The sequence below is a fragment of the Dasypus novemcinctus genome, chromosome 4, assembly GCF_030445035.2.
Source record: "Dasypus novemcinctus isolate mDasNov1 chromosome 4, mDasNov1.1.hap2, whole genome shotgun sequence".
Classification (NCBI taxonomy): Eukaryota; Metazoa; Chordata; class Mammalia; order Cingulata; family Dasypodidae; genus Dasypus; species Dasypus novemcinctus.
In genome coordinates this window covers 94949120-95021208 of record NC_080676.1, presented here as the reverse complement: position 1 = coordinate 95021208, position 72089 = coordinate 94949120, and the positions used below count along the sequence as shown (strand labels likewise).

The window sequence follows — 72089 nt, the reverse complement described above, 5'->3', positions numbered from 1 at the left end:
ATTGAAAGGTGAAGAATTTTCTTGTCTGTTTTTTTGTTTATTATTATTATTTTTGAAATAATGAAAATGCTTGAATAATGACTGATGTCATTGCAATGCTCAATGCAATTTGTGTGTTTAACTGCAAGCTGCCAATATTACCAATGCACAAAAGCTGGGTCAAGGGCACACAATACATTTAAAGTTGGATGATGCTAGAGTCTCCATCATCCACCCAAGAGCAGATACCTTAATGAGGGGTCTCACGAGTCAGCAGAGGTTCCAAATCTCACCGCAGGAGGCGCTGCAGTGAGAGCGACAGCAAGCTTCTTCACAGCACAGCATAAGCATTGCAGGCCGGAGTCAGAGTGCCTGGATGTCAGTCTGCCTCAAACTGACACTCACTGAAGCTGAGTCTGCACTGAATTTTTATAAGATGTGTTCATCTGGCTGTCATCAAGCCATCCACACCATTTCTTCACACAAATGCTTGTTATTGTTGTAGAATTTGAGAGCGGTTCAATTATTTGTGTATAGAAAGGCCAGGACTCAGGAATGATTTTGAGAAGGAAAAATGGTTTATTAACAGCCAGCCGGACTTGGGAGCTTTCTGTTTCAAACCCGAGTCCCGAACAAGATTTTTGAGTTCCTTTTATACAGAGAGGAAGGGTCAAATTGTTCTTTGTTTTAGTGCTCAATAGGCTTGAATTAGCATATATTGTCTACATCCTAGGTAAGCTTTTAGCATGGACCTTATACGTTCTAGATAAGCTTTTAGCACATTTGGTTTGCATTTTCCTTGAATATTTAAAATTTATAGAGTTTGCATTTCTAAACTGTTTCCTGGGACTGGAGTTGTTGCCATAGTCACCAAGGGCAGGACTGTAGCCTCTTTCCGTCCTACACCCACAAGTCACACACAGCTTAGGTTATCTAGAAAGAGATGAAGAGCCTCCCACCCATAGCCCACATCATTATCACTTATTACAAAACAAGGTTCTTGCAGTTTGTTCACATTCTACTTGTGGTCAACGCATTTACAATATTGGCAGTGAGGGGAGGGGTTCGATGTGTTTTACAATGCACTTTTGAATCCATAATCATTAATATCATTTCAATACACAACAAACACGCTTTGACCTTGGATCACATTTTTGCACACACTTTTTATAAGCATTTTAACACTGTAATTCCTAATACTATCAATATAATAGCTGCTGTAATTCCTTTGACATGTTCAAACATCCATTCTCCAAATGTCCAAATATTTAAGTTTTCATACCATCCAAATATGTTACCTTCTTTTTTTCTTCCAAGTAAGTATGATTTTAATAACACTACCTGGCATGCAAAGGCTCACAGCATGTTGCAATGTCTTTTCTGTTGCCATATAGGCAGCATTTAGTGCAGCCATTATTTTTTTAAAATGTATCTTATGATCCTTTTCTGCATTCTGTAACAAGAAGTGGTTCTGTTTTATCTCTTCCTCCAAGTGTTGCATCATCTGATCATATTTTGCCAATGTTTCATTTACATTAATTTCTCCTTAGAAATATGATATACCCCTTGTTCAATCAGAGTTCCTTTATTTTTTATGGACTGGGTATAATGAATTTTCCCATTAATCATAATGTTTGTAACTTGTTGAAATTTGATTCAACCTTGGAGGAAAAAAAATCCACATTCCTTCCTTTATTACAATGTTATATTTCTTTCATTTTTAGAACATATTATCATAGTAAAAAAATCTAGATTATATACTAGTAGTTTCTCTGGCATTTCAATTAAATTTATAGGCATGTTTATTTTTTATATTTCTGTATAGCTAAAGATGTGGGTAAGTACTTAACATCAATCTGCTCTCCAAAATCCGCACTGGTGTCTGTATACTATCTATTTCTGTGGGTAACTGACCTGCTCTAAGCATCGACACTCCTCTTTGAAATTACAGAATTGCCATAGTGTGAAATCCTAATTTCTATATTCCTCCTTTTAAGACTAATACTCACATTTCATGTGCACCTAAGTAAGTACATCCATTTCATAAGTCACATCTATTTAGGATGTAGTTAGATTAGTAGCAATACACTGTCTCCAATATTTACCTATTACAAGTGCTAGTCTTAAAAGATCCCACACGTATTTCAGCTTCTGTTGTAGCCTGTTCCATTGGTTTTCTAGCTGTATTTTTTCAACAGTTTCCCTTATCTTTTGAGTGTTAGAAAGCATCTGACCTATTGCTGTTTTTAAAATGTCCAATGATTCTTCTGCCTTTCTCCTATTTTCCTGAACGTGACCTATGATTTTATATATATTTTCAATTTCAAGTCCTAATGTGAGAGAGTTGCCATGGCATGGGCATGGAAATTCTGCTGTGTGTTGTTGCTTTTTTTTTAAATCTTCCTATTTTACATCCATTTCCTCTATCTGGCACTGTGATATGAAAGTTGCTATCAATCCTCCTACTAATCCCCATAGGAACTGCAAAGGTTTTCTGCTTCTGTAGCCTTCTTAATAGGTAAATCCATAAATGAAAATAGTTACTACCTATTGGTGCTCTCACACTAGCTATAAATTATCTTTATTAGGACTTTGTGAGAAGATGGTGGAATAGGTAGCGCCAAGATTCAGTCCTCCCACCAGAACAACTATTAAACAGGGAGGAACTGTCTGAAACAACTATTGTGAAACTCCAGAGGCCAGTAGACTACTGTACAACATTCATGGATGAATGGGAGGAAAAGGCTAGTAAATTATGGTAAAGAATGATACATTGCTTTCTCTGTGTGGCAGTTACTAGCACCCATACCCGACTCCTCTGGTAGGCCACTGTGGGGTCCAGCCCTGGCTAGCTCACTGCTGACCAAAAAGGATGTAAAACTCCTCTTCCCCCAAACCAGGGTGGGCATTGCCAATTGTTGATAGTGGCTCTTGATTAGCTACTTCTGATTTCTGGGTGCCTGGCTTTGAGGGTGGCCATTGCTTCAAACCTCCACACACACAGCTGAACAAAGGCATCAGGAAGCCATTGCTCCAACCCACCCTGGAAAAAGGAGGTGGCAGAAGAGATTTAAACATGGTACGCATCCTCAGCACTGTGGGGGATGAGTTCAAGTGCTACATTTAGTAGGCAGTCAGAAAAGCTCAGCTGTAAGGAGCTATGGAAGAAGTTTGTGGTGCCCTTCATGACCTCCTCCCCCAAAGTCACTTTGGAGCCAGTCTGTGCTTCCATTATGCTTCCTGGCCCTGTTTCAGCTGAGAAAGACTGACTTGGAAAACTCCTCTCTGGTATGGCACTCCCTCCCAGAATTTTCCTTTTAGGCAAAAGTGCCCTGGAACAATGAAAGAAATTCTAGAGGCTGACCTCCTGGGACAAAGAAGAGGGAGATTTCTTTCCTAGGAAATAGAGGTGGTATTCAAACTCCTACAACTAAGGGAAGTAAAAACAAAAACAAAAACAAAAACAAACAGCAAGTACAAGCACAACACAAGACACAGTCCCAGACACAGTCCCAGAAAAGAGAGAGAGAACCCAGCACATTTCATGTTCCTTGGGCAGACCTTCTTGATAGGAGGGCTGAAGATCAGGAAACTCTCTATGTTATCATCAGTAAGTTACAAAAAACAAGAGAGAGATTTCAGGGTATAAATCTGAGAGTTTAACATTCTAAAATATTACAGTGCTGTACAAAGTGCAGCAAAAGAGTATAAGACAAGCAAAGAAACAGGAAATGTAGGCCTATCCAAAGTAAGAGTACAAAAAACAGAAAACACCAACAAAGAAGACAAGAATGTGGGCAAATGTAACAAAGATTTTTTTAAAATGATCTAGGAGATGAAGGAAACACAGAGAAAGAAATAAAGGATGTCAGGAGAACAATGAGTCAGCAATATAAGAATCCTAGGAAACAGAAGTTTTTAAAGGCACCAAACAGAACTAATGGAGTTGAACACAACACTAACTAAAATGAAAAATTCTCAGGAGGATTTATACAGAATTTGGAACTGGCAGAAGAAAGAATCAGTGACCTTGAAGGCAAGACAATTGAAATGAGTCAGAAAGAAAAAAGAATTATAAAAAGTAAAAATAGCCTAAGATACCTCTGGGACACCATCAAGCATAACAATAGAAGCATTATGGGAGTTCCAGATAGAGAGGAAAGAAAGAAAAGGGCAGAAGGAATAGTCAAAGAACTAATGTCAGAGAACTTCCCAAACTTAGCAAAAGATATGAATATGTACATCCAAGTAGCACAGAGAACACCAGACAGGATAAACATGAAGAAAAGTATACCCCATCATATATCAATCACACTATTAAATGCAAAGGACAAGGAGAGAGTTCTGAAAGCTGCAAGAGAAAAATAATGTGTTACATACAAGGGAGTCCCAATTAGATTAAGAGCCAGTTTCTCATCAGAAACCATGGTGGCAAGAAGGCAGTGTGCTGAAATACTTAACGTGCTGAAAGAAAACTGCCAACCACGAATTTTATACCCAGCAAAACTTTCTTTCAAAAATGAGGGAGAGATAAGATATTCCCAGGTAAATAAAAGCTGAGGGAGTTCGTCACTGCTAGACCTTCCTATAAGCAATACTAAAGGGAGTTCTTCAAATTGAAAGGAAGGTACACTAAACAGTGGTTCAAAGCAGCATAAAGAAATAAAGACCTCTGTTAAAGGTAGCCATTGTGTAATTATAAATGCCAATATTATCTTACTTCATTCTTTTGTATGTAGGTCTACTTCTTACTTTCTATAGGTACTAAAATGCTAAGGCATAAAAAGTAATGATAAGTCTATAGTTTTGGACATTAATGTATGAAGATGTAGGTGTTAAAAAGTACAAAAAAAAAGAAAAAAAAAGATGAGGGGATAGAGGGATATACCAAAAGTAATTGTGTATGCTATTGAAGTTAAATTGGTATCAAACAAAATAAGATTGTTATGTATTTAGGGTGCTAAATTTAAACCCCACGGTAACCAAAAGAAAAAGAGATGAAAAAGAAAAATATATCCAGATCAAAAACAGAGGCACTAACTATGGTACAATACACAAAAAAATTGAATAAATATAAAAAGTAGGTATTAAAGGAAGAATTAAGGATCAAAATATATAAGATCTATGTAAGTAAAATTGCAAAATGGCAGAAGAAAGACCTCCATTATCATTAGTAACTTCAAATACAAGTGGATTAAACTCTCCAGTCAAAAGGCAGAGAATGGCAGAATGGATTCAAAAAAATTTTTTTAATGAGCCAACTATGCGCTTTCTGCAAGAGATTCACCTTAATTTCAAAGATATGAGTAGGTTGAAAGTGAAAGGATAGGTAAAATATATACCATACTAGAAAATGAAAGATAGCTGGTATAGCTAAACTAATATCAGATAAAAGAGACTTTGAGTCAAAAACTAGAAATCAATAAGAGAGGGATAAATGGAAAAGTTACAAATATATGGAAATTTAAAAAGCATACTCTTAAATATTCATTGAGTTAAAGAGGAAATCATAAGCAAATTAGGAAATATCTTTAGGCAAATGAAAATGAAAATGCGACATACCAAAATTATGGGATGCAGCAAAGGCAGTACTGAGAGGGAAATTTATAACTCTAAATGTTTACATTAAAAAAGAAGACTTGAAATTAGAGACCTAACCTCAAAATTGGAAGAACTATGGAAATAAAAGAGCAAATTAAACCCAAAGCAGCAGAAAGAAGGAAATAACAACGTTTAAATTAGAGATAAATGAAATAGAGAATAACAAAAATAATAGAGAATCAATAAAACTAAAAGTTGATTCTTTGAAAAGATCAATAAAATTGACAACCCTTTAGCAAGACTGACAAAGTAAAAAAAGAGAGAAGACACAAATAATGAAAATCAGGAATGAAAAAGGGACATTACCACTGACCGCACTAAAAATTTTTAAAAAGACTTTAAGAGGATACTATGAACAACTATTTACCAAAAAAATTAGATAACCTAGATAGAGTGGACAAATTCTAAGGCACACACAAACTACCAACACAGATTAAAGAAGAGATAGAAAATTTCAACAAACCAATTACTAGTTAAGAAATTTAACTGGTCATCAAAAACTTCCCCCCAAAAAAAGCCCAGGATCAGATGGCTTCACAGGGGAATTTAACCAAACATTCCAAGAAAACTTAACTCCAATTCTGCTCAAACTCTTCTAAAACATTGAAAAGGAGGGTACACTTCCTAATTCATTCTATGAGACCAACATCATCCTCATACCAATGCCAGACAAAAGATACCAAAATAAAAGAAAATTTCAGACCAATAGATGCAAAAATCTTCAACAAAATTCTGGCAAACCAAGTCCAACAGCACATTAAAAGGATTATATGCCATGATCAAGTCAGACTTATCCCTGGTATTCAAGAATGATTAGACATAAGAAAATCAATTAATGCAATATATCACATTAACAGAATGAAGTGAAAAAAAACACATGACCATCTCAATTGATGGAGAAAAGGCATTTGACAAAATCCAGAACCTCTTCTTGATTTAAAAAAAAAAAAAAAACAACACTTAGAAAACTAAGAATAAAGAAAAATAACTCAACATGATAAAGGGCATATATGAAACCCACAACTAACATCCTGTTAATACTTGGTGAAAGACTGAAAACTTTCCCTCTAAGATCAGAAACACAACAAGGATGCCCACTCTCACCACTGTTATTCAATATTGTACATGAAGTTCTTTCTACAGCAATTAGGCAAGAAAAAGAATTTAAAAGGTATACAAATTGGAAATGAAGAAGGAAAGCATCACCTATTTGCAAATGACATGATCCTATCCTGAAAAATCCATGACAAAGCCCCTAGAGCTAATAAATGAATGCAGCAAAGTAGCAGGGTACAAATCAACAACCCAAAACTCAGTAATGTTCCCTTAAACAAGCAATGAACAATAGGAAGAAGGAACCAAGAAAAAAAAAATTCCATTCACAATAGCTACTAAAAAAAAATGAAACACCTAGGAATAAATCTAACCAAGGATGTAAAGGACTTGTACACAGAAAACAACAAAACACTGCTAAAAGAAGACCTAAATAAATGGAAGGACATTCCATGTTCATGGGAAGACTAAATATTGTTAAGATGATAAGATGACAATCCCATCCAAAGTGATTTATAGATTCAATCAAAATTTCAAAAACCTGCTTTGTGGAAATGGAAAAGCCAATCATCAAATATATATGGAAATGTAAGAGGTCCCAAATAGCCAAAGCCATTTTGAAAAACAAGTATGTAGTTGGAAGACCTACCCTTCCCAATCTGAAAACTTATTACAAAGTCACAGTGTAAAATAGCATGATACTGGCACAAGGACAGGCAAATAGACTGATGGAATCAAATTTAAATCTCAGAAATCAATACTCATGTTTATGGTCAACTAATTTTTGGCAAGAGGCAAAGACCACTCAATTGTGAAAGTACAGTCTCCTCAACAAACAGTACTGGAAAAAATGCATCTCCATTTGCAAAGGAAAGGAAGCCCATTACCTCACGCCTTACACAAAAATCAATATCAGTCCTAAATATAAGAGCCAGAATGATTTAACTCCTAGAAGAAAACATAGGGAAACATTTTTAGGACCTTGTGTTAGGCTATGTTTCTCAGACTTTAGACCCAAAGCATAAGCAACAAAAGAAAAAAATTTTTTGATAAATGGGACCTCAACAAAATTAAAATCTTTTGTGCCTCAAAGGATTTTACTGTGGAAATAAAATGACAACTCACACAATGGGAGAAAAAATTTAGAAACCACATATCCCATAAGATTTAATATTCAGAATACTTGAAGAAATCCTTCAACTTAACAAAAAGACAAACAACCCAATTTAAAAATGGGCCTTGACTAGACATCTCTCCAAAAAAAGATATACACATGGGCATAATGATGTTCAACATCATTAGCCACCAGGAAAATGCAAATCAAAGCCACAATGAGATACCATTTCACACACATTAGAATGGCTGCTATTAAAGCAAACAAAAAATAAGTGTTGGAGAAAATGCGGAGATAGTAACAATCATTCATTTCTGGTGACAATGAAAAATGGTGGAGCCTCTGTGGAAGACAGTTTGGTAGTTCCCCAGAAAGTCAAATATAGAATTACAAAAAGACCTGGCACAGATGGAGTTCAGTGCCATGTCAGTTGGCCCTACTTTGGAGTTTGTGTTTCTGTGTGATGGAGCTGGACTCAGATGTGATCTTTGTTCACAAGCCTCTCCTGTTATTTTTACCCGATCTGTAGTTGGCACTGGGGTTTGGTGTATACCCAGGGGACCTGAATCTCTGGACTGACCATGTGAAAGCCAGGCCCTGAGCCTCAACAGACTTCAGCTCCTACACTCTGGCTTATTGGACTTATCTCACTCAGCTAACATGGAGGTGAAGAAGGTCAACCACCACACCAGGGAGCCAAGAGTGCCTACAACTGAAAGCAGGAGAATTGCATCCAGCATCCATGTGGAATCTAAGCTCCCTCTTGATATAGATGTGGAGTGGACACAACCATTCTAAGGTCCACAGGACAGAGGAATAGAGTATGGATTAGAGAGGACTTACTGACATTCTACTCATGAACTATTGTGATTAGTAATCGAAGAAAATGTGGCATTGGTGTGGAGAAAGTGGCCATGGTGGCTGCTGGGGGTAGGGAGTGGGAGGAAGAGATGTGATGTGGAGGCATTTTCAGGACCTGGAGTTGTCCTGGGTGGTGCTGCAGGGACAGTTCCCGGACATTGTATGTCCTCCCAGGGCCCACTGGGTGGACTGTGGGAGAGTGTGGGCTATGGTGTGGACCATTGACCATGAGGTGCAGCGGTGCTCAGAGATGTATTCACCAAGTGCAATGAATGTCTCATGATAATGGAGAAGGTTGTTGTTATGGGGGGAGGAGTGGGGTGAGGGGATGGGGAATATATGAGGACCTCATATTTTTGAATGTGACATTTAAAAAAAAAAGACAAAAATAAATAAATAAATAAAAAGACCTGCAATCCCACTACTAGGTATATACTCAAAAGAATTGAAAGCAGGGACTCAAATACCAGTGTTCATAGAAGGCTTATTCACAATTGCCAAAAGGTGGAAAGAACCCAAGCAGCCATCAATCAAGGAATGGATAAATGTGGTGATTTACATTATTCATCACTAGAAAGGAATAAAATCCTGATACATGCAACAGCATGGATGAACCTTGAAGACATCATGTTGAGAGAAATAAGTCAGATGCGAAAGGGCAAATATTGTATGATCTCACTGATGAAATAATTAGAATAAGCAAACTCATAGAATCAGAATATAGAACATATTTTACCAGTGAATGGGATGGGGATTGGGAATGGAAAGTTAGGCATAAAATGTAGAGGGTTCTTACTTGGAATGATGGAAAAGTTTATGAATGTAATTAACAGCACTGAAGTATTTTGTGAATGTAATTAACAGCACTGAATATATCTGAACATGGTTAAAAGGAAAGTGTAGAAACAAAAAAAAAAGGAACTAAGCAACAACAAAAAATAAATAACTTTTAATATGTTTTGCAAAAAAGCAAAATGTTAGGTTGCATATATGCAAATAAAATAAAATCTTTTTAAAAAATCCATGTAACTGCACTACACAAATAATGAACTCTAAACCATGGACTAAAGTTAATAGTACAATTATAAAAATGTGTTTTCATAAACTGTAACAAATGTTGCACACCAATGCAAGGTATTAATAATATTGTGGTACTGGGGAATCCTTTATTTTCTGCATTGCGGTCACCCCTCGGGCTGAAGTGTGGTTTGCTGACCTGGCGGGGGGGCGGCGGCCGCGGTAGGCCTATTCCAAACCGCTGCCCCCATAATAGGGTGGTTGGTCAGGCCCACCGCCACCCCTGAAGGAAGCTCGGCATGGGCGCAGAGTGCCCTTGGGTCTCCCCTTCTCGGCAGCCATGCTTCCACGGCCGCCCCTCCTCCCAGATAGCGCCACACGATGCCTTCCTTCTCCCTGCGCAGGCGCAGGGCGGAAAAATCCAGTCTGCCCTTTCCCCTCCCCCGACAGCAGCAACAGCCAGGCGTGGGCGGGAAACTCAAGTCTGCCCTCCACCCCAGCAACAGCAGCCACCAATCCCGAAACCCTGCCCCTTCCCCCAGCAACAGCGACAGCCAATCCCTAACCACCACCCCTCCCCCGTCCAGTACTGCCCACTGACCTTTCGCCGGCAACCAATCAGAACAGGGAGTGGCTTCGACCAATCAGCCTTCCCCAGCCCCTATAAAACTGTTGCCTCTCCCTCAATAAAGTGGACTTGCGTGTTTACCTTGTCTCCGCGGTAGTTTTTCTGCCGTGCGCCCTCCAGTCCTGAGAGCCCCCAACAAGGGCCTGGCCTCCCTTGTCCCCAGTTCGTCGCCTGCTTCTCCGGGCGACCCCTTCGTCGCCGGCTTTGCCAGGCGACCCCGTCAGCCGAACTGCGCAACCCCTGTGAGACCGACCCCTCGTCCCAAGCGGGACCGACCCCTCGTCCAAAGCTGGACCGACCCCTCGTCCGCAGCCAGACCCCACCTCTACCGACCGAGCAAGCCGTCGCACTGCATGATTATTTTATAAACCTACAACTTTTTTAATTAAAAAAATTAAGTAAAAATTAGGTAGGGAGAATGGAGTTATCACAAAAAAATTTTCTTTTATTAAATTACAAGGTATATATTACTATAGTAGGGCCAAGTATGACAGATGTCTTTTGTTAAGTAGTTAGATTTCCCAAATTCTAGAAATTGAAATAGTATCATCTAATAGCCTGCAATACATCAGCAGGGGTAATGTTCTATATAATAATCTTATATTCTGTGTTGTTTCTCTGTATTTTACAGGGTTCACATATTGCAACAAAGTTAGGACATAAAGTTCATGGATCATTTTGCAGAATATTTACAGGACTATAAGGTTTTTATTATACCATCACATCATGCTTCCAGTGAGCTAATTTTGGTCAATGTAACCTCATCGTGAACTGTGAGGTTTGTGTATTTTTATGATAAAGGTTTAAGGTTATCCAGTTAAATGAGGTTATGGAATTTTCAGCATTTTTCAAAATCTTTTCCTTAACATTCCAGTCTGTAAAGTCAACCCTAAATGATATAGGATGTTCTGCAGCAGTCACCAATACTGAGATTGCTGTTTCAGCTATATTAGGCATTTTGTATTTATTTCCAAAGTTCTAAGTAATCACTATGAGATGTTCAGTAAAGGTAAAGGTAATATTTTTTCCAATTTTCTAGTTAAACTAATAAATTAGTTTCCAGTAATATAAGGTCATATTTTTTCCAATTTTCGAGTTAAACTAATAAATTAGTTTATTGCATGGTATATTAGCAGTACCACCATACCATGCATTATTGATTGGTATTGGTTCCATTGTATTATTTTTCAAAACTGAACAGTGTTCTGAATGTGTAATTATTATTTTGACAATTATTCAGCAATTATAATAGCATCGGTTAATTTGCCAATTGTATCAGCACCTATGAAAATATGAATAGACCTACTCTCTCATGACATGATGCTAATCTTAATATAGTTTACTTAATTTTGTCCGTTGCTTCTGCTTCTAACAGACTATTAGCACTACCATCATAAATCACAATAAATAGTCCCACCTTCATCAAAATAGTGGCATCCTGAGCAGAGGACCTAGTCCCTGTTTTTACTGCTGTAAATTTGGAAAGAGCCACCTTAATTCCCAGGCCCTAGAGATCCAATAAAACAGTGATTTCTGAATGGATTTCTCAAAACCCTCTTAGTATTTGATTTAGCCTAGCATCATTTTCCTAATTGTATTAATTGATTGCCTGTTAGTGGCAAAGTATGTGCTTCTTTGGACCACAGATCTAATAGCCATGGCGTTTCAGTTGTTTCTCCATTTTGCCTTAATTTTAAGATTTCCTGTCCGATAAATGCCATCTTCTCTTTTACTGTAATAGGGTCATCGTCATTGCTGCTCTTAGTATTTTAACTATAGTCATGGATCTTGTCACCCATCAATTTAGATTATATAGCTCATCCATGTAGTCACCATTGCCTGGCACAGGATCTGGGTCATCATCTGGAGCAATTGGGTTGGGATTTGAGATTGGTCTTTTAGATACATTCTTTCTGACTAGAACATCTGCTGTATTTTTAGCTTAGTCTGTGTTGTTTACCACTCCCAGTAATAAATGTATTTTGTCCTTTGCTCTTTTATTAATAATTATAATATATAACTTGCCTGGTTGGGTGATCAGGCTGCATCTGGACTGTCTCTAATCCTAAATTTCTGTCTTATGAGGTCCTCTGTTAGCCTCCAAGGATTGTCATTTTTTTTATCCAGAGTTTTTTTCTTTTTAAGTTGTTTGATATGATTTTTCCACATCTTTTGTATTGTGCAAAGGTTTTTCAGGTTTTTTCCCCTAAACATCAATGCCAATTAAAATATGGACACACAAAATTCCAAATAGGCATTGAAAGCATGTCTACCTGCCTACTACTCCCTGCTCCTCTCTTTAGCAGTTTATATCTAAGTTACCTCAATTGCCTTGTGCTCTGCTCCCTTTAGAAAGAAGAAATCAACTTAATTAGACAAATTACTCAGTGATAGATTTTTCTTTTTCTACATACCGGGGAGTAGAAAAAACTGTTTTGTCATTCTTTTGCTATTCAGTGTTTTAGAAAGCAATTCCTTACGCAGTTCTAAAATCTTTGAATTACATCGTCTAACTTTCTCTAATAGTACCTAATATTGCACGAAGACGTACAAAATCTGTAGTCAGTGTTTCCTCATGAACAGCAGGGGGCAATATTGTACCAAAAATTGCAGAAAATGTCCCTCGCTCAGAGAAACACTAGTGAAGGGCTGCACCGGGTGTGTGCGCGCCGCGATGACCTCAGCTCGCAGATGAAGTCTTTTGTTTAGTGTCCTATTTTACAATGCATCGTTCAATTGTCTATTTCAGTTGTGACTTATTCAGAAAACATTTTACTGTGCCAGTTTAAAAGGAAGGTGAAGGAGAAAAAATGGAGGAAAAGGAAGAAGAAAATTAAAACACTATCAAATGAAGTACATAAAGACAAGGAAGAAATAACGCTGCATAAATTTAAAGTTTGTCCCTTCTCAGTCCCCATCCATGTGAAACCTGGGCAATGCTTTACTCTGAATTACCATCCTAATTCACTCCCACTCCTCGCCCAGACACACACCCATTTCATTCTACATTCTCTGCCATAGTTTTCTGTTAAAACAACAGATTTCTTTATAAAAAGAAAAATACTATTTTAAGCCAAATAGTTGACTTTTCAAAAGAATTCAAAACTTCTATTTCATTTTCTGCCCTTTAGTCAAGATTCTGAGTACAGAATTTGAATATTTTTATGCTTTGGGAACATCTAATTGGTCAAAATACAGTTCATTGATATGTATGTTTCAATAAAATTATTCCCATGAAAACTCACACATACATATAGCCAAAAGTTGTAGTTGTGAATATACATCTGAAGTGTTTGGAGTAGAATATAGAGTTGAACCTGAAACATCAGAAATGTGAAAACTATATTCAGATTATTACAGTAGTATAGGTTTGGAAAGATGTTTAGTAATCCAGTCCTCAAAGTCAGCAGAGATGAAACTACTTACATACAAGTTATATGCTACACCCTGTCTTCCTCTCCTAAATCGGCTGAAATTCCCAAAGTTATTAATGTATTTCTGTAGTTATCAATGTGGCAAGGTAGAAGTAATGTTATTTCAACATTAGCACCAAAATATCCCTTGAGGGCAAATGGTCTTTGTTTCTCCCTTCAATTTACAATGCCCCATCAGATCCTCATGGGATCCTTGACTGTAGTCAAACCAGCTTCCTTGAAACACACCAAGTATTCTTGTGCCTCAGGGCCTTTGCCCTTACTCTTCTTTCTGCAGGAACAGTCTTACTTCACTTACCCAAATGATTCATTCCTTTAACTCCTTCAAGTGTTTGGGCAATAGTTACTTTCTCAGTGAGGTCTTCCCTGACCACCTGTTTAAAACAGAATATTCCCCCCAGCATTATCTATTTCCCTTTTCTCCTTTATTTCCCTCAATAATCCTTACCACCACCAAATAAGCCATATATTACATATATATATATATAATACGATGTAAGACAACAGGGATGAAATATATCAGCTACGGCACGAAATGTAAATAGATTTAATCCTGCTATTTAAAAAAAACAACAACTATCACATCGATCCCAAAGCAAAACCCAACACTATGTTGTATTAAAAGACACACCTAAAGGAAACAATTCAGAAATTCCAACAATGAAAGGATGGGCAAAGGTGTTCCAAGAAAATGCAAATAAAAAGAAAGCAAGATTTGAAATTTTGAAATCTACTAAAGTAGAATTTAGGCCAAAATCACAGCTGAGACAAAAAAGAACACCTTATAATGCTAAAGGCTACAATTCACAGTGAAAATAAAATAAATATTTATGAAAATATATGCAGCAAATAGCACAGTAGCTACTCTCATAAAGTAGAAAGTGATTCAAAGGAAAACAGAAATAAACAAATTATAGCAGACATTAGTGCACTTCTCTTAGTCCAAGGGGGAAAAAAAACCTGGTACAAAATGCATTTATGAAGACTGAATTTATGTTAGGTATTAAGATAAACCTGAAAAATTATCCAAAAAATAATAAAAATAGTATTCTCTATTAACAATATCATAAAACTAGAAATTAATAAAAATCAAAATATAAGAAAGCCTCCCCATTTGAAATTTTAATATTTCCTATTAAACATAGTTTGTTTGAAAGGGAAATACCAACTGACATTGAGAATTCCTAGGGGGGAAAAAAACAAAAATGAAAACATGATATCAGAATCTACAAAATACAGCTAAGGGATGTTCAAAACAAAATTCATAACCTTAAACCTTTATATCAACAAAAATGAAAGAATTAAATAAATGAATTAGCCATTCCACTCAAAAAATTAGAAATATTTAGGAATTGCTTGTTTAATCTAATCTGGATCTAATTTTCTTTTAAATTAAGCAAGGTAGATTTTAAAACAACCTGAAACAAATGAACTTAGCTGTATTAAACTGCACTTAACAATCTTACTATCAGTTATAATATTGGTATTTTAGAACTATTAGATATATATTATAGAAAAGTAAATAGGCAATGTTTTTAATATCATTAAAAACCAAGATTTTCAGCAAGAGAAGATAGACACAGTATAAAATCAAATACCTTAAGTAAAAACACTTTTAACTTTTTTTTAGAATTGGAATATCGGTACAAATTTATTATTTATCTTTTTTTAAAAAAACTACATATTCCATATTTCTTTGAAAAAGTACATAAGCCATTGAAAAGTCTGAGAAACAATGACAAGCCATTTAGCCCTGAAAATCCCTATGTGTACCCAGATGGTGGTCTCCACAATCTTTCACTGAAGGTAATGAGGACTCATTTAAGAAATAACTAATTCTGGGGCAGTAAGTGTACAATATATTATATTTCTGACCTTGAAGAGTCAGAAAACAAGGAAACTATCAAGATATTTGAGGCTGTGTCAGTGAATGGAGCCAATGAACTATCTTCTACTAGCTAAAGAGGGGCAATTTGAGCTTCAAAAAGAATAATCAAAAGTATAATAAATGTATAAATAAAAGTGTAAATGCAGCTATAGGGAGAAATAAAACAGAATACCCCCATTTACATTGCCAACAACAACAAAAATACCCTAGAAATAAATACAAAATGTGCAAAACCTGTAAGCAAAAAAACTGAAAAATTTTCCTCAAAGATATAAAATTGGGACTTGAATAAAAGGAAAAATAAACCTTATTCTTCAATAGGAAAATGCAATATCATATATTGATCTCCATCTTTTTTGTATTTTTTTCTTGAGCTAGATTCTATAATTTATATGGAAAAATAAATAAGCAAGAATATCCAGAAAAACACCAAAAATAAAAAAGACAGCAATGAGTCAGGCCTACCCCTAGCAGATATTGAAATACCTTACATGGTCTCTGTAAATTAAAACAGTGTAGTGTAAGCATATGAATAGATGATCAGATAGTGGAAAAAACAGAAAATAATATTTAGACCCAAGCATAATATGTGAATTTATATCTGTGATAATGGTGGTATCTCAAGTCACAGGGGAAAACATGAATTTTTTAACTGATTTTATTAAGATAGCTAAACAGTAGATAATCTTATCTACTAAATTGGTGATATTAGCTATAACATCGCCTAGGCAGAATACCAGCCCAAAACAAACGAAAACAAATATATTCAATGCGCATCTAATAATAAGGAAAACTATCCAATCTATCCAAACTGAGGAACATTCTGGAAAAAAAACACTGCCCTCGACTTTTCAAAAACGTCAATACCAGAAAAACAACAAATGAAAAGGCTGGGGAAATGTTCTAAATTGAAGAAAATTAAAAAGACATAACAACTAAATGCAGTATATGATCCTTCTGGATCCTGGATATGTATTTCACAAACCAACAACAGAGCAACATTTTGGAGACAGTTAAGAAAATTTAAAAATGGATTGCTTATTATAGTAAGTAACTAGGTTAAATTCCTAAGGGTGGTCATTGTATTGTGATCACGTAAGACAACAGTCCTCATTAAGGTTGATGTTACTACTCCCACCTCTACCCAGAGACATTTGACAGTGTCTGGAAACGTTTTTTTTTATTGTCACTACTGTGAAGGAGGGGGTGCTACTGGCATCTAATGGGCAGAGGCCAGAGATGCTGCTAAACACTGTACAATGCACAGGACAAACCCTCCTCCCCCCTCCCCACACACAGTAAAGAATTATCCTGCCCAAAACGTCAACAGAGGCTCTGTTGAGACACCCTGATGTAGGAGAATTCCTGGTTCTCGCGGCATAGTGCTTAAGTATTAGGTTGAATCACATGAAATTCTCTTTTGTGGAGGTAAAATGCGGGCAACATTTAAGAGTAAAGAGGTTATGATAGCCACAAACTCAAATTATTCAGCAAAAAGTATTGTGCATGTCCTTCCGCCCTGTCTTCCCCCGTCTCTCCTCCCCCGGGGGCCCTTCGGTGTGGCACATTGCCTGCCCAGCTTGGCGGTGGAAAACCACCGAGGCCTGGCGGTGGGAGGACCGCTGCCTCCTCATTGGCCTCTGCGCATGCGCAGGACCGTCGGCCGCACCCACGCGACGCGGCTTTCAGAGTTAGCGTACAGCTGGCTGACTTCGCAGTCAGGAGCTGTGTTGTACCACAGAGAAAAGAAAACTTCCTCAGTGAGTCCATTGGTTTCTCCAGGAGTGATAACGATGCTTTCCCAGTTGGAAGGCCTGCATCCTACTACTTTGCCATCCGCTAAGGACTGCAGTTATCATCACTCATCCTTTTGCAGCCCTCCGCCAAAAAGCCGTTGTGGGCAGATCCAGTCAGACCATCCCCTTTTCAGGCTGGATCCGTCACAGGTGAATTTTTACACTTTAGTGGATTTCGACGTCCTGTGTCTGGCTAGCGGCATTACCAGCTTGGTACCACTGCCGGAAAGGGCACTCTCTTTCCACCGTGGGCTCTTTGCCAGCAAGCGCGTGCGCAGGTAAATTTTTTTAATCCGTTTAAGATATTTCGACCTAGAACCTCTCACCAGGGGATCGGCAGGCTTTTACCGTAAAGAGCCAGTTGGTAAATATTTTAGACCTCGCAAGCCACTTACGGTCTCTGTCGCACGTTAGGCGTTGTTTCTGTTTTAACAACCTTTTTAAAAGGCAAGAACTGTTCTTTCTGCTGGCCAGACAAAAAACGTACGGATTGCCATTCGCTTTACCCAGCAAGGGGCGCTAGAACTTCGGTTAGTCCTTCACCCCTTCCCAGGTCCGACCACAGTTTGGTGGTCAGGACCAAGGATCTTTCAGGTGCGCGAGCCGTCAGGTTTACTCAGCCCTCACCTGGCCAGGTCTGGTTCACCATCTTTTGGGTCCCCACACCTGCACCTTTGCTGCTCCTCTCTGGCAAGGTCTGCTGGGTGGCCGCTGGTGCTCTCCTGGCGTCGTCAAGGCGTCATTTCCCACTTCTCAGAGTAAAAGCCATAGTCCTTACATTTTGAATAAATTAAGTTGGTATAAAGGAATACATGAGTATCTCAAGGCAACTGCATGTAAACAGCAATTTTTTTCTAGCGGTAAAAGTAATATGTACCATTGGTGATGGTTTGAACAGTACTGAAAGGTATATAAAAGAACATTTTAAAACTCTATAATCCCAAGCCACAAAAAATGACTGAAAATGTTTACATTCTCTTAGTCCTTTTTTTCCAGTGCAAACTAGTCGGGCAACTTTTTGGGCCATTTTTAAAATATTTCTTAGTATGTTTTTGTTGAAGTACAACATGCGTAGAGAAAAGTGCGTAAATCAAAAATGTACACGTTCAATGAACTTTCAGAGTGATGCAGATATACACATCCAGATCAAGAAGTAGAATATTACCAGCATCCTTCGTCCTATGCCAGCTAGGGACAACTTCTCTCAAATATAACCACTATTTTACCCTCAAATGCATAGATTGGTTTTGTCTGTTTTTGAAAGTCACTTTTTCAAGTTAATTCAGTAAATAGCTTATAGTATCTGATTTCTTTAAATCCATATTATATTTGAGAGATTCATCCATGTTGTTGAATATAGTAGGTATTTATTATTTCATTTAACTTTATTTTATGCTGTATGGCATTCAGTTATATGAATGAATATACCACAACTTATTCTTTATTGTATTGTTGCTCTTTTCTTAATAAGAACTTTATTGAGATATAATTCACATACCATACAATTTACCCATTAAAATGTGTAATTAAATGGTTTTTGGTATAGTTACAGACATGAATATACACCCATCACCATAGTCAATTTTAGAATATTTTCATTACCTCAAAAAGCAACTTTGTACCCTTTAGCTATTCTCCCCCTCTAACTTTCCACTTGCCCCAGCCCTAAACAACCACTAACCTATTTTCTGTTTCTATAGATTTGCCTATTCTGGACATTTTATAAAAATGTGATCATGAAACATATGGTCTGTTGTGACTGGTCCCTTATACTGATATTGAATATTCATATTATTTCCAGTTTGGGGACTGTCACAAATAATATTGCTGTGAATATTGTTATACATATCTGTTTGTTCAGGTAGAAATATATTTTTATTGGACTATACATCTAAAAGTGAACTAGCTTGGTCATTTGGTATGCTTATGGTCAGCTATAGTTCATGCTGCCAACAGTTTTTCAACCTTACACTTCCATCAGCAATGTATGATGAGAGTTCTGGTCGCTCCACATCCTCACCAACATTTGATGGCTGAGTGGTTATTAATTTGCACTTCATCTTTTCATGTGATTATTGGCAATTTATATATCCTCTTTAATAAAATGCTTTTATTTTTCTGTTGAGTGGTCTTTTTCTACTTATGTAGTAGATCTTTATATAGTCTACAGATGAGTCCATTTTCAGTTATGACTGCTGTAATTGCTAGAGTATGATGAATGTAAATTTTTCATTTGTATTTAAGTTTAATTTCTCAGGCTTTCATTGTAGTTAGGGCCTTTGTTATTCTTTTAGAACATCATTGCCTACAACAAGGTCACAAGGACATTCTTCTATTTTACTGTCTGAAAACATAATTGTTCTGTGAACAGTTAGATCTACTAACCAACTAAAACTGATTTGGGGGTATGGTGTAAAATAGAATTTGACTTTTTTTCTCAAGTAACTACCCATTAGACCTATGTTCTTTCTTTGGGGGAAAAAAATCCTTTTCCCAGTTCTGCGTTGTCACCTTTATCACAAATCAATAGAAACAGACTTATGTATGTTGAAATTAGTAGAAAGAGATTTTAAAATAACCATGACAAATATATTGAAGGATCTTATTTATAAAAAGCAGATATAATAAGTGAAGAGACAGGAGCTTTCAAGAGAAATACAGGGAAGCGGACAAGGCTCAACTGACAGAGCATCTGCCTACCATATGGAGGGTCCAGGGTTCGATACCCAAGGCCTCCTGACCCATGTGGTGAGCTAGCCCACGCACAGTGCTGCCGTGCACAAGGAGTGCCATGCCACGCAGGGGTGCCCCTGCGTAGGGGAGCCCCACACGCAAGGCGTACACCCTGCAAGGAGAGCCACCCCGCATGAAAAAAAAAAAAAAGCGCAGGAGTGGCGCTGCACACACGAAGAGCTAAAGCAGCAAGGTGACGCAACAAAAAAGAGATGCAGTTTCCCAGTGCCTACTGATAATACAAGCGGACGCTGAAGAACATACAGCGAACAGACACAGAGAGTAGACAACCGGGTGGGAAATGAAGAGAAATAAATAAAAATAAATCTTTAGAAAAAGAGAGAAATACAGATATTTTAATGAATTGAAAGTCCTAGAACTGAAAAAATGCAGTATCTGAAATTATTTGTTTATTATTACTGATTATTATCATCAGTAGTTTGGACATGTCGGTATACATGATCAGTAAACTTGAAGACTGGTTAGTGGAAATCTTCCACATTTGAGTACACTGAAAAAAAAATTAATAAATACAGTACCAGTCACTCGAAATTATATTAAGTGGTAACATGTAATTGGAGTTCCAGAAGGAAAGGAGAGAGTATGGGGCAGGAAAAATTTCTGAAAAACATTAACCAGAAGCTTTCCAAAGTTGAGCAAACATATTTTGTCCTTTTACTTTTTTTTCCAACAAAGTTAATGCCAATCACCTGGCTTGCATTAATGGAATTTAGAAGTTAGCATAAATAATTATAAATAGTTTTACATCTACATGAATGTACAGGAGGGCATTTTAAAGTTATGCAGAATGTGGAAAAGCAGCTTGTTGATGGAACTGTTCTGAGCATTACAGTACTTGAAAATAAATGGTGCCTTCTCACTAAATGCCAATAGTACCACCCAAGCATGGTAATACCAAATGTCCTCATAGTTTTTCAAAATACCCTGCAGGTGCATACTGTGGCCCTGCGTCCACTGAGAACCCCACCCCCACACATTCTGGTACTACCTCCTTTCCTCCTGTCCTTTCTTACCTCATCTATTCTTTTATTTCTCGACCACACTGGCTTCTTTGCATCTGAGGACTTTTGCATATGCTTTTCCCTTTTGCCTAATGCTCCTCCCCAATCATCTGTAAGGGCTGACTCTTCCCTCTTCCGGTCTCTGTTCAAATGTTATTTTCTCAGTGAGACTTTTGGAGTAAACAAAACAAAAAAACTTGCAGTCTCTTACTCATCCCTAGTTTATTTTTATCCATAACACTTAGATTTAATTTGCTTATTGTCTCACTTTCTCCAACACTAGAATATAAGTTTCAAGAGGTAGAGATTTTGTTTTGTGTCTCTTTTATTTATTTTTCTGTAGTGTTTTCAGTATCTTGAATGAGTAAAATAATTAACTTTTTTATTTGGGCCAGCGTATGGACAATATTAATTTATTCCTAATAATCCCCCCATATCTTTCAGGGTAGTCATTCATTTCTTCATAAATAAAGAAAGCCCTGATAATATTCTAGTAATATTTTCAGTTTTAACGTCTGCTACATTTTTACAGCAAATTAGTATTAGAGCAGTAAAAGATTCAGCTTTTACCTAGAATAAGAAATATGATATGGCTGTTTCCAAAGCAATAAGGAGCTTTGACTGATTAAGTAGACTTAAGGCTCCTCTGTACTGCATTGGAATATCCAACCAAATTGCTTAGAGCCATCATCATAAAAAATATGCCTATCCAATGATAAAACTAATTTATACCAACTTTTTTTTCTTAAGTGATCAGGTTTCAGGATGGCTGATGAGCTTTAAAAAAGGAAAAGATGCAAAATCATCAAAATTAACCAACAACTATACTGCCAACCAAATATGTGTTTCTTTGTAGCATATTCAGAGTCAAGGAAAATTACACTTCTGTATTATATAATCTACCAACAGCCTATTTACCAACCTATTGAAATCAGAGCCTGGGACAAAAAGTCAACACATTTTATTCAGGAACATGATCCCAGAGCGCAGGAATGAGGGACAGGGGGATGAAGAGGGGAAAGAAAATCCAAGCAAAACAAAGTAGAGTTATCTAGTGGTCCACCACTAACAGTTAATTTAATGCAGAACTTCCTCAGGATTTTTATTAAACTTTGTCTCTGAACTGTCTGCTCAAGGGACAAAAAGAAGAAGCATTTCTATCAGCAGCCATTACCTATATGTTGAGGGTTGTTCCCCATGCTTCTGTGTTGTAAAGACATGAAAGCCTGGCTGGCACCACAGGCATCATACATTGCACATCAGAGAAGCCTTGTGACACAAAACTAGAGTCTTGGTGCTTGCTTATGGAGTGGCACTGTCAACACAAAAGGGGTCGAAATCTGCCCAGAACTCTTCACCTGAGTTGTGACTGAAATAGGAAGTCCAAAAGATGTAGGCAGTGCATAAGAAACATTTTATAAGCCCACATAATAATGTTTAGCCTTGTCTAAATATTTCCTCCCTTTCTGTAACCAAAATAATATATTAGAAGGTATATGTTAGTAGTTTTAACCATGGGTGATGTTTATGAGGCATAGAAAGTGACACTGAAATTTGGAAAATTAAAAGTGATTCTGCTTAAGAAATTTGACCGCTGGGTGGAAATAACAGGTGTCTTCTAAACTCATGTAATCACATAAACTATCATGAATTGTTAAGAGAAAAATGGAGATATAAAATTAACCATTTTTCTGTCTTTCTGGGCTTTATAAATCGATTTCATTAACTTTTCCTAAGGTATGTTGCCTACCATCAAATAGCACTAGTGATACAGAGATTACAACCAGTGGAGGGAGGGGAGTAATTGCTAGAAACACAGGAAGAAAAATATTGGGTGATTTCCATCACATAAAGGGTTGGCATTAATTAATTGGACTAGGTGGGAAACAGCATGATTTGATGACCTTTTTTTATTAGACCCCATCTTATCAGAATTAATTTTCTCTCTATCCATCCCACTGCTATGTAATCATCATCCTCTTATTTGGTCTGGAATTGCCATTAGTTAAATCATTTAAATATGTGTTGAGCTCCTACTATGTGCTATATATTGTCACTGTCCATATGAACATAGTTCTAGATGTACTATAATAAAGATGTTAAACTAAGTAGTTTAGAAGAACAAAGGAGTCAGGTGCGCAGGAAGTAGTGTCATAGAAGGCTTCATAGAAGAGATGGCATTTGGATTGGGCCTTAAGGAATGAATTGGATGTTTGTCTAGATATTTCAGAGTAACCTTCTTAGAGAATAGAAAAGCTGTCTGTCTTAGTTTGCCATGGGACTGCCAATGCAAAGTACCAGAAATGTGTTGGCTTTTATAAAGGGGATTTATTTGGGGTGAAAATTTACAGTTCTGAAACCGTGAAATGTCCAAATCAAGGCACCACTAGAGATGCTTTCTCACCAAAGTCAGCTACTATTAATCTTTGCATCCAGTCACATGGCAATCAGGCAAGAGAGCAGGTCTGTCAGTCTCTCTCTACTTTCTCCTTGAACTCAGCTGTGGCAGATCAATCATCTCTCCCTGAGCATTGGCTCCTTGAGCTTCTTGGGGCTTCTCTTCTTGAGCTCAGCTGTGGGTGAATCTGTAGTCCTTTCTCTCACATGGCCAGATTAAAATGGTAACGCTCCCTCTCCTTTGTGTGTCTCTCTCTATGTCTCCGTTCATATCAGATCCAGCAAGAGGGTGGAGACCAAGCTTAACACCTCACTGACGTAGTCCAATCAAAAGGGTCTCATACTGACAGGAATGGATTATTTCAAGAACATAAATCTTTTTCTTTTTGGGATTCATAAAATAACTTTTAACTGTCACTCTGGACAAAACTTTTTTTTTTTTTAATTTGTTTGAAAGTTTTATTCTGAAGCTTGGAAGAGAAGCCTTGAAGAGCTGGTGTTTAGACATGGCAGAGAACATGTCTAAAGGAGAGAACATGGCAGCTAGTACCTGTAAAGGGAAAACATGAAGTGGTTCCAAGAGTATCTTAAAAGGTGGTGCCTAGAGCCAACTGCCAATGTTTGCACAATGCTGACAGAAACAAAATAAAATAGGAAGAAAGTTCCCTCCCATCTTCCAATCTCCCCTAGTGTCTCTTGTTGATAAAATACAATAGGAAACCAACTAAAAATGACATCTGGGAAATGTAATTTGCAGAAGCCAATCCCAGCATCAAGGAGAAATGCAGAAGGTAGATTTGGAGCAAAAAGACAATAGATAAATAACAGGCACACAGTGCAAATACTTACTAAAAGAAAGCTGGTTTAATTATATCAAAGTAGACTTTAAGACACAAAGCATTTCAAAAAGAGATCAAATATGATAAAGAATTTATTGTACACACAAAAACTTTAATATTACACTTGAATTCTCTTAACCTCAAAAATACAGAGAACAAAAAGTAAATAAAATTAGAAAGAGAAAGGAACTATCAGAGTTGGAGATTTTGACTTCTCTGTTAACAGAAAAGCAGACAAAATTATTAAGGATATAAAATTTGAAAAACAATTCTTCAGCTAATTCATATATTAACACTATATCCAAAATTTTAGAATTTATATTTTTTAAAGGTGAACACAGCATCCTCCAAAGCATAACATATACTGGATCACAAATCAAGTCTCAACAAATTTCAAGATTGAAATCATATAGATTATGAAGTAAACCAGAAAGCAGTTATGTAAAGATAATTATAAATCCTTTTTATTTAATAAATTTACATCTAATGATTTAACAGGTCAAAAATCAAAGTGGAATTTAGAAAACATTTTGAAATGAACGATCATGAAACTATAAAATATCAAAACTTGCGGGATGCCGTGAAAGCTTGTAGAGACAGAAATTAGAGTACAGGTTGTGAGAAAAGAGAAAGGGGGTTAAGGACTAGTGGGTGTAGGGAGTTGGGAAAATTTTAGTAATGGTTAGGGCACCACAACATTGTGATTGGTACTAATCCCCCTGAATGTTATGCTTGGGAGTGGTTATGATGGCAAAGTTTATATATGTTCCCACAATATTAAAAAAAAAAGAAGAACTAAAGAGACAATGACAAATTCAGGACTAGTCTTGGATGGTATCTAAGAAGGGAGGAAAAAAGGTTCAAAATTACATTATTGGTATATAGGAAAGAATTGGAATATAGACTGTAAGCTTTATATCAATCTTAAATTTCTTATCTGGATAATAGCTTTAAGGTGGTTTTATAAGCCAATATCCTTGGTCTTTCGAGATGTACGTGGCAGTATTATGTGTAAAAGGAGCATTATGTTTGCAGCCTGCACTCAAGTGTTCAGAAAATGGATTGATAAACAGATGGATAGAGGGTAGATGGATTAATAGATATATGGATATGCAGGTACCACAAATATGACAAAAGGTTAATAAAACTGGTAGATCTGAGTATCTGGAGGGAAAGGGGTGTGTTAGAATTCACTCTATTGAGTTTTTGTAACTGTTCTGTAAACTTGATAGTACTTAAAAAAAAAAAAGTTTACAAAAATTAGAGTTGCTTCCCCTCTTCCAAACTCTTTCTGAGAAGGAAAGAAATCTCAGAGCTAGGTGCAAAGGAATTAAGTCACAGCTGGACAGAAAGCAAAAGACTGAGCTGTTTGTGAGGGTTTCTGAAGGCTAGCTTCAATATTCCAAATTACGGCATGAAAGAACCCCTAGAAAAAATATACTTGTTCCAGGAATGGAGAGGCCAGTGTGCTAATTCCCATCTTGTTACCCTGAAAGAGAAAGTTCCATGGAATTGTCTTTGATACCATTGTATTTTATTGGGGTACAAGTACCTACACTGTATGTCTAGGCAGATGGATCCTAAACTGCCTCATCGACATTATGGGGCTAGAAGGTTGATCAAATGTTTTTCTACTTGGGGCTGAGAATATTAGGGAAATGACTGACAGCTGACAGACCTGAGGGACCTCATAGCCAGAGATGCAATATGAACTCTTACAACAGATACAGGATGGAAATGTGGGCATTTCATCAGATGCCAGCATAGAGGATGACATCAGTGAGGACTGGAAAGGACATTGCTCCTCGCAGTTGATGCCAGTTCTTGACAGGTGCCAATCAAGAATCACATGTAACCCTCCCAATGCCATGACATGATCCAGGTCACCTGTAGTTTAAATGCAACCCTGGGGAAAGCAGATGTGGCTCAAGCAATTGGGCTCCTGTCTACCATATAGGAGGTTCAGGGTTCGAGGCCTGTTTGAGCTGGCCCGTGTGGCAAGCTGGCCCATGCAGAATGCTGGCCTATGCAGAATACTGCCCCATGCAGGAGTGCTGGCCCACGCAGAGAGCTGGCGCAAGATGACACAACAAAATGAGACACAAAGGGGAGATAATAAGAGATGCAACAGACCAGGGAGCTGAGGTGGTACAAGAGAACGATCGCCTCTTTCCCACTCCAGAAGGTCCCAGGATCTGTTCCCAGAGCCACCTGATGAGAATATAAGCAGACACAGAAGAACACTCAGCAAATGGACACAGAGAACAGACAATGGAGGGAGGGGAGAGAAATAAATCTTTTTATAAAATAAATTAAATAAATAAATAAATGCAACCCTGGAAATGGTGGTGGCATAATTTCCTTAAAATAGAATCTCTCAAAATATTGAAAAGTTATCAGACCACCAAGAGTTATTTTTTATGGAACTTTATAAAATGCTTGATGTTAAGAAAATGAGATAAGATGATCAATGTTTATCCCTGGATATTAGGCTATATTCAGTGGTAAGTACTGGAGGAGAGACACCTAAAGAAATGTTAGCCCACTGCAGTGAAGGTATCAAGCTTAGTTGATGCCAGTTGTGGACAGGTGCCAATGCATGTGTCAGCCTCAGTTGAAGCCAGTTGTGGGCAGGTGCCAATCAAGACTTACATGTAACCCTCCCAATGCCATGACATGATCCAAGTCATCTGGAGCTTAAATGCAACACTGGGTATAAGGGGGCTAAGATGCTGTATTAACTTAATTTAAAATTTAATGTCTACATTTCCCTGGAAGATAATGCAGACGTAACTACATTTACCTGACAATGCATACATGACTACATTTACCTGAAGTTATGTATGCATTTTCCATGAGGCAGATTGACAGCTTAAGAAATAAATTAAGTGCAGCAATGGGAAAATAAAGCCACTTTCCCATACCCCTGAGAATATGACTCAAAAGCCCATATCCGGGAAGCAGACTTGGCCCAATGGATAGGGCATCCGTCTACCATATGGGAGGTCTGCGGTTCAAACCCCAGGCCTCCTTGACCTGTGTAGAGCTGGCCCATGTGCAGTGCTGATGCATGCAAGGAGTGCCCTGCCACACAGGGGTGTCCCCTGCGTAGGGGAGCCCCACGTGCAAGGAGTGTGCCTCGTAAGGAGAGCTGCCCAGCGTGAAAGAAAGTGCAGCCTGCCCAAGGATGGTGGCGCACACACGGAGAGCTGACACAACAAGATGACGCAACAAAAAAGAAACAGATAACTGTTGCCGCTGATAAGGATAGAAGTGGTTGCAGAAGAACACACAGTGAATGGACACAGAGAGCAGACAATGGGGGGGGGGAGAGAAAAAAATTAAAAAATCTTTAAAAAAAAAAAGCCCATAACCAATATAGCGTCACCAAAGTTTTCATCCAGGACTGATAGGCCCAAGCTGATGGGCAGGAGAGCCTGGAGCAATTTGAGATTATTTTATGAATCTCAAACAGCAAAAGATTATGTTTGTAAATTAATCTTATCCTCTGGGTGTGGTGCCCTTTGATTGCATTAAATTCAACTTGAGCGGCCTTTGATTAAATTATTTTATAAGATTGCTTTTGGGCTTTTGATTGGACTACATCAGTGACTCACATTAAATCCCCACCCCACTGCTGAGTCTGATATAAACAGACTCACAGGGACAGACACAGGCAAAGGAAGCTGCCATATTTGATTCTGCAATATAAGAAAGGGGATTGTTTAAACACAAAGCCCCAAGAGGCTGGGCCCACGGAGCAGCTCAAGAGGAAAGGGTGAACTCAGAGGGGAAGGCTGAAACCTCAGCAGAGATGAGCAGGTCTCTTGCTTCACCATGTGGCAACATGCCAGGATCAACAGTAGCTGACTTTGGTGAGAAAGCATCTGATGGTGCCTCAGTTGGGACTCTTCATGGCCTTGGAACTGTAAGCTTTTATCCCAAATAAATCCCCTTTATAACACCAACACATTTCTGGTATTTTGCATCAGCAGCTCTGTGACAAACTAAAACACCATCTGTATACATTTCTTTTAACACAAACTGCAAACCACTGTAAGATTAGGGAGACATTTCTCAAATCATGTTCTGTGGAACACTAATTCCACAGGTTATGAATTGATGTTAGGAGAGAAACATTTGGAAAGTTTTTTCAGTGCCATATTCTCAAAGCCATCCATACGTTTAGTGCAACTCTCCAAAAGTGCTTTGATATGGTCCGTGTGGCAGCATTATGATATACTGCGCAGATTCCCTCTTCAAGGATGTATTAGTCAGCCAAAGGGGTGCTATGCAAAATACCAGAAATTGATTGGTTTTTATAACGGGTATTTATTTGGGGTAGGAGCTTACAGATACCAGGCCATAAAGCATAAGTTACTTCCCTCACCAAAGTCTGTTTTCACATGTTGGAGCAAGATGGCTGCTGACATCTATGAAGGGTCAGGCTTCCTGGGTTTCTCCCTTCTGGGAGCTTGCTTCTCTTTTCTCTGTGAGCTTACTTTCTGGGGCTCCAACTTAAGGCTTCAGCATCAAACTCCAACATCAAAAACCCTCCACCCTGTCCTTTACCATGTGTTTTATCTGTGAGTCCCAACCCACCAAAGGGTGGGGACTTGACACCCTACTGACACAAGAGGTTTACTTGATTACTTGGGAAGCAGACTTGGCCCAGTGGATAGGGCATCCGTCTACCACATGGGAGGTCCACGGTTCAAACCCAGGGCCTCCTTGACCCATGTGGAGCTGGCCCACGCACAGTGCTGATGCACGCAAGGAGTGCCCTGCCATGCAGGGGTGTCCCCTGCGTACGGAAGCCCCACATGCAAGGAGTGCACCCCATAAGGAGTGCGAAAGAAATTTCAGCCTGCCCGGGAATGGCACTGCACACACAGAGAGCTGACACAACAAGAGGACACAACAAAAAAAGAGACACAGATTCCCATGCCGCTGACAACAGCAGAAAGTGGACAAAAAGAAGAACATGCCGCAAATGGACACAGAAAACAGACTACTGGGGCAGGGGGTAGGTGGGGGAAAGGGGCGAGAAATAAATAAAAATAAATCTTAAAAAAAAAAGTTTACTTGATTAATCAGATAAACCTCTGAATCCAATATAATCTCATATGCCCAGAGGAAAAGACCAGTTTACAAACATAATCCAATATTTCTTTTTTGGAATTCATCAATAATATCAAACTGCTACAAAGGGACAATTTGCAGCCTATTTGTTGTCAGCCCTCTTTGGAAATTGCCTCAGCTCCAAAGAATCACCTCATCTAATGGAACTCCCTTTCATGGGGCTGTGCATGTCTAGTAATTGATCAGTGCAGGGGTACAAAGTTGTTCTCTGGGCCCATCTCAGGATAACTCTGAAGAACCCTTCAGCTCCAGAGCTCTCTGGGTATTGGTGAAAGCTGTTGTTAGGACTGCATTGCAACTCAGCTTCACACTCTATCCAATTCTGCTTCTTCCCCACTTTTATATAAGTGTTAGTGCCAAGAGCATTTCTAAATAACCTGCTGTTTAAACTACAACTTAGAGTCTGCATCCAGGAGAACCCAGTCTGAGACACCACACTTCCCAATTTTGTTTTTCCACCAAAACCTTTTCTCCTAAGTCCCTTGCAGGCATACGGTTTGTGCAACACATTTTAGATGCTGGTAAGGGGAGGTGTGAGAACTGAATAAATACTTGTATGGAAAGTAGTAAGAGTGGTAAGGGGGGAAATGTCCCTTAGACTTGAGTCCTTGGAATCCGTGGATTTTGAAACCAGCCCAATTTTGTTATTGTTGATTAGGTTTGTTATTTTTTAATTTCTTAGTAGGGAAGTTGTAGGTTTACAGAAAAATCATGTGGAAAATAGAGTTCCCCCTATATCACCCTCAACAGTTTTCACTATTATTAACACTTTGCATTAATGTGGTACATAGTTTACATTAAGGTTCACTGTGTTATACACTCCTATTTTTTTTAAATATTTTTATTCTTGTAGTATATGTATAACCGAAAATTTCCCTTTTCACCACATGGAAATATATAATTCCGTGGTGTTAATTACATTTACAATGTTATGCTACTATTAACCATTGTCCATTATCAAAACTTTTCCATCACCCCAAACAGAAACTCTGTGTATCAGTTAAGCATTAACTCTCCATTCTCTGTCCCCTCCCCATACCCTGGCAACCTATATTCTAATTTCTAACTCTATGAAATTGCTTATTCTAATTCTTTTTTATCAGTGAAATCATACTATATTAGTCCTTTTGTGCCTGGCTTATTTCCTTCAACATGATGTCTTCAAGGTTTGTCCATGTTGTCACATGTATTAGAATTCCATTCCTTTTTATGGCCGAATATGATTCCATTATATGTATATACCACATTTTGTTTATCCGTTCTTCTGTTGATCAACACTTGGGTTGCCTCCCTCTTTTGGCAATTGTGAATAATTCTGTGAACATCAGTATGCAAATATCTGTACGATTCCTAAAACTACCTCAGTTTTAAGCAGCAACCCTCTAATGCTTAAAGTACAGAACGCATTGTCTATTGCAGTGGAGGCAGAGGATCTAAATATTATATGAGGTTTGAAAATAACTTTTCTTGTAAAAATTTAAATCTAAAGCACTCTGTGGGGCTGATTGCACTAATTTCCATTAAACAAATAGTTATTATGCATTTGTAGCTATGTTTGGATATTTAGTGGGAGAAGAAAAGGGAAGAGTATGGTGAAAGCCCTTGAAAATCAGTATCCATGGAACAAAAAAACTTTGGAGTAAAAATTCCACAAAACTCTAAAATCTTTAAAATGAGAATCTATCCAAAATAGTCCAATGGAGTATAATACACTTACTTATTAAAATAGTTGTGTTTGGCAGGCCACTATCTAATACCAGTGCAAGATGTAACTATATTACAAAAAAAATTTTAGATAAATGCTTTTTACAAATTTTGAAATAATCATATTTGTGTTTTGAAACTATTTTGAAACAAGGAGCTATCTTGAAAGACTTATCCCTAAATGAACAGAGACAATGAGCTATGAGGCTTCATGATCAGCATTGAACAATTTCCAAATAAGATGAGATGCAGGCAGACTCTACAAATTTGGCTTGGAGAGAGGTTCGCTTCCACTCACTTGAATAAGCTACTGTCTATGGCTCACAAGGGTCCTGTTCCTAATGAGGCAGCGCGTAGCAGCAACACACTGTGAATCCAAATAGCAGATGGCAACACTGTTGAGTAGGCTGGCAGACTGCTGTCTAGCCACCAACTGGCAGCAATCATTATTAAACTGATTCATGTGCCCAGGGGAAAATCTTCATAAAAGTCTTAGCAAATGTGAGCAGCAAGAAGCAAATGATCTGCTATTCTTACCTTCTATGGATACTATCTATATTTTTAAAAATATTATTCCCTAAGGCCATCAATACAAATGGTATGAGATGTAAACTGGAGGCTCCATTCCTTTCCTATATACTCAAATACCTTTAAGCATGAAAGCTAAGATTTTTCTATTTGGCGAATAGCTTTCACTCAAAGGAAATGGCTTCATAACATTCACCCTATATTCAATGATAGGCAAGTGCTTACATATTCTCTAAATAAAGGTTCTGAGTATGTTATTGTGGACCTAATAACATAAAGAAGCCAAAATTGCTCCTGGTCTGTCTACCTGAGGCAGGTAACTCATCCCTCAGTGAAAAGCTTGCCTATAATCATACCTGGTTAGGAATGCAAATTAAGAGAGCCACTAGCTTTAGAAAATTTCTCATATAAGGATCTTTCCACAAGAAAAAAATCTTGAAAGTATTCATTTTTAAATTTTAGACTTTACAAATCAAAATGCCCCACCAAAAGCATTTTTTCTTTTTCGAATGTTTGAAAGGATATGTTATTTGTCACCAATAGAACAAATGTCCACATCTCTAGATAATAATAAAGAAAACTTAAGGTAAGACTTTATTGAAAATAAAACCTTTGCTTCATTCTCTTGCAAAATTAAGATAACAGATTTCTTTTATGTTGTGTGCTCATAATAAAAAGGAGTAGTTGGAAGAGGTTGTTGTTATGGGAGGAGTGGGATGGGGGGTGGGGGAGTTTTTGGGATCTCATATTTTTTTAGTATAACATTAAAAAATAAAGACAAAGAAATTTTAAAAAATAAAAAAAAAGAGTAAACACTACAGTCAAGCATCTGGTATGTATTCCACATCACAACCACAGAATTTATTATATATTTCTTTTCATGGTAATTTTTAAATGGAAACAAAATTTAAAACCTTTTTTAATGTGTGAAAACCTTTTTTAATGTGTTAAAATCTTTTTTGAATGGACAGTCTTTTGCTCTAGCAATTTGAAAAACCATTGCAGGCTGAAATGTCATTTATGACCTTCTAAAGAGAGTGTGTGTTCCCTTGTGTCAAATATGAGGGTGATTCTCTTCCAAAATTGGAAACTCCAGCATTGACAATAAAGCCCAAAAATAAGCTCACACACTGTCTCTCAGATCTTTCACCCTTCTTCCTGAATAAGAAATCAAATACCAGGACTCATCATACACTTGAATATTTGAAACCAAAGAACACATTGATGAGAAGTTAACTCAAATTTGTTTCTTTCCTGCTTACTTTACCAGAAATAAATTAAACTGATGTTAGAAGATGACATGTCCATTTCTTTCTCTGCATGAGAAAATAAGCATCATGTGCTAAAGAAATTCTGGAAATGGTGGTGGCATAATTTCTTTAAGATAGCAGGAATCTCTCAAAATATTGAAAAGATATCAGACCACCAAGAGTTATATTTTATGGAACTTTGTAAAATGCTTGATATTAGGAAAATGAGACACGATGAATGTCCTATATTCAATGGTAAGTATTGGAGAAGAAACACTAAAAGAAACGTCAGCCTGCTCCAATACAGGTGTCAAACTCACTAGCAAAAGCAGGATTCACAGAGGCTTTAGTGGAAAGACATTGTACTCGCAGAAAGAAGAGAAAGAGCAAGCTCAGCTTCGTTAGTGGATGTCAGTTCCCCATAGACAGAGGGCTTTAATCCTCTGGCGCAGCATCCCTCTCTTATGTTTGCATGCCATACTAGAGGAACCCTCCCCACTAGGGACAGATAAACCCCTGGTGTATGTAAAGGATGTTATAAAATAAGCCTATCAGAATCAGACTGACTCCAGTGAATGTTTACATATGCTCAGGACAATAGGGGAAGGAATGCACCATGTACAGCCATTCTCTTATCTACCAGGGGATTATGTTTTATCCCACCAAGCTGACACACCTGGTCCTGAGCACAGGATGTATTTGTGGGAAAGGTGGCAGGTCGTGCTAGGAATGCTCCCTGCCACAGTAGGTATAAAGAAAAGCCAGCAATGGGTAGACTAGTTCAAGCATTTTTCTTGGCATTTTTCCAAGCATCCTGATAAAATGATAAATCCTTGAAAGGGAGTGGGTACCTCATTAGCAGTACTACAGTTACTCAATTTGCTTAAGCCATATTACCAAAAAATTAATACTCTTTCTGTGAACAGAAGAATTCTAGCTACCCTGAGCTAGGGATCCTAAAAATTCATTCATAAAATGTATATGTACCAAATAGCTTTTTTCTGTTCTCCCACTTTTCACTAATGTCATTGTTACTGAAAACTGCCCTTATCAAGGACACCCATGACCTCCATCTTGCAAAAATCAAAATTTCGTTCAGAGACTCTTAGTTCTTTTAGATCTCAGAGGCACTTAACACAATCACTCAATCACTACCACCATCTTTTTTTTTTTTTTTTTAAAGATTTTTTATTTAATTTCCCCCCCTCCCCTGGTTGTCTGTTCTTGGTGTCTATTTGCTGTGTCTTGTTTCTTTGTCCGCTTCTGTTGTCGTCAGCGGCACGGGAAGTGTGGGCGGCGCCATTCCTGGGCAGGCTGCACTTTATTTTAACGCTGGGCGGCTTTCCTCACGGGCACACTCCTTGTGCGTGGGACACCCTTGCATGGAACGGCACTCCTTGCACGCATCAGCACTGCCCATGGCCAGCTCCACACGGGTCAAGGAGGCCCGGGGTTTGAACCGCGGACCTCTCATGGTAGACAGACGCCCTAACCACTGGGCCAAAGTCCGTTTCCCACTACCACCATCTTGAAACACTTTCTTGGCTTGGTTTCTAGGACAGCACATATATGAGTTTCCTGCTATCACAAAATATCATAGACTAGTTGGCTTAAACAACAGAAATTTATTGTCTCGCAGTCCTGGAGGCTAGAAGTTGGAAATCAAGGTGTTGGTAGGGCCACACTCCCTCAGAAACCTATAGGGGAGAATCGTTCCTTGCCTCTTCTAGCTTCTCATGTTGGTTTCAACAATTCTTGGCATTCCTAGACTGGTAGATGCATCAAACAGTCTCTGCCTCCATTTTCAGATGGCTCTCTCCCCTCTCTCATAATGACACCAGTCAATTGGTTAAGGCCCCACCCTGCTTATCTTTACTTGACTACTTATATCTACAATGCCCCTATTTCCAAATGAGGTCACATTTTGACATACTGGGGGTTAAGTCTTCAAGATGTCTTTTTGGAGGATACAATTCAGTCCATAATAGCACACTTACTTGGTTTTCCCTTCTTGCCAGTTCATTCTCAGTTTCCGGTTTAGCTCCTCATCAAAATCTTAACTTTTTGACATCTGAATGTTCTTAGCTATTCCGTGTACATGCTGATAGGTGAAAGAACTTAAGACATTCTGCTACATACACTAACGAAGGCAGGGGCTGTGATATACTTCACAATGCCTAGCACACAGTGGACACTCAAGTATTATGTTGAAGGAATGAATGAATTTTGGAACGAGATAATTAGTTTGAATAGATGAGTAAGTACAATGTTGACAATCTGGAGATTAAATAATTCCTAATATTTTATTGAGATAGATACAAGTAATCCCCTTATCTTTACAATAAGAAATTGAAGTTTAGGTAAGAAACTTGTCCAGGGACATACTAAGTGTCAAGAACTACTGAGACTTGTAGACTCATGGCCAAGACTTGTATTCCTGCAGCCTTCGTCCAAAGGCCAAGCTCTTAAAACAATACTGTACTCATTGATAAGTACAAGAGAAAAGCAGAAATATAAATACTATTTCCATTTGCATATCCTCTAATCTTCTGCTATAATGAAATAGTCTTGAGGTTGATGGATATGATGATAGCAAAACTACAAATGCTATCTTTCCTCTTGTAAAATGGAAAATACCCTCTCCTTATATTGTTATTTTTAACTTAAAATAAGATACAGAGGGAAGCAGATTTGGCTCAACTGATGGAGTCCGCCTACCATATGGGAGGCCCAGGGTCAAACTCAGGGCCTCCTGGCCCGTGTGGTGAGATGGTTCATGCGCAGTGCTGATGCACACAAGGAGTGCCGTGCCATGCAGGGGTGTCTCCCATATAGGGCAGCCCCACGCTCAAGGAGTACATCCCCACAAGGAGAGCCACCCCTCATGAAAAAAGCGCAGCCTGCCCAGGAATGGCGCCACACACACAGAGAGCTGACGCAGCAAGATGATGCAACAAAAAGAGACACAGATTCCCAGTGCCGCTGACAAGAATGCAAGCGGACAAAGAACAACACACAGCAAATGGACACAGAGAGCAGACAATGGGGGCGAAGAGAAGAGAAATAAATAAATCTTAAAAATATATATATAGATATGAAAAATAACATTAATTATTACTACAGGAAGGTACTAAAAGAAGAGCTGAAGTGGAGAGGCAGAAAATTTCCCTCACTGAGAAAGAGTAAGGAGCAGGGAGAAGACAAGAAAAAGCAAGAATGTCCCTTACTTACCTAACTCTAAGAGTCAGGGAAATGGAAGGGAGGCAATGTTCTCTAGTTTCCTTGTAAGAGATAATGACTGTCCACTGCACAATTACAGAATTAAAAGTTCATTGACCTAGCCATACTATATTTTCTTTCAAAAAGAAAATCCTGAGGACAAAAGTCTGCTGATGTTGTAAAATACAATTTTGCTGTTTATTCATTTTGTACCTGTGTGTTTTTAACTTCCACTGAACTCAGAGACATTACAATGATTATACCCCAGGGATGACTTGAAATAGAGAAGGAAAAGGAAATTAGGTTAATGAGGAAGCATAGAGGAAGTCAATCCCATGACCTCCTGGTCCTCAAAATACAGCTCTTTAAACTGTAATCTGGTAGCATAATTACAAATACCCAAAATACACTTTCACCACTGGAATCAGGCAGTAATATTCAGATATTATGAAAAGAGTAGCCCAGGATTAATCTAAGTACTGGGATTTCACCAAAACATTTTATGAAGATAACTTCTGTTATTAGCAATATGGTCATAAGATCTCCACTAGGGAAAATAAGGTCTGTCACTGCAAATGTTGCTTGGGCATGATTGTATCTCCACTATGGATAAAGAAGAAAATACCTTAACCATTACACAAGAAATTTACCTTAGGTAGCCAAAGGTACTTCCCAACAGAAAGAGTGCAGAGAAATTGTGCAAATCAATATTTAAATCTCAGGTCAGATACTCAGCAAATATACACAGCCTCAGTTTAAATATGCTCACTATTTAAATGGTTATAGTCTCTTGCAGGGTAGTTTTAAAGATCCATGATAATTTACTAAAAGTGATTAGATTGCCTGGTACAGAGTCCACTTTCAAAATCATGGTTGTTTTTACTATTGAAGTTGTTAATCATTGCAATGGTGATATCAGACTTGACTATAATTTTACCTTCGCTAGTTTTATTCCCCCTGCCCCCCAAAAAAATGATCCATATATGTGCTTATGCAGAGTCATAATAAAATCTCTAGATTTTTAGAGATTTAGGAGTTCATACAACAATCACCCCCCAAGATCTCTTTAAACTTTATTAATTAATGGACTCAGGACTACTTGCTTACTAAGTGCCTACTATTTGCTAAATACTGTGAGTCTAGGTTCTAGGGAACATACAAAAATATAATAGAGACCCCATTCTAGAGCTTACAGTCTGTTAGAACTGAGAAAGAGATCAAATGAAAGATGGTGACTCTTCCTTACTGTGTTTTACCTTCTGCAAAAACTTGGAGCCTTGTAATTAAAATTTTAAATCCATGTCTCTCTCAACAGTTGTAGTTACAAAGGTGTAAACATTTCAATTTTTAAATTATACGTGAAATAACAAGTGATTGGAAACTCAGTTAAACTGGCTGAAAATGTGTGAGAGCAGTCTCCTAAACTATGCATTCTTTTCCCATTATGATATTATCCTGTTCAGTCTGCTTCCATGCGGCCTGTGTCATCCTCAGGGATTTTCTGTGAACTACTCCCTTAAAGTCTAACTCAATTGACAAGGACTGAACTGCATTCATGGCTGCAAACAGCAAGACATACCCTGCTAACTTCTTGTCTGGCCCATTTTTGCACAAAGAAGCTTTTCTGAAGTGAGTAGTGTTACTTCTATGAGAAAAAGCCCCTATGTGTGACTTTTCATTATAAAAATATCTACTGAGTAACATTTTTTCAAGAAAACATGAATCAGAACAAGTAAACAACTGAAAGGTCAGCTAGACAAGACTAATATTTCCTAATGTGAATACATTGTCTCATCTGTGAAATGTAGATGATAGTCAAAGAGATATCTACCTACGGTATTTTCCAGTTAAAAAAATACTATGAGAAGGCTCAGTGGCCACCCAGGACTCCAAGATGGTGCCAGTTGTATACATGAAGGAGAAGAAATTCATGGAAGTCAAATTAGGGGAGCTGTGAAATTGGATAACAAAGCCAGATTTCACCCTTAAAGGCACTGCTGGAGTTTTTCAAAGAGGTTACTCCCATTATTTAAAAAGTGTATCAATGTGAATAAAGGTATTGAGGCAGGTTAGTTTAGGAAAGGGAAGATGAATCTAAGACCTGGCAGAAAAGCATGGCCTCAAACACATGGCTATGGAACCCCACCTGGAAACCCCCTGAGGTGAAAGACTACCACCAAGAAGGCTGCCAAAAGGATCCTGTGAGACCTCGGCCATAAGACCTCATTTGGAATGAGATCGAATGAGATGCCATTAGGGGTCAAGAAAAAGCCCCAGAGACACCCCCCCTCCCCCCACCCCCCACCCCCCCCCACCCCCCCCCGTGGAGGGAGTAATCAATCAGAAGAGTAAATAGCTGGAGCCCCTCCCCCAGCATGAAGGGAGGAGTAAGTAACAGCTTAACAAAGATAGCCCACAAGCCCAAAAGGCTCTCTGCCTAGAGAAGCCCACATCTGCAGGTTTAAGTGTGTAATCCTGTTTTTCCATTTCTTTCCATTTCTCAGTAAACTACTGGCCTAAACCAGCATGTTCTTTTTTTTTCTCTCCCCTTCCCCCTAGCTCCCCCCCTCCCTGCCATTGTCTGCTCCCTGAGTCCATTTGCTGGGTGTTCTGAATGCCAGCATGTTCTTAAATTCTTTTATGTAAATAGCCAAGAACCTAGAGGAATCCATCATCCCTCAACTTCCCCTGACTTCAGTATCATCTCTAGGGCTTCTAAGGTGCTGGTTTTCAGCTACTGCCTTTCTTAGAAGGAACTCAAACACCGGTGGATACACAGTACCACTGAAGGGAAGCGAGGGTGGAGGCCCCACTGTGCATTCCTGACTGTGGCGCCATTGCCCTGGCCCCTCCTTGACAAACACCAGTGTCACTGAATCCTTTCATAACCTAATTGAGAACTAGTGCCCAATAAAAGATGACTGGTAAAAAAAAAAAATACTTTGAGAAACTCCTACACAACCACATATATTAATAGAGATGCATAAGTAGCAAATGCATCATATACATATTCCTCCAGTGCCTGCTCACTTCCACTCCATCCCTACTCCACACTTATCATTCATTGTGTTATTAAAAAAAAAATCTGGGGGGTGGATTTTTAGTTTGTTGTTCTCCCTAATCCTCTACATCTAATTACTAAATGTCTTTTGTCTCTACCTAAGTTCACCCAATTTTTTCTTTACTCTTTCTGCTATGAGATAAAGAGCAAACTCCTTTTGGCAAAAAGGCCTATTAAATGTAGCCACATGGTAGCTTTACACCCTTATCCCATTCTCCTTATGAACACTTGCATACTGCACCTGCTTGGAATGGGCCTTTTCACTGTGCATGAACTTCAACAGGACAGCTCAAGGATCATTTCCTCCTGGAAGCTTATGATACCTCTGTTGCTTTAGCATACTTGCTTGAAATGCTTTTATTTCATCTTAAATCTTTTTTTTTTTTTAACTTCCCTGCCTCTCCCATTAGATATAATAAGATTATTTTAAAGTCAGGGATTTTGTCTCATCCATTACGTAAGAACCAAAACATTCTATCATCCCATACTCCCTACCCAATTTACAGTCTGCATGAACATGAGTTTATTGAACAGTCTTCGTTAGCATTACTTTGCTATTCCTGGAGATTTTTGTCCAGGAAGATTAAAGTTGTAAATAACAATTGTTCACCCTAACGACTTAATTAAAAATCCACCAACTCTTCAAAGGAAAGTATCTACCAACAGTTTACACCCTAAGCCTCTCTAAATAGTAAATGTCAAAAAAAAAACTCTTTAAGTACGTTACTGTTAAAAAAATACTAGTGACTGGTAGAGAGTTATTATAATAATAAAATGTACAAATTAATTAGTCCATTCTCATTCTTTCTCTACCATGTCTGTTTAATGTCTGATGATTTTTCCCACTAAAAATAATGGTAAGAAAAGCATTTTACTGGGATAAAGAAAAAGAGGAAATCTTAACATTTTCTGAGCTTCATATAGGCAAATCTTTGATCAAAGAATGGCATAGTTAACAATAGTCTCAAATAGTCAAATCCTATACTTGAGTCTATGCAAATACCAGTGACATGAGAATGGTTTGATAATGGTTTTTAATATATTGAAAATTTTTAGGACAATAAAAATCAATTTATAATCATTAAGGATGCCTTCTTATTTACCTACTACAGGGTCAGACACACAGACCCTCCATATTCTCATTCTTTGTCTCAAATGATTAGCTGGACTACTTGTCCCCACTTTTCTTTCAGAACAAAATGTTTTTTAACCAAATATTAAGGTTCCCTCCTTCCTCCAAAGTCCTGAACTTTAAGGATGCCTCCCAGAAGATAAGCTGCTTCAGTATAAAGCATTCTCTGATCTATTATCTGGTCACCCTTTTATTGTATTTCCACACACCTGCTTTTTCATTCCTCTCTTCAAAAGAAAAAACCTCCAGCCTAAACCTGGATATGCTTGCAGACCTTATTGTCAGCGTTCTCTCTACTGCAATAGTTCTGTTAGTGGAATGCTCTGGGTTTCTAGGTTCTTAGCTATGTCACATAAAGGAATTTAAGGACATGCCACAGGGTAGGCAAGGGAGTATAGACTTAAGAAACAAGAAAAGCGGTAGTACACACCCAGACACGAGTGTAGGCATGCTACAAAACAAGACACAGCTTCCCCCCCACCCCCAAGCCTTTTTAAAGCCTTTCCCGCTCTGCTTTCCTAATGTTGGGGAGAGGCCCCAGCTGTTTTCTGTTCTGATTGGTTGCCTTATCATCCCCACCTAATAGCTCTCAGTGGCCCAATGATGAGGTCTTTTGTTTGTGTTTGGAGTTAACTGCGGCCAATGGGAGGCCTCTTTGGAGTTATCTGGGGCCTCCTCTTGAGCTCAGCGCCTCAGCGGGGTCTTTCTGGCTTTGTGCTCACTCCCTCAGGGGGCTTCTGGGCTGGGTTTCACAGCCTGACTCAGTCTTCCTTCTTTCCCTATACTAACCTGCCTCACTACCTTAATATAATTACATGCTTATTGGAACATTAATATCCTGACCCCAAGAATATATTACTTTCAACAATGAGGGTGGTTCCTCAAAATGTCAGAGTGGTAAACGTAATACAGATCTTTGCAACTATTAAATGATTATTCTTAGCAGTAAACGTAAGTCTACACATTCACAATAGTCTTAGGAAATATTGTGATTATGCACAGTATTTTAGGACAAACCAGTTTTAAAAAAACAAATCTATCATCTTCATAAAAATTCCAATCAGAATAAAGTGTGACCAAAATTTAAAGCATTGTCAAAATAACATCCCCTTTAAACTTTCCACAGTTTACACAAGTATTATATTTTTCAGTTTTGGAATATATTTTTCCATCATGAATTAAAATATAAATATGTAACTGAGGGTTAAGAATTAAATGATTATAATTATTAAATCACTACATAGATGTCTCTATATTATAAAATAGCAAAAGGTTAATACCTGAAGTTACTGAAGGTGGCTAGAGTGGTCCCACCCGTTTATGCTGTTGGTGGCTTCCAGAACTCTGTTCATCTTCTGGCACCTGCAGATCTGTTTGGCAACAAAGATTTGGAGGGCATCTCCAGCTGTGCCTCTGTGTCCTGATTAAGCAATATCCACCTAACCTCACCCTTGTGTACACTTACTATTGGGATGGTAACCACTCCACCCTCCTCTGTTAATATCCATATGAAAGACCTTGTAAATGACCTTTGTTCTGTATATCCCTATCCTAAATCGTTGTGACTGACCTTCATTTGCTACTCGACCCCCATCCATCCTGCTCAGCCCCTTAATATTTATTAATGAAGGAACCTGTGTTCAGCTCTGTCCTAGTTACTCTTTGGCACCCCGATGTTATAAAATATTAGATTTTCTGCAGCTCAGGGAGGCAGCATGAGGCCACTGTACTCCATTGCAATAAAATAAAATTCTTCCTCTCTTTGAAACTCCAGTGTCTCAGGAATTGTCTCTAAAGATGCATTGGGAGGAAGGAAACTGCTTTAGCTTGTTATCAATTATATGATAACGCTAATTTTCATAAACATATATTTAAGCACCTTACGTTTTACAAAATGAAAGAAATTCATTTGTAACCGTTTGCAATTAAAGCTATCCTTAAGAACTTTATTAGAATATTAAAGGTTGTCAGGTCTGAACATTATATTTAAACAGGACTCTATCACAGAGACAAGTTAGTAAAATAGTTTGGAAAAGACTTAACTTCCAAAATAGCAGTGACTCTGTATTTTTTAAAACCATTAAGGATATTAAGTCATTCTGATAAGGCACAGATTCTTTGTTCTTTATAACTATATTGATAATCTCAAAAGCACTGTTATATCTTTCCACTCAAAACAGACTTCCACTTAGGAAAACAGTGTTACTTGTAAGAGAGAAATCCGAATTTTAAGTTTTGCATCCATACAGCATTCAGTAAACAAACCTTAGCATAGCTCATAACAGATTGAGGGGGCGTCTGATGGGTTTTCTGCTATAAAGTTACGTTTCGTTATCAATATCAACTTACAGATTTTTACTTATTAATGGCTTCCTGGAATCAGCTACCTAGATTGAAATCCCACTGTTTAGAAATTGTTTTTACAGACTTCCTACAACCTGTAATTTCCTATATTCTTTTATAGCCATTTATAACCATATACAGTAGTTACTTTACCTTAAGACAAATTTCACCTTTAAATAAGCTTCTTGATTTACAGTCAGCAACAAGCAAAATTTACTTTCACTAACCCTTCTACAACTTTCCATACCTGAGGCAGATTAGTATAGAGAAAGGGAATGACGGCTGCCCCGGCAGACAACATGGTCAGCAGCCCCAAAACCTGATAAGAAAGCTCCCAGAAAGATGACACTGCGGAATCCTGGCTATGAGAACCTCATTCAGGGTCAAGGAAAAGCCCCAGGTATCCTCAAGTTGCCTCATCTTTGGGCTCCGGAGAACTGATGGGTGGGATAATCAGAACAGCACACAGTTGGGGCCTCTCCCCCGAACTTTAGCAAAAGGAATAATTAATAAATAGCTTAAAAGGTGACCACAAAACAACCCAAATCTCACTCTCTGCCTAGAGGACCCTACATCAAATCTCAGTGCATATATCCATCCTTCCCTCCCATTCTAAGCAAGCTCTACTTTTTTCCCCCATTTCTCAATAAATTTTTTACTGATGTGTTCTGAAAATTCTTTTATGCCACATAGCCAAGAACCTAGAGGAATCTGACACTTCCCCGGCTTCATTTTGTCACTGTCAGCCAGGAGTTCTAGAGGCAGGTAACACTCCCCAACCAGGCAAGCACTGGTGAGTCTAAACTTTTAATTATAGCCTGTCTGTGCCCTCTCGGTTCAGCCATTTTAAAAGGGTCCTGGATAGGTTCCCAGAGGACATAAATTCAGTCTGTCCAGACTTCTGGCTCCCTCTTGGGAGGTAGTGGGAGCAAGCTCTCATGCTGTGTAGATCCAAGGAAGTTCTGCGTGGCAGGTGAAACTGTCCTTGAGACCTGACTAAACATGTGGCCTAAATTGAGCAGGAGACTTCTGGGAGCCTACCAGGTCCTGTCTGAGAGGGCAGAATGGGGATCACCCGCTGCTGAATGGCTACACCACTAGTTAACTCCTTTCAATAATTTTCCTACCACTGCTGTCCTCATTTTAAGTCTGTGAGATGCTTTAAAATGCCTTAGGAACTGAAAATGGCTTTGTTAGCAAGGCATGAGTCCCACCCTAAGTAGTGCTCTGAGGTTTTGCTCCTTCTCAGCCCTGGGAAGGTTCTGATTGTCTCTGGGGGTCCTTGAGCCTGTTTGCTGACAAGTCACAGGACAATTAGTCTCTAGTTTTTTTGTTTTTTAATTTCTCCCCTCCCTCCACTGTCTGTTCTCTCAGTCCATTCCCTGTGTTTTCTTCTGTGTCTGCTTGTATTCTCATCAGGCAACTCTGGAAACCGATCCTGGGACCCTCCAGAGTGGGAGAGAGGTGATAATTCTCCCCAGCACCTCAGCCCCCTGGTATGCTAAGTCTGCTATTGTCTTTCCTCTGTGTCTCTTCCTGTTGCGTCATCTTGCTGCCTCAGCTGTCTTGTTGGCCAGCACTCCTGCGCAGGGTGGCACTCCTGCACCAGCCAGCACTCCTGCATGGGTCGACACTCCTGTGCGGGCCAGCACTCCACATGGGCCAGCTCGCCCCCACCAGGAGGCCCCTGGCATCAAACCCTGGACCTCCCATATGGTAGATGGGAGCCCAATTGCTTGAGTCACATCTGTTTTCCTTAATTGCCTTTAATATCAGGTCTAACTGCAGAACTCGGATGTTGGGAGTCATGAGATAAGCTCACTCATGGCTATATTCTAAACCCTCAGCAAAGTAGGCAAAAGAAAGGTCCTTAGCCAGCTGCTTTCCTAGGGTCAGCCTGGCTTGGATGTTCAGTCTGGGAGCTGGACCCAGAAACCCCCAAGACCTCTAAGGCTCTGGGGATGCCCAGTGACATAAAGCTCCTGATCCCGGAATGTGGGGACAGCAAGCAGGGCTCTCCGATTTCCAAGGCACTGATTTGGCAAGCAATCTGTTCAATCGGGTCTAGCAGTGGGATGCCATCCAGACTGATGACCACTTTTGATCCTCCCCTAGGATAATGGGCGACTCTTCCAGAATTCCAGTAGACTCCCCCTTGGGGTGCCTTTTCAGAAATTGGGACAACTGCCTAATGATGGTCTAAAAAGGAAGAGGCTAATCTTTTGCTACCATACCACATGGCTATAGTGTGGCCACAAGTGGGCTCTATATGGAAGGTGAATTCCAGTTAAACCTGTATAAGAGAGAAGGAGGGGACAGACAGATCTGAGGGCCAGAGATCATGTGATTATGTGTCTTTAAAGGGATAAGGCAATGGACTGCCAAACTGGTCGATTTTAAATAAGCTCAAGGAAATTTAATTATTCAGAGGCAGAACTTAGAAACCTAGCCTTATTTCCAAGAAAGCTCATAGAGGCAATAAAAATACCCTCTAAGTAGATCCTAACTGTAGAGAAGGATAGATCCTCCTAGGAACTCCAGTCTGCCTCAGATATCCATAGAAAACTGCAGAAACTTTCCCTTCAGCCCCCAAACTTCCATTAGCTCCCTTTAAGAAGCAGCTTTCTCAGTTTTCAACAATCAAGACCACGCCGCCAAGATGGAGAAGGTAAGGAGGGGCAGATGCAGGGCCAGGACGGACTCCCCTTTTAACTGCTGCCATTAAAGGCACCTGAATCCAGGTTCCATGTCAGCAGGAACCTGGCCCCAACCTGCCTCACCACGTGGATCTCTGGGACCTTACCCCAGGGGAAGACGGAAGGGCCTGAAGCCATGCATGAATCATGAGCCAGGAGGCCTCAGGTAACTCTTGATGTGGCAAGTAAGATTATGAGTTTCTTAATTAATATGGGAGCCAATTACTTGGTCGTGGCCTGCACTCCGGACCTCTCTACCTTCGTTGTGCCTAATGAGGGGAGTGTATGGACTTAACCTCTCCCCTGTAGAATAAGGAACCTCCTCATATGCCATCAATTAAGATTTAGAAAGGTTCCTGGCTTTTCCTACCTCACTGCCTATTCCCTCATAACACTTGAATCCTTCCAGCGATAAAAGCCTTGGCAGGTCTTTACTCCTTGCTGGGAGGTAACTAATGGGATGCAACCCCCAGAGCAGCCCCAATTTTTGCCTCGTAGGGGGCTGGGCATCTCTGGACCCCTTAGCTCTGGATCCAGCAGCTGCCTGGGGATTTTCCTGGAGAAATGAGGCTAGAGGTCCTACATGAGCTTTCTGCCATGGACAGACACTGGAGTTTACATCTAGGTGATTCTGAAGTCATCTTTTCCTAAACTAAGTAGGTGTAAAAGTCTCTCTTTTTTAACCTGTGCTTGCTTTAACTTTGTTAGCATGCTCGTGCTTAAGAACTCATAAATCAGATTTGGGGTTCGCCTGTTACAAATTGGATAATGGTGAAAGATAATCTAAAAATGAATCTTTAAATGTCAATACTCTCTTGCAATTTAATTTGATGTTTAAAAGAAATCACAAGGGAAATTCAGTTTTCATACAAGCAGAAAAACGTAACAAAGTTGTTGCTAATAAAATTGCCTTATTTGCTTAGTTAATAAACAAAAGTGCCCAGTTTGCTCTAAAGTTAAACTTACTAGAAACTATAAGAGTTAAGATCATCATATAGATGCCTTTATATTATAAAATAGCAAAAGGATAATATCTGAAATTGCTATAACTGGTTGGATTAAGCCCAGACCTGCTATAATAATGGTAACTATAAACTGAGTTTACCTTGTTTATGTTTACTTCATTCAGGTCTAGCCATACCCTTGCTTTAGCTTACTAGCTTTACCCACTAACTTCAACTATTGTGATGATAATTTTAAACTGTTTGCCTTTGTTTATGGTTACTTTAGGTCTAACCTCACCCCTTGCCTTTGCTTATGGTTATTTCATAACAACTTCTGTCCCCCATGGCTCAGGGGAAGGCAAATTTAAGACACCCCTGTCTCCTGTTCTTCCCCTGAAATTTGTGACCCTGCTTGCTCTCATGACTCTAGGTGTGAATTAGATTGCTGCCTGGAGGAATTCTCAGCCCTCACTGTTGGCCATCACTCTTCCAACCCACTGGCAGAAGCCTGGAGTCAGGGGACCTTCCACATTGCCAGTTGATATTCTTAAAAGCAGCAAGTCATGAGAAAAACCAGGTTTCCCTGAGACCTCAATGACCTCAGTGAGTATATCCTGGAATTAGTGTTTCTCATTCAAGGTCTGTCAAAGTAAAAATGGGAAATAAGCAAAGTTCTGAAGTAAAGGAAAATGGTATAAATTTCATTTTTAAGCATCGGGAACAATGTGGTTATAAGCCCATAGTTAAAAGGAACAAAATTCTTATACAAAACTGCATGGTTGCAGTGCAAATTAGAGGAATTAGAAATAGCCTTCTAGGAAATCTTTTAAATGTTCTTTTACAGCTTATTTTTTTTAATTTATTAAAATATATCTCATACATAAACATGTTAACAGTAAGTATATAATAGTTGTAAACTTACAAAACAAACATATAGAACATCAAACAAACATATGTAACATCTCACTCTGCCACCAATAACTTGCATTGTTTTTAAACCTTTTTTACTAATGATTAAAGAGCATTGTCAAAATACTATTAGTAAACAAAGTATTTTTCCCCTAACCAATCCTATTATTATTATCTTTATATCATTTATATATGAACATACATAAACAATTAAGTGTATAGTAAAAGTTGTGAACTTACAAAGCAAACATGCATAACATCATACATACATCAACCCTCCACCAACACCTTGCATTGTCATGAGACGTTTGTTACAAATTATGAACGAATATTGTCAAAATCTTAGTCCTTATCTTACATTTGGTGTGTTTTTCCCCCAACCCACCCTATTATTATTTTTTAAATATATTTTTTTCATGCCAGAAGTTGTAAAGTTATAAAACAATTGTGCACAGTGCAGAATTCCAAAACAATATTCCTCCATGAATACACCACAATGTGGTGTGTCATTTGCTACAGATAAAATAATATCATCTGATTGTTACCATGTCCATTGTGTACATTTGGCTCACATTTTCTGTACTGCCTCAGTATCAACACAGTACATCTTTCGCATAGATGCAAGAATATTTTTTATTGCTACTAACCACAGTCCATAGGTCACTCCAGCTATGTTTTTCCCATGCTTCTCCACATTCCCAACACCCTGCAGTAGTGATATACATTTGTTCTGGCTAACGAAGTACACTCTTGCATCTGTACCATCAACCACACTTCTCACCCATCTCTTGGTTTACTGTGCTATCCATTTCCTAGATTATTTTCAAGCATCCTGTCAGTTGGCATTTACATAACTAGACTACCATTTTCAGTCACATCCCCATTTATAAACTAGCTGTTACTCACTGTGTGTTACCATCCAGTCTATACATTTCCACAATTTTACAGCAAAGCTAATTAAAACTTCTACATACCTTAAACATCAGTAGTCTACTCAGTCCTTCTCTTATCTCCCTTAAGAATCCACCACCTACCACCAGGTCTTGAAGATATTTTCTAATAATTTATTCTGGAAGTTTTATGGTTCTTGCTTTTATTTTTAGTTTTTTGATCCATTTTTGAGTTAATTTTTGGATAAGGTGTGAGACAAGGGTCCTCTTTCCTTCTTTCAACTATGGATGTCCAATTCTTTCAGCACCTTTTGTTGAATGGATTGTTGTTCTGCCTGAGCTGTGTCAGTTTGACAGGCTAGTCAAAAATCACTTGACCATACCTGTGAGGGTCTGTTTCTGAACCATAAATTTGGTTCCATTGGTCTGTTGTGTCTGTTTTTAGGCCAGTATCATGCTGTTTTTACCACTATAGGCATGTATTATGATTTAAAGGCTGGAGATGAGGGTTCACTTATCCTTTTTATAATGTTTCTGGCTATTCAGGACTCCTTACCCTTCCAAATAAATTTAATGATTGTGTTTTCAATTTTTTCTTTAGTGATGGTGGAATTTTTAGCAGGATTGCATTGAATCTGTATATCAGTTTGAGTAGAATTGACATCTTAACGATATTTAGTCTTCCAATCCATGAACATGGAATGTTCTTCCAGTTATTTAGGACTTTTTTTTTTAATTTGTTTTAACATTGAGTTGCAGTTTTCTGAATACAAGGGCTTTACATCATTGGTTAAGTTTATTCCTGACTATTTGAGTTTTTCCTATCATATTTTATTTTCACCACTCTTTTGACACTTTTAGTTACTTTTATTGATGTAACCTTCATTTCTAGACTCTCTTCCAGGCCCCTCACTCCTATCTTTTCTTTTCAGGCTCTAGCACATCCTTTATTATTTCCTGAAAATCTGGTCTCTTGCTTAGAAATTCTCTCAGTCCCTATTTATCTGTGAATATTCTAATTTTGCCCTCATTTTTTAAAGACAGTCTTGCTGGATATAAGATTCTTGGCTGGAAGTATTTTCTTGTAGAATCTTAAATATATCAGACCACTGTCTTCTTGCGTCCATGGTTTCTGGTGAGAAATCAGTATTTAATCTTATTGGGTATCCCTTATATGTTATGCATTGCTTTTCTCTTGCTGCTCTCCGAATTCTCTCTTTGTCTTTGGCCTTTGGTATTCGGATGAGTATGATTCTTGGAGTTGGTCTATTTGGAATTTTTCAGATGGGAGTACGTTGTGCTTCTTGATCAGGGATATCTATGTCCTTCAATAGGGTTGGGAAATTTTCTACCATTATTTCTTCAAATATTCCTTCTGCCCCTTTTCCCTTCTCTTCTCCTTCTGGGACACTCATGACACATATGTTTGCACTCCTTTTGCTGTCATTTAGTTCCCTGAGACCTTGTTGAAAATTTTCCCATTCTTTTCTTCATCTGTTCTTTTATATGTTCACTTCCAGAGGCCATTTCTTCAAGCTCACCAATCCTTTCTTCTGCTTTCTCAAATCTGCTATTATATGGTTCTAATGTTTTTTTAAAATTTCATTTATTTATTTTTCATTCCCATAAGATCTGCTATTTTTCTGTGTATGCTTTCAAATTCTTCTTCGTGCTCATCCAATGTCTTCTTAATATCCTTAATCTCTTTGGCCATCTCATTGAATTTATTAAGGAGATTTGTTTGCACATCTATAATTAGTTGTCTCAACTCCTTCATGTCATCTGGAGGCTTATCTTGTTCCTTTAACTGGGCCATAGCTTCCTGTTTCTTGGTGTGGATTGTAATTTTTTGTTGGTGTCCTTGCATCTGGCTTACTAGAGTATCTGTTCTGGGTGCAGTTTTTCTCTTTAGTTTAGGGCTTCCAATCATTTCTCCCTTGCTGGTTGTGCAGTAGGAGCCAAGCATGTAGTTGGTGCTGTAAGCTGTGGAGGCTCAAGCTGCCCTCATTGCGCTAGGGACCAATGAAGCTTCTTCCAACTTTCTCCTTTGCCAGGGTAGAGACAGAGTCACAGCTATGTGGAATATTCCAAGTGCAGGCCTAGACTGTAGTTGCCCAGTGAGACTGATGAAGCTTCACATCCCTTTCTCCCCTGCCTGGGGCAGGGATGCAGCTGCAGGTGTGAGCACCAATCTGTGCAGTGCAGGTCCAAGATGACCACAGTTGCCCTGGTAGACTTCTGATTTTCAGTCTATGCCAGCCAAAGTTACCTGCAGTTACCTGCAGTTACTATAGACTAGTATAGCGTTCCTCAGGTTCCTCCCCACCAGAGGTGGGGCTGAAGCCTAGGCAGACTGCAGGCTGATCTGTGTGAAAGAAACTGGTTCCTGCAGACACTGAGAGTTTCAGTTATCCTGGCTTCCCCTCAGGCTGAGGGTGGAGTCAGAATGGAGGCTAGTGGCCTCTTTCTGACTTGGGCTGGTTCACACCCCAGCTGTTCCCAGGGTTATATCTTAGCCAGCCAAGCCTATCAATCAATAGCTGAAATTGGCAGCCAACCGTCTCCTCCCCCCCTGTTTCTGGGAAATGGACCTTCCAATTCCAGCCACAGAACAGCTCCTGGGATGGCTCATGCCAACAGAGTAGGATAATCACCAGCCTCCATGATTTGGCCAGTAATTTCCCAGAGAGGCTGGCACAGGTCCCCACAGCTTTCTCCCTGCTGGAGGTGGCACTGGGGCCTAGTCTAGAGCTGCAATCTGATCTGGATGGAAAGAAGCCAGTCCCTACCAGCACTGGGATTCTCAGTCCATCCCGCTTCCCCTCTTGCCAGGTGCGGCATTTTATGGCAGCTCCCAGCCACTTTCTGACTTGGACAGGCTCAAATTTAGCAGTTCTCAGGAGTATACTGTAACCTGCTGAATTTACTCCTCAGTAGCTGAAATTGGTACCCAACCATCTCTTCCTCCCCTATTTTGGGGAAGTGGTGCTTTCAATTCCAGCTGCAGAACAGCTCCTGAGGCGGCTTGTGCCTCCAGTGGAGGATGGGCACTAGCCTCCATGGCTGGAGCGCTCTACTCATGAGTCTTCTCTGCAGATGGGCAGTCTCCTCTTTCCACTCCTTCAAGTATGTTGCAGGATGCTCTTCTGGTCTCCTGGAGCCCCCAAACAGGTGCTTCAGCTAGCTCCAGAGAGCTCTGGGTGTTTGTTAACTGCCCTGGAGCAGGAACTGACTCTAGGAGCTCCTTACTCCACCGCCATCTTGCTGGTTCTCGTACAGCTTATTTATTTTTTAAAAGAATGAAAGTTATAAGTAACTTAAGTGAGTTTTTTTTTAATGTCTAACTCTAAATATGTCTATTTCCTCACTGTGTATCTTCATCAGGATGGTAATATCAAATTAACAAATGAAAATTCTTAGAGTTTCATTCAAATTATTAAAAATTAAATATGTGCTTATATGTGTGAAAGACATTCCTGGATCACAAATTAGGCTAAACAGGATGGAAAGGTCATATAGAAATTTGAATATAGAAACTATCTGGAAAGGGAAAAAGATTTTCCTAATCTCTTTGACTTACCCAACCCCAAGACCTTCTCTTTGCAAGCTGTGAGGAAGCGGCTAGGTGTGACAGATTAAAACTCTGTCTTCTAGGCTGGGGAATTAAAAATCAGTTTGCTCTGTAATTCCCCAATTTAAACCTTTTACCAGTCTTAAAATAAGGGTGATTAATAATCTTATCACCAAATTTCAGTAAATAAAGGAAAAATCCTTGAAAACTATGGAAAGAGCTTTTCTAAGTTATGATTAAAAGAAATTAAACAACTGTAGTATGTCCCAAAACCTAGCAGTCAGTATGCTTTTAATACTATCACTGTTTTATTAAAATTATTCAGAATTTTATTAAGAGGTTTTAGCCTCTTCTAAAGAAAGGGAAAAGAAAATTCCTTGCATAAACTATAATTGTTTCAATTTTATTTAGTTTGGGTGTTATCTCCCTAGGTTTATTGAATACCAATTAAATAAATTAACTTTATATGTATTAAATCTTTAAGATGATGAAAATTGTAAGTTCATGTTATTAATGAAATTAAGATAAAGTAAGTTTCATTGGTTGCTAGTTGTAATTTAATAAGCTTATTTAAAGGTAAAGTAACTTCTAATTATAAGAAGTTTATAAAGCATCATCTAAACTTAAGCATTTTTAAAAATTTTTTTTTATTTCTCCCTCTTCCCTTCCTTCTGCCCTGCTGTTTTTGCTGTCTGTGTTGTCTTCTCATTTTCTCTTCTTTAGGATTCACCAGTTTTGATCCTGGAGACCTCTGATTGAGAGAGAGGTCCCCTGTCAATTGCGCCACCTCAGTTTCTATGGTGCTTCATCTTGAGTCTTCTCTTGTCTCTCTTTTGATCTGTCATCATCTTGCTGCATGACTCACACGGGGCACTGGATCACCATGTGGGAACTTGCAAGGACACTCATGTGGGCACTGGCTTGCTGTACAGGCACACTTTCTCTTCTTTTTCACCAGGAGGCCCCAGGGATTGAGCCCAGGTACCTCCCATATGGCAGGTGGAAGCACTATCAGTTGAGCCACATCTGCTTCCCTAAACTTAAGCATTTGATGGCTAATTCCAGGAAGCCATTACTAAATAAAAACCTAAATTGATTTTAATAATAAAAAATAACTTCCTAACAGGGAAACCTGTCAGGGACCACCTCAATCTGCATATTAAAGTTGTGGCAACGAAGGATAACCTTGATTCCATTGAGAATCTTAGATTTTCATAAAATAATGAAGAAAGTAGTTTTTCCTGTGCTGCTAAAGTAAAATACCTGTTAATTAACGTAATCATGATAAAGGTATAAAAGTAAAAAGTAAAGTACTAAAATAGTTAAGTTCATTTGATATGTTATACTTGGTACTGGAATTATTCAGAAAGTGTACAAAAAGTAAGATATTTCAATATTGTCAAACCATTGTGCATTCAAACCATGCATTCAGTACATTGCATGGTGTCTGTCCATTTGAGTTATGGCTAGATTGGCCACTGACCCCTAACAATAAATTTAGGAGCATCTCTGAACATGCTTCTAATATGGATGGACAGTACCTTGCACTTACAAACTTTTGCAGCAGCCGGCAATGGCTCAATATGGCCAGATTTACAATGGACGTTGCCTCCAAACTGGCTCTGTTTCATAGTGCCAAAAGGTGCACTGCACCAGGCTGGTGAAACAGTGGAAAGTTACTTTCCTATTCTTTCTTGAGGATCAACTGTGCTGCGGCATGCTGGCTGTGTGAAGAGCATACCAAGTGGAGCAACAGCTGAGTACTGTGAGCAGAACTTAAACCAACACAATTGGCATTATGGCCAGCTCCCATGGAGAGATAGCATATATGGTATTGCAATCCTGGAGCTTAGTTCTATTAACTGCTACTCAAAGAGGACCTTGTGTATTAACTAGTATTAAATACTGTACCTATATACCTGATGAATATGATAATATATCTTCTATTCTAGATCATATGCAGAGGGATATTGAACATGTTAAAAGTCCTGGTAAACTTAACTCATTTTCTAAGTAATTAATAAATGTACCTATAAGGATGGCTCTCTTAAGTATTGTCTTTATTTTCCTTGCCATATGCCTGTCTTGTTATTGCCTATACTGTCTTTGTGAGTTTATGTCTAGGGCAGTGCCTCTCTTCATACCTCTTCTAGCTGTCCTAGGCATAACCACTGCTGTGGAAGCTTGGGTTGGCAGTATATACTCAGACCCAGCAGGTTTACCACATTCGATCCCTAGAGTTAACCAACAGCATAAAAGAACTCAAAGAAGAATGCTGTTTCCTATCAACTTTGGGAAAATGAAGCCTCTGAAAACACCTGACCTTGACTCTCATGGCCTGGTATGTCATGGCCAACCCCCTCTTTGGGCCTGCCTACCATTGTCTTCTTTATCCTTTTAGTGGGACCATGTATATTTAAAATTCTAGTTAAGTTTACTTCTTACAGAATCAATAACTTATTAGTTATGCAGGGATTTCATCCAGCTCCAACCAGGGTGCTGGGCCCATCTTCCCTCAATCACAATAGAACAGCCAGAGAGGTTTACACCCTGTCGGGCAGAGACTACTGCCCTAACCAGCAGCAAGTAGTTATGGAAGAATGACCATGGCCCCTCAGCAACCCCTTAAGAATAAGGACGTGAACTCTTTGAGGGGGGAGTTGAGGCAGGTTAGTATAGTAAAAGGGGGATGGCATCTGGCCCAGCAGACAACATGGCCAACAGACCACATGGCTGTGAGACCCCACCCTGAAACCTCCTGAGAAGAAGGCTCCAGAAAGATGACACTGCAAGATCCTGGCTATGAGAACCTCATTCAGGTCAAGGAAAAGCTCTAGATACCTTAAGGGTCCTCATCTTTGGGCCCCCTGGGAACTGAGAGGTGGGGTAATCAATCAGAATAGCAAACAGCTGAGGCCCCTCCCCCAAACATTAGCAAACAGAATAATTAATAAATAGCTTAAAAGGTAGCCACACAGCCCAAATCTTGCTTTCTGCCTAGCCTATATCAAATATCGGTGCATATTTCCATCCATCTCTCCCATTTCTCAGCAAGCTCTGTTCTTTTCCCCCATTTCTCAATAAAATCTTTTTACTGGCATAAATAAACTGATGTGTTCTTTTTTTTTTTTAATTGTCTTTTTTTTTTTTAAGATACATAGATCACAAAAAAATGTTACATTAAAAAATATGGGGAAGCAGACTTGGCCCATTGGTTAGGGCGTCCATCTACCATATGGGAGGTCTGCGGTTCAAACCCGGGGCCTCCCTGACCCGTGTGCAGCTGGCCCATGCACGGTGCTGATGCATACAAGGACTGCTGCCGTGCCACCCAGGGGTGTCCCCCGCATAGGGGAGCCCCACGTGCAAGAAGGGCGCCCCATAAGGAGAGCCACCGAGTGCAAAAAAAGTGCAGCCTGCCCAAGAATGGCGCTGCACACACAGAGAGCTGACACAACAAAATGATGCAACAAAAAGAAACACGGATTCCCGGTGCCGCTGATAAGGATAGAAGCAGTCACAGAGGAACACAAAGCGAATGGACACAGAGAGCAGACAACTGGGGCAGGGGGAAGGGGAGAAAAATAAATAAAAAATCTTAAAAAAAAAATGGGGTTCCCACATACCCCACACCCGACACCCCCACTCCTCCCACATCAACAACCTCATTCATCATTGTGGCATTCATTGCATTTGGTGAATACATTTTGGAGCACTGCTGCACTGCGTGGATTATAGTTTACATTGTAGTTTACACTCTCCCCCAGTACATTCAGTGGGTTATGGCAGGTTATATAATGTCCTGCATCTGTCCCTGCAATATCATTCAGGACAACTCCAAGTCCCGAAAATGCCCCCACACTTCATCTCTTCTTCCCTCTTCCTGCCCTCAGCAACTACCATGGCCACTTTCTCCACATCAATGCTACAGTTTCTGATGTGTTCTTAAATTCTTTTATGGAACATAGCCAAGAACCTAGAGGAATCCAGCACTTCCCTGGCTTCATATCCATTCAAGTCTTGTCCTACATATTTCCACCCTGATTTATCTTAGGACAAACCACACTCCTTTAAACAAGCTCTCACAAACCACCTACTTCTTTTCATATTCATTTAAGTTTTGTGTTATATTCCTCATTCTGTTCTGTGAAAACTAGTCATTTTACTTTAGGTAAAACAGTTATTTTTAAAAGAGGTTTGTAATAATTTCATTAGTTAAAAACTTCAATTATATCATCTTAAAAATTCAACAGACATAATGTTAACTTATTAATATCTGTAGAAACCCTGGGAGATTACACCCAAGTAAAATAATATTAAAATAATGATATTTTCTGTAAGAAATACTTTTTTTTCATTTCCTTCATAGGAGGTTAAAACTGCTTTGTTTTTATAACACCTAAAAATTATAAATAACCTCAAATGCATAGTGACTATTATGCTCTAGAGAATATACTATACATAATTGTTTTATTTATTTTAATTACAATTTAGATAAACCCTTTTCATAGCTTTCATACATCTTTTTCTGTACTTAACTGAAAGTTGGCCACTGGGTTATTAATTTCTCTCATCTCAAGGCTGCTAAAATTTAATTGGCTAATTATAGGACAGACTATGCAAATCAAGGTTTATTCTGTAATATCCCCTGTTTCCCTATCATTTTTAATTTCCAGGCCTGGTAGACAGAATTCTAAGCTAAACTCACATCTTCCCTATATTTGCACACCCAGCCCATCCCCCATTATTTCCTAGAAAGGTTTTAATGAGTTACTCAAATTCAGTCAAGGTTAGGAGAAAACCCTGGAGAAGACCCTGTGGGTAGGATAGGCTATAGAAAGATTATAGAATTCAGGACAACCTCTTTAGTTTTTTTTTCCTTTGAATAGTTTCTTCAGTCATATTTTTATATGACCTTTTCCATCCTGGTTAGCTTTTCTAATTTGAGCTCTAGGAGTATTCATTTACAAATATAAGTTCTTATTTAATTTTTAGCAATTTGAATAAAGTTCTTTTTTGTATTTTCATTTGTTAATTTGATATTACCATCTGGAGGTATGAAAATATACACTAAACAGACACAAATAGAGTTAGACACATCAACAAAAACATAAAGTTCACTAATTTGACTCAGAGTTCTCTTTTGGTATGGTTGTCACTAGGTTTTCCATCATTCCGTATCTTTGGTTTTTACCACTTTCAAGCTCTCCTGTGAGATAAGTGTTGCTTGTAATATGCAAGCTCACTCTTTTTTTTTTTTTTAATCTCACCAGCCTCTTTCTTTTTCTTTCTTTTTTTTTTTAATTTATTTAATTCCCCTCCCCTCCCCCGGTTGTCTGTTTTCTGTCTTTTTGCTGCGTCTTGTTTCTTTGTCTGCTTCTGTTGTCGTCAGCGGCACGGGAAGTGTGGGAGGCGCCATTCCTGGGCAGGCTGCACTTTCTTTCACAATGGGCGGCTCTCCTTATGGGTGCACTCCTTGCGCGTGGGGCTCCCTTACGCAGGGGACACCCCTGTGTAGCAGGGCACTCCTGGTGCGCATCAGCACTGCGCTTGGGCCAGCTCCACACGGGTCAAGGAGGCCCGGGGCTTGAACCGCGGACCTCCCATGTGGTAGACGGACGCCCTAACCACTGGGCCAAAGTCCGTTTCCCACAAGCTCACTCTTGGAAACACTTTTATATATATAAAAATTGGAGAAAAAGCTATCTGGGCATTATTTGGTTAATGTGTTTTCAGCAAGGAAGGTATATTTAGGAAGATATGCTTCAAATATTTGGTTTTAATTAAGTGGTCAAGCACCCCTCACCTGGCCCCTTTAATTCCAGGTTTCTTTTTGTTCCCACCTAGCTCTTCTTAGGGTTTTTCCTGGGGTCGTCCAGGATAATACCCTTTCCAATGTCCTTTGCAATATGCACATTGGTCAGTTCTTATTTTTAAAATTTCTCCCATTTCTGGAAGGCTGGAAGTTGAGCCCAGGGGTCTTACCTTTTTGAGGCGTCTTGTTTTGATTAATTTTGTCTTATTATAGCTTCAAGTAGGGTCATTTGCCTGATAAAGTGCAGGTTTCCTTTAACTTGATCCCTGTTATAATAAACTTTATATGCAATGCTACCTAAACTAGAGATAGGTAATTCTAGTTCCCCATCAATTTTCTGTAACTTCCTTCTTATATCTGGAAAACTTTGAGCAATAAAGATTATATTTAAAAGTCTGGTATTTTCTGGACTTTCCAGATCCATACGTATTTACAATAGGCAGTATAAATTCTTTCTAGGAAAGCAGAGGGACTTTCTTCTGATTCTAAATTAACCCAGTCCTCAGCACCATTAACATTCCATTTAAGATTCTTTACTGGTGCTGCTAATTTCCTTCTAGCATTCCCTGGGTTGTTAAGAATTTTTTCTGTTTCTTATCTGTTTCCTGCTCTGTTTCTTTATTTACTATTTTCCCATCATCTCCTGTTATCTGTAAGTCCTCATTGCTAGTCCAGTTACAGTTGGAATAATTAAGCTTTTTATTTTCTATGGGTCCTTTTTATAGAGTGGGTCACCATTGTCCCACCTATGTAAATCTGACAGGAGAAACAGGATAAGCATGTACACAAATTCCTCATCTATTTCTAGAAACATTTCCCAGAGGAGTAGAAATTTTTCTGACTCAGCTGCTGATTTTGGAGAGCCACCCAAATGAAGATAGAGTTTTCCCCTATAGAACTATACTCCAACCATTTTTTCCCCATTTCTGTTATATTGAGGCCAAAAACTATTTCCTGTTATTTCATAGGCTTCTGGCTAAGATTTTCCCATCTTTCAAAATATAGCCTAAAGGGCTACATTTAGGAATGCTAGTAAAATTAGAATTTCCCACTTTAAAGAATTTCAGTAACCAGTAACCAATTAGGAATACTTGAGCAGTATAAATCCAGTTAAACACTAATTTAGCTCTTTAGACAGACATTGAACATTTACTACACCTAAGTAACACCATTTTGTAACTGAGGGTTAAGAATTAGCAAATAATTATGACTGCTAAAGCGTTATATAGATGCATTTATATTTTTTTAAAATAGCAAAAGATTAATACCTGAAATTTGCTGAAGCTGGCTAGAGTGGTCCCACCCTCTAGTCAGCTCACTCTAGACTTAACCTCAATTTTGTGTTTGCTTACTGTTGTAATGATGATTCTAGATTGAGCTCACCCTTGTGTAGACTTTCTATTGGGATGGTAACCACTCCACCATCCTGAGTTTTATATCCATATGGAAAACCTTGTGACTCACTTCTGCTCTGTACTTTCCTATCTCAGAAACTTGATCTCTGAAAATGATTGTAACTTTGTAACTGCCCCTGGTTTAGCGTCTTTCTCCAGCTTTTTTCAACCACTTAATGTTTATTAATGAAGGAACCTGTGTCCAGCTCCACCCCAGTTATACATTAGGACCCCAATGTTATAAAACATTAGAATTTATGCAGATCAGGGAAGCAGGTTTGAGCAAGAAGGCCACTGTGCTCCATTGCCTGCACAACCAATAAAATTCTTTGAAACCCTGATGTCTCACAAATTGGTTTTAAAGACACCTTGTGAGAAAAGAAACTGCTCTTGCTTGGTATCAGTTTGGCGACTCTGACAGGATTAAGGACGAGGGTCCCTGAAGGGTTGAACTGCCTGAGATTCTGGGGCCCCAGCGAGAGAGGTAAGCATAGTAATTGAGCAACCATCTTGCTTCAACACATGGCTACTGACTTTAGTGAGAAAGCACCCTAGAGTTGGACTCTTCAGGGCCTCATAACTGTAAGTATTCACCCCAAATAAATATCCTTTATAAAAGTCAACAGATTTCTGTTACTTTGCATCAGCACCCCTACGGCAGACTAATAAAGCATATAAAAATCAATTGTTTGGCGGCATTGGCAAGAAACCAGTATAGGCAGGGCTTTCCCTGTCCCTGAGAGAAGGGAAGCACATATGGTAACTTTTGCTTTGGTTATGGATTTTTTTCTCTAAGGACATTTTTCAAATTGTGATGTAGGGAATATACCTCAAATAGAAAGTGGCAGTCTTATTTAGCTGAGGAGACAGAGGTCTGAGTTTAGGGCTGCCAAAGTTGCTTGGATTTGATCATCAAAATCCCATAGAGGAAGGAATACCAGAGATGTGACAAAAATCTTCACTTAAATTTCCCTCAAGTCATATTAATGTCTCATGGTGTTTAAATATATGACAACCATAGCACAAATAGTGGGAGATAAGTAAAAGGAGTTAAAATATTGAAGCATTCTTACCTAGTTGAGTAGATGGTAATGTAACTAATTTAAAGTACACTGCAATAAGATATGGATGCATTTGTAATTTATATGGAAAACACTAAAAAAATAAGATGTATAACTAAAAAGCCTATAGAGGGAAAATGGAATGATAAATAATAACTGATTAATATAAAAGAGCCAAGAAAGGAAAAATAAAAATGGGACAAATAGAAAACATACAGTAAGTTGGTAAACTGAACCCTACTATATAAGTACTTATATGAATGTAAATGGACAAAAGATTTCAATTAAAAAATACTATTAGAACTTAAAAAAAAAAAGATCCAGCTTTATGCTGTTTATAAGAAACATGTTATATACAATGACAGAAAAGTTGGAGTAAAAAGAATTGAAAAATAAACATGATGCAAAACAACACATAACATAGTTTTAATATCAAGCAAAATAAACCTTAATATAAGAAATATTACTAAAAGAGTGATATTTCAAAATGGTGAAAGATTCATTTAATAAGATATAATATTTCTAAAATTGGATCATCTAATATATAATGGCAAAATAGAAAAATCTATAATTATTCTTAGAGGCATTATAGTTTCTGATAAAACAGACAAAAAAATCAGTAAAATTGTAGAGAAGTTGAAAGTAATAAACCATAGGGACTTATTGATATATAAACAATCCTACAGTCAACAACTTCAAAGACTCAGTTTTTTTATATGTACCTAGAACATTTAACAAATTTACCAATGCAAATCTTAACAAATTTCAAATAATTGAAATCATAAAGAGTAGGTTCTCTGACCAGAGTGGAATATAAAAAATGATTAGAAACATTACTAAATGTTAGGAAAGTATGCAATATAATAACCAAGGAATCAGAGATAAAAATTTACGGTGGAAATCAGAAATATAACAGAAAAAAATGAAGGCTCAATGAATTAGAATATCACTGCTAATGAACAAATGGATCTAGACATTGCTTATCAGTGACTGAACAACACAAAAAGAAAAGTTTTCAATCATTATGTGTCTGCCAATGGAAGATTATAGTACCCTGTAGAATTTCTTCACCCCCAAATTAAAATTAACCAAATCTGATCACTCCTCTATATCAGACTACCAACAATTTACAAGTAATAAAGAAAGCAGAGAACCATGTTCATGTTAAACAACACTAAAAGGTCAGGATCAGCAAATCCAGATTGGGGGACAGGATTTATCATGGATTGAAAGTTATTTTGGGGGATAAGTTAACTTGGAGTTTTAGCATATTATCCTATTTATTTTTATGTATGTTCAAAATCCTCCATATTAATGTTTAAGATTAAGGTGAATTGTAAAACTTTATTTTTATAAATATCACCATAATGGATAGGGAAAAAAAGTAATTTATTAACATTATACTACCCCACCCCACAAAAAACATATCATTCTTTTAAAGATGTTCATCTGTTAGTAGTTTCTTATAAGTTGATTTACTTTTAAATTATTCAGTTTAAAAAACAGCTTTTGGAAAACAAGAAGCAATATGCTTACTCCATTTACCTAATCTAACATAAGGCTTCTTTTTCCATTAACCATTCCAGCATTTGCTAGGCTTACATTTTTCAAGGATTGTGAAAATCTAAGATTTTACTAATTTGTGACATAACTAGTCAGCCATGGTTTAGAAGATTCTGCCAAAGTCTCAAGATTCCTAAGTCAGAATTACTTCATTACCCATAGCACAGCAAGCTTCATGAGCTTCATATTTATATCACTTCTCCTTTCCTTCCCCAGGAGGCAATGAATAGTGGCATAAGTGAAAGGTTAACACTAAAGTGACCAACTCACTGATTTGCCTAAGATGAAGGAGTTTCCTGGGATGTGAGAAAGTCTCTGGCAAAACTTGGCAAGTTGGCTACTCTACACACAATTTGGGCTTTCATTACAGCAATCTTAAGAAACCCAGGAGTGGACATTATCTTTATTTTCCTGGATGACAGAGAACTCTGCCCTCTTCCCTAGAGGGGGACACTATATCTATCATAAAAGCTGTCTTCTATAAAAACTACTTGACAAGATAGTGCAGAAGAAAAACTGTCAGTGTGTCAGATCAGAAGACATGATAAAACAAGAGATTTGTGGAGAATTCTCACCCAACAGTATTCTTATAATAGTGAAGTATGATTTTACTAACCCATATCCTGAATTTGAAGATGGAAAAATCCACACTCTTCCATACTTTGACCAAGTGTCCTTTGTTAATAATCCAATAAAAAGAATTTTCTGACTATATTTTAATAAGATTGTGATAGAGGCACAGCTATATAATAAAAAGGATAACCTGTCTGTATTAGTCAGTCAAAGGGGTGCTGATGCAAAGTACCAGAAATCTGTTGGCTTTTACAAAGGGTATTTGTTTGGGATAGAAGCTTACAGTTTACACGGCCCTAAAGAGTGTAACTCAAGGTTGCTTTACCACCAAAGTCTGTTGCCACATGTTGAAATAATGATTGCTGATTTCTGTGGAGGGTTCAGCCTTCCCCTCTCTCAGCTTCAGGCTGGCATAGGGCTTGTTTCTTTCTGGGCTTTCTCAGCACTGCAAACTATCAGGCAAATGACTCATGTCTCTTCCCAGGGTGGCAGGATTAAAGTTCTCGTCTCTGCTGTGTCTTTGGAGCTCTCCCTCTCCTCTTGTGTCTTCTTGAGTGAGTGTCCATTTATATCAACCCTCCAAAGGGTTCAGGACTCAACCCTAAGTCACATTCTACCTATGTGGTAGAATCAAAACCCTAATCTTAACAGGTAATTTAATCAAAGACGTCTCAGATAAATCTAATACAACCAAAGGGGATCACACCCAGGGAACAGACCAGTTTATAAACATAATCTCTCCTTTTGGGGATTCATAAATATTCTCAAACTGCCACACTATCAAGAATAACTTGTGGGAAGTGGATGTAGCTCAAGTGATAAGGACTCTGCCTACCATATGGGGGGACCCAGGTTCAAGCCCTAGGGCCTCCTGGTGAAAAAGAATAAGAGAAAGCATGGTTGCATGGTGAGCCAGTGCTGACATCATGAGCTGAGTGCCTGCGCGGTGAGCCAAGTGCCTACGTGTGAGCCAAGTGCCCGTGCAAGTGCCCACGTGATAAGTCAAGTGCCCATGTGAGTGCCTGCGTGGTGAGCCAGTGCCTGTGTGGTGAACCGAATGCCCACGCAGAAAGCAGAGTGCCCACACAAAGAGCCAGTCCTGTGCAAGTGAATCATGCAGCAAGATGATGACACAACAAAAGAGAGATGAAAGGGAGAGTCAAGGTGGAAGTTCAGCAGAAACCAGGAACTGAGGTGGCCCAATTGACAGGGAACCTCTCTCCATGTCAGAGCTCCCCAGGATCAAATCCCAGTGAATCCTAGAAGAGAAAGATGAGAAGAGAAGAAAAAAAGAGAAATAGATACAGAAGATCACACAGCGAGTGGACAGAGACAGCAAAAACATCAGGGTGGGGGAGGGAGAGGAGAAGGGAAAAAAAATAAAATAAAATGGAAGGCTTTAAAAGAAATAAGAATAACTTGCTATTTTATCTCATTATCAAAGCTTTAATAATAAAAAAAACTATTGTCTTAATCTTTCAAGGATATGCTTACTAAATCTTTTTCTTGGCATCTACCAAAAGAGGTCAGGTTCAAGAATAAGAGGGAATTTAGGAGTAAATCAGAACAAAGTTGTTTATCATTTGGTGAATGAATAGCATGTAGGAGATCCACCAACCCTGGACTTATGAAAATGTGTAGAATCAGTTTCTTCAGGCATCATCACATATGGATTATAGTGATTCACTCTAACTGTAGCAATTCAAATTTCATGGGTCCTTTCCCCCACTCTAGAGAATTTCTGAGAGTTTTTAGGGATTTTTTCACAAGTACTCAACGACAAGTCTGCTCTTACCATGCTCACCATCATCACTAGGCATGCACTGTGTACAGTTAGTTCTGTGGAACACTGGGACCTCCCACCACAGCTGAGGCCTGACACAGGTCTCATCATATTCTGTTCCTGCATTAGTTTTCTATTGCTGCATGGAAAATTACCACAAATGTAGTAATTTAAAGCAAAATAATTAAAAAGCAAAACAAATTTATTATCTTAAAGATCTGTAGGTCAGAAATCTTGCATGGTTCAACTGGGATGTCTGCAAGGGTCTCACAAGGCCAAAATTAAGGTGTCACTTAAGCTGGGCTTTTTTCTGGAGAGTCTGGGAAAGAATCTGCTTCCACACTCATTTAGTTTATTGGCTGAACATGTGTTGAGGTCCATATTTCCTTGCTGTCTGTTAGCCTTAGGTTACTCTAGCCTCCTTGAAGCTACTCCATGTTCCTTGGCACATGGCCCCCTCCAGCTTCAAGCCAGCTATGGTGCTTTGAATGTGCCTTCTGCATTGGATCTCTGTCTTCCTCTTCTGCTACCAGCTAGAGAAAACTCTCTGCTTTTAAAGGGATCGTATAATTGGGTTAAGCCCACCAGGATAATCTCCATATCTTAAGATCAACTGATCTGAGACCTTAACTACATCTACAAAATCCCTTCACTACAGTACCTAGATTCATGTTTGAAGGAGTAAACAAGGGACCTGAATCTGAGGTAGAGGGGATGGGAAAAGAACAGGAAGCCATCTTTAAAATACTACCTACCACTGTTTCTATGTGGGGAAAGAAGTCTCTCTTTTTTTTTTTTTTAAAAGATTTATTTTTATTTATTTAATTCCCCTCCCCTCCCCCGGTTGTCTGTTTTCTGTGTCTTTTTGCTGCGTCTTGTTTCTCTGTCCGCTCCTGTTGTCATCAGCGGCACGGGAAGTGTGGGCGACGCCATTCCTCGGCAGGCTGCTCCCTCCTTCGCGCTGGGCGGCTCTCCTTATGGGTGCACTCCTTGCGCGTGGGGCTCCCCTACGTGAGGGACACCCCTGTGTGGCACGGCACTCCTTGCGCGCATCAGCACTGCGCATGGGCCAGCTCCACACGGGTCAAGGAAGCCCGGGGCTAGAACAGCTGACTCGGGTCAAGGAAGCCCGGGGCTTGAACCGCGGACCTCCCATGTGGTAGGTGGACGCCCTAACCACTGGGCCAAAGTCCGTTTCCCGGAAAGAAGTCTCTTACCTCTGCCTTACACTGTCTTAGAGATCTCCAAAGGAATGCTGCTTGTGCACCTATATTTAGAGTTTTTAAGAAAACAGTTCTGTAACATTTTGTGTGATATTTGTTTCTTTAAAAAAAAAAAAGACAATAAAAAAGAAAGAAAAAAAGGATTTAAAGATTAGAGGAGTAGATGAGTCAAAAACTGGCATTCTCTTGCAACCCACCTCTGCTCTGGACATTAGTATTTTCTCGATTCATTTTATAATTGATCCTTTCTGTGTCTTTGCCCAACTCTTCTTACTGGAACTCCCTGCCCCTCTCAGCTAATTTCACCACAACTTTTTCAAAACCTTGCTCAGAACGCAGAACCAAAAAGTGTTTATTTGTAAATATGTTACCAGATTTTATTTAGGTTCTTGACTTATACTGCAGAAATGAATTTCAAGAGCATGTCGGATGAGTTAGGCCAGTAATTTATTCAGGTAGGGAGAGTTGGGAAATGGGAGAAAATAACAGATCAGGGGTCCCAGGTAGAGAGGATGGGGGTGAAAAGTGATAAAGAGTACTGGACTGTTTTACAGGCTACAATTTTCCATTGTAGATTATAAATGCCCAGGTTTATTTGTGTGGCCACGTGGCAGAGGAAAAATAGCTAGAGCAGTGTGCTGAGGGCAGGAGGGGTCCACAGGCAAGCGCAAGAAAGAGCGTTCAGGTGTCGCAGACTGCTTTTTAAACCATTAATTATTCTACCCCTTTGCTAATGGCAGGCAAGGGGTTCCAGCTGTTTGCTGTTTTGATTGATTACTCCACCTATCAATCTCCCAGTGAGGACTCAATAATAAAGTCCTTGGGAGAATATCTGGGGCTTTTCCTGGCTTCCAGAAGAAGTCTTTGTTCTGAATAGCAAAATCTTAGGGAGGCTCTTCCAGCAGCCATCTTGGTGGTTACTAACATTCACATGAATTTCTTGTCAGGTTCCAGATCCATCTATTGATTTCCTATCTTACTAGCCTGCTTCAAATCTATCCTGATTACACCTTAATCTTAACCCGCCCTTACTCTATATTTTAACTTTGTACTATGTGATATCTCTGAATTATAAAAATTTTTATTGTTAAAAAAAAAAAGAAAACAGTTCTTTTTGGATTTATGTAAAGACCCTTTATGCTCCACAGGATTCAAGCATAAATCCTATGGCACCTTGACTGCAAGTCAAATGAGAGGTGAAAGTTTTGATACTGTATTCAGACTTACCCAACCATCTCAACAACTAAGGCTTTGTTACTTGGTCAAACTCTTTCTCCCTTAGGATGAATTCTTTCTCAGAGTTCTCCTCGGTCCCCAAGAAAAACGGGATGGAGGGTATATGGGGACCTCATATTTTTTTAATGTAATATTAAAAAAATAAAGACAAAAAAACAAATAAACAAACAAAAAAACGGTCTTTTGAGGAGATGGTCTCACCAGTATACCAAGCATGCCCAGACATGTCTGAATTCTAGTTTAGTCTGCAGCCTGTTCTCCTGCTACATTTGCATATCATTTATATGAAATCACTCAGCTTTGTGTCAGTCAGAACATTGAACACACTGAGCTGCTGCCCTCTGTGGAACAGAGAGAATATGTTTCCTGATGAGTAGCTAAATGTATGATTTTTAGTTTGAGACAAATGGGGACTAATGCTTCCCTAGTTTATGTGCTTTCTCAGGGGACAAGCTTCAAGAGGTTAAGGACAAAAGACCAATTAACCAAGGCTATTTCCAGAAAGGACAGGCAGAGAAATATTCAGCATTGCTTCTTCTGGAAATTCTGCAGGACCAGAATGAAGTCAGAAATTAGGCCTTGTTTTCTAAGTATACAATTGAAAACAACAGAATTAAAATAGGAATGATTGAGTCCTCTCCTTTTTTCTTTTAGTTCTTTATAAAAATATAGGTGGCCCAATTGTAAACTCTGAAGTGTGAAGGGGGCAGATAGGAAAGTAAGAAGGGACAAGTTAAAGGCCACTAACTAATCTTCAAATTTTTTTCAGCTTTGTTTAGGTCTTGTTAATGGGTGTCAGTTAAGAGCAACTTTGGCAGAAAGTTATTCCAAAAAGCAGGAGAAAACACTAACACTCAAGCTACATGATTTGTGTCATCTTTTCTTCAAAGTCTAAGATCTGTGATCAATGAATTCTCTTCATTGCAGTTTGAACAAAAAATTGTTCCATCTTGTGCTTGACTTCTGAAAAAAACTGTAAACTAGCAAAGCTGACTAGTTAATTTGTTATCTGTTTCTAGAGAGAAACATATCAACAGACAGTTGACAAAATGAACCAACAATAGAGAATTTAATTTCAGAATTTTATTTTCTTTTTATGACTACCAGGGTTATTTATGTTAGAAGGAATGATGCATATATGGAGAGATACTTTACAACTTTATATTACACTAATCCCCAAATCTAATGAAGGGCTCTGAGTAAGAACCAGAGTATGTGTTTATGCTCAGTCCATAACATGATGGAATCTCCTATGTGATTTTGTTTCTAACTAAATTCTCAAGTCAGAAAAATAAAATAGATAGAAACATGGGTAAAGGGAGAGGCTATTTTTTTTTGCCTGAGCATAATTCAGATAATGAAGTGCACTTTTAAAAGTAGAAGTCTAAATTGTTGGTAGACAAGCATACATAAACCCATTCTGTATATGTATTTATTCCTTCCAAAATGTATGCAAGTATTATAATTCAGAAAATAGGGAAATGTCAATCCAAATCACTTAGATCTTAACTTCTACTACCCTTAGATTAAAATATAAATAGTGCTATAATGTGCAATCTCTGGAAACTACAGATAGGTTTATTGTGGTAAATGTTAGAACTTAAAATCAACTAGACTCTAGTTTGAAGCTTAGTTCTGCCCTTAATTGGTTGTGTAGATATAGGTAATTTTCTTAGCTTCTGTGAGCCCCAATATCTTTATATCCATAAAGTAGAAATAACACTTCTCTCATTTTTTGTACTGCAGATGTCTCTCATGGCTCCTCTTCATTCATCCTGTTCTGAGATAATGTGGCAGAGACTGACTAGATGTTCCCCAAACCCATTTCCTATTTCTAGGTCAACAGCTAAACAAGTAGCTATACAGCTATGTGGCTAACGTGACTAGACTCTTCTGGGCAATATAACATGAGCAGCAGTTCCTGTTCTGTGCTTTCTTTTCCCCTCACAAGGCAATCATGTAGGCCATATATTGAAGATGGTGGAGCTACAACGTAGAAAAGCCCAGATCCCTGAGTCACTATGTGAATAAGAGTTGCCTGCCTAAGATCATCTGCAATTGACTCTGCTCAAATGGAAAATAGGTTTATATTATAATAAGCCACTGAGATTCAGCAATATCATTTACCCTACCACAGAAATTGGAACCTTAAAGTGAGATATTGCTACAATAAAAACGTGAGACATGTAGCACTAGCTAAGCAGTTGGGTACTAGCTTAACAGACTGGGGACCTAGAGAGCCATGTACACAGTAACATAACTCCTGGTAAAATTGTCATCTGCAAAAATATGGAAACCAGACCATATGCCTGCTGAGCATGTAGCTCTCGGTGAAGAGGTTGGAAAAGATAGAACTAAAAATGAGTTGGTTTTTAAAAACTGCTGATGGCAAAGTATTACAAGAAATAAATGAGCTTAGGAAAGAATTGATCACTTTGCAAAAAGAAAGGGAATAAAGAGAGTACCAAAATTCAAGGGTTTGCTGGGTAGAAAAGCCAACTATTTTTATAGTACTTCAAATCATAGATGATTAGATTTTTAAAAATAGACAAAAGTCTCATGGGATGTCCTTATTGAACAGAAAGACTCAATCTTGCAGCAAAAGTGATATGAAGAGTGTGGTTTCTCCACTTAAGCCTGATAACTTCAAGATCACTGCCATTAATTTAAGTGGTATGACATGGAGTTGAGGAGATACTTGAGAACTATATCTAGGAAAGAACTTGGGGTTTATTAGGCACATGGAAATGACCAAAAACAGATATGTCAGAAACCTACCAAAAGTTTTAGAGAAATACATTACCACATACTAGAATTCTGAAATGAAACATTTTACTTTTGAGACTTATGAAAAGCTTTAATTTCCCAACTTCCATGAGCAGGTGAAGCTCTGAAAGTTGTATAACTCCAAGGACTTTCTTCCAATACCCAGTTCAAAGGAAACCATGGGGGAAAAAATGAACTTGAAAAAACTGCCCGCTGGGCAAAGCTAGGGGCTACAGAAACAATGGAAAAGGCAGATCCTAAAGAACAGTAGAAGCAGGCCCTAATGAAGGAATTTCTCCCATGCCCAGAGGAGAAAATTCCTACAACGTTGGCACAGTGGAACTTTAGGATTGCTTATAGCCTAATAATTTGCCTGTGTCTCCCATTCTACCAATTTCTTAATGTGAATATTAATGGGGTAGTCCTGTGTTTATTCCACTTTTGGATGATGGAGGGGACAGAAGTAGCAGTGATAACCTGTCTTTTTAGTTCATGGTTTACAGGACAACAAAAAGCTACACCTAGGACTAAAGGAGAGAATTTCACATCTCTTGGACATTCTGGCCTTTCAGATAGAAGCATCGACTGACTGAATGGGAACTTTGCCCACCACGGGGGGGAGTGGGGGGAGTGGTGGTGAGTGTGGTCTATATGTGAGAAGAAGCATGAGATTGGTATTTAGTGACCAAAAGAGTAGACTGTGGCAGAAATTGACTAAATACTTATGAAAACCTTTTCTCTTCCTGGGCATACAATAAACATATTTCCCAGCCCTCTTCCATGTAATATGGGGACAGGTTCTCACCAAGGTAATGTAAGCAAAAGTGATGTGTCACTTCCAGCCTAAGGCTGAAGAGGCATTGGAGGCCAGTGGTAAAAATGTCAGTGGTATAAGGTGGAGAGAACCTGGGTCTCTGAGACAGCATTTGGAGGAAAGCAATCTAGGGAAGCCACTGAACATCTGCATTAGACTCTTGTGAACATGAAATAATTGTATTTTGTTAAGCCACCGAAATTGCAAGTTGTCCATTACTCTATTAGTAGCCCCATAAAAGTTAGCTCTGTGTATAAAATAATACAGCCTTCTTTTTCCATCACAGTGGATGGTACCAGTGAGGTTACCAAGTAATTCAGAGGTGGAACATGTAATAAGCCAGCTTACTATGGAGATGTAAGCTGTAAATTTATGTGGTACATATAACAAATCGATACCATAAGCTTTAGATTAGATTAAGTTGTAGAGAAACAGAAAAGCCATTAAAAACAAACAAGCAACAAAAACAACAATACAAATTTTTTAAAAAAGGAAAGTCAATTGCAGGAATAAGGCAAACAGATCAGACTTATAGAAATAAGGGAAAAAAACATAAATATTCAGTTCCATATGGCAACCATGGAGATGCACTGCTTGACTCTGCCATCAAAACAGAACTTGCCAACTGTTAGCACCTCCAAGATAATGCCTCAACCTTTGATCTGAAGACACATTCTTCTTAGGCAGCCCCAACCAATGACTAAACACATGGTGCCTACTAGAGTCTGGCCACTTATGCTTAATGAAAGACTTCACAAATGGGCAGTTTTGCTCTGGAGTCCCCTGTTGAGTTGACTGATACTTTGTCAGATCTGCATCACAGGTAGAGGTTCTCCCTGACCTATCTGATTTCTTCACTCTTTCTTTCACAGGTGTCAGATCTGCATCATCTGAAGGCTTCCCCTCTCCATTCCTGCTTTTACTCCATTTTATCGTTTGTAGACATTCCCCCTGTAGCAGTTTGATATGGTTATGAACTCCAGAAATAGACACTGGATTATGTTTTTAATCTGGTCTGTACCTGGGCATGATTCAGTTATGATTAGGGCTTTGATTGGGCCATGTCATTATGGCGTTGAGTCACCATCCCTTTGTAGGTGGGGATTCACAGATAAAAGGCATGGCAAAGGACAGAGTTGAGGGTTTCTGATGTTGGAATTTTGATGTTGGAGTTTGGTGCTGAAGTCTTAAGCTGGGAGCCCCAGTAAATCAGCACACAGAGGAAAGAGAAGCAAACCTGGGAAGAAAGAACCTGAGCCTAGAGAAGAACACAGGAATAGAGACGACTTCTTATACATGACAGAAACCCCAGGGAGAGAGACAGAGCTGACAGTCTACAGCTGACCGTATGGAGAAAACAGAGGAGCTGAGCCCAGAGGAACCCAGGAAACCTGGACCCTCACAGATGTCAGCAGCCATCTTGCTCCAACACGTGGAAATAAGATTTTGGTGAAGGAAATAACTTATGCTCTATGGCTGGTAACTATAAGCTCCTACCCCAAATAAATACCCTTTATAAAAGCCAACAGATTTCTGGTATTTTGCATCAGTACCCCTTTGACTGATTAATACACCCCCCTAGTAAACCTTTAGCTCCTCTAATTCCATTTCAGTGTTGGCTCCCAGTGTCCCTGAGCCCAAGATCAAGACTGAGATTCTACAGGACAGAGATAGTAAAAAAATTATGATACCCCCTCATTGTAATAGTAAAGACAAGCAATACTGAACCATAAAATACATGTACAGTATAATAAAATTCTGATTTTTCCCATGGTGAGTGCCCCAGTGATTTCTGTCATTGTTATTTTTTTAAATGTGCCTCCACTTTACTTGTACTCTAAACATGTATTTACTGTTGTGTTGGGTAATTCAGCACTGCCTAAGCCTCACCTTGAGGTCAGCATCTCACCCTGCTGATAGAGTTAGGATTAGAAATGAATTTAGGCTAGGAGATGGGATAGAATTTCTGTTATCTATTACTGCATAACAAAATATCTCACAGTTTCTGTGGGTCAGCTTGGCAAGCTTGGTCCTCTGTCTCAGAGCCTGTCTCAGAATCTCCCCAAGGCTGTAATCAAGGTGTTCACTAAGGCTGGAGTCTCATATAAAG

General features: G+C 38.7%; 1 long non-coding RNA gene across 2 annotated transcripts; it reads left to right on the top strand.

The window, feature by feature from the left end:
- The first annotated feature begins 17274 nt into the window (after positions 1-17274).
- LOC131278261 (uncharacterized) lies at positions 17275-71718 on the top strand. Of its 2 annotated transcripts, none has more exons than XR_009185575.1 (3): positions 17275-17649; positions 46812-46984; positions 70852-71718. It is a non-coding gene; the product is annotated as an uncharacterized lncRNA (long non-coding RNA). The 2 variants fall into 2 exon arrangements; XR_009185576.2 differs by lacking the exon at positions 70852-71718 and adding an exon at positions 53451-54844.
- Positions 71719-72089: the final 371 nt, after the last annotated feature.